General features: G+C 57.7%; 3 protein-coding genes and 1 long non-coding RNA gene across 15 annotated transcripts in view; 3 read left to right on the plus strand and 1 right to left on the minus strand.

The window, feature by feature from the left end:
* Positions 1–14,435: 14,435 nt before the first annotated feature.
* On the plus strand, positions 14,436–24,321 carry FLYWCH2 (FLYWCH family member 2). Of its 3 annotated transcripts, none has more exons than XM_030300521.2 (3): positions 14,436–15,003; positions 20,985–21,422; positions 23,081–24,321. In XM_030300521.2, the coding sequence occupies exons 2-3, from the start codon at positions 21,092–21,094 to the stop codon at positions 23,182–23,184; spliced, it is 435 nt and encodes a 144-aa protein (XP_030156381.1). In that variant the 5' UTR covers positions 14,436–15,003; positions 20,985–21,091; the 3' UTR covers positions 23,185–24,321. The 3 variants fall into 3 exon arrangements, with proteins under 3 accessions (XP_030156381.1, XP_030156382.1, XP_030156383.1); XM_030300522.1 differs by lacking the exon at positions 14,436–15,003 and adding an exon at positions 19,520–20,231; XM_030300523.1 differs by lacking the exon at positions 14,436–15,003 and adding an exon at positions 20,238–20,766.
* A 6,159-nt stretch (positions 24,322–30,480) lies between these two features.
* FLYWCH1 (FLYWCH-type zinc finger 1) lies at positions 30,481–53,720 on the plus strand. 6 transcript variants are annotated; one of them, XM_032591567.1, is made up of 10 exons: positions 30,481–30,570; positions 32,453–32,569; positions 42,409–42,515; positions 43,269–43,709; positions 43,982–44,443; positions 45,513–45,938; positions 46,058–46,321; positions 50,096–50,359; positions 51,340–51,637; positions 53,043–53,720. In XM_032591567.1, exons 4-10 carry the CDS (start codon positions 43,376–43,378, stop codon positions 53,134–53,136), a joined length of 2,142 nt encoding a protein of 713 aa, XP_032447458.1. In that variant the 5' UTR covers positions 30,481–30,570; positions 32,453–32,569; positions 42,409–42,515; positions 43,269–43,375; the 3' UTR covers positions 53,137–53,720. The 6 variants fall into 6 exon arrangements, with proteins under 6 accessions (XP_032447458.1, XP_030156379.1, XP_032447461.1 ...); XM_030300519.1 differs by lacking the exon at positions 30,481–30,570 and adding an exon at positions 30,598–30,728; XM_032591570.1 differs by lacking the exon at positions 30,481–30,570 and adding an exon at positions 30,598–30,728 and having other exon boundaries at positions 51,340–51,612.
* LOC115503947 lies at positions 51,842–54,863 on the minus strand. Of its 2 annotated transcripts, XR_003965535.2 has the most exons (3): positions 54,659–54,863; positions 54,529–54,568; positions 51,842–53,873 (listed from the first exon to the last, which is right to left on the minus strand). It is a non-coding gene; the product is annotated as an uncharacterized LOC115503947 (long non-coding RNA). The 2 variants fall into 2 exon arrangements; XR_003965534.2 differs by having other exon boundaries at positions 54,529–54,861.
* A 9,261-nt stretch (positions 54,864–64,124) lies between these two features.
* KREMEN2 (kringle containing transmembrane protein 2) overlaps positions 64,125–67,367 on the plus strand; it is a 4,214-nt gene continuing 971 nt past the window's right edge. Inside the window, exons 1-8 of one of the 4 annotated variants that reach the window (XM_030300671.1) lie at positions 64,125–64,221; positions 64,465–64,639; positions 65,656–65,747; positions 65,848–65,972; positions 66,170–66,323; positions 66,684–67,016; positions 67,083–67,205; positions 67,287–67,365. In XM_030300671.1, the coding sequence (XP_030156531.1) occupies positions 64,125–64,221; positions 64,465–64,639; positions 65,656–65,747; positions 65,848–65,972; positions 66,170–66,323; positions 66,684–67,016; positions 67,083–67,205; positions 67,287–67,365 (1,178 nt within the window). The remainder of the gene's footprint in view (positions 64,222–64,464; positions 64,640–65,655; positions 65,748–65,847; positions 65,973–66,169; positions 66,324–66,683; positions 67,017–67,082; positions 67,206–67,286; positions 67,366–67,367) is intronic. The other 3 variants (XM_030300672.1, XM_030300673.1, XM_030300675.1) reach the window with 3 other exon arrangements.

A 67,367-nucleotide genomic window follows, 5' to 3' on the forward strand; every position in this document is an offset into this window, starting at 1 on the left:
TAGTCTTACTTGATACGTTATATTACATGGGAAGCATTTTCAAATAAGAGATAATGCTGTAACTTCTTTCTTAATATCCTTGTGTGGATATACGTTATTAACATAAGTGTTCCAGAAATTATCTGAAGCTGCAAAAAATCTGATACGTAATCTTATCAGTCGTTATTCCAGTTATCACCTTGAAATGTTGTGTGTCCCCCAAATAACCAGATTTCCGTGTCAGCTGCGTTGTAATAAACTTCCATCAGCTCTCTAACCATGTCCATCTTCAAGTCTTTTGTCACTTACAGACGGTTACTGCTGTACTCTGATGCTTTTGGAAAACTGTTCCGTCTGCATAGAAATTCATAGCAAGGACGGGCAGGTGCTTCAGAATACAGGTTTCTGAGAACTCTCAGATCGCATCGCTGTACTGCGAAAGAATTTACAGAACCCGAAAGCAAAACCAGATTTGTAAAACCTGCTGACGAAAGAGCAGCATCAACAAGGATTAATTTCAGGGGACGGACGGACCCGATGAGGATCCTTACACGTTTTTATGACTTCTGTTTGAAACGTTGCTGGTTCTTTACTCTCTTGTTCTCCAGATTCAAGGAAACTTTGTCTTAAACCAGCTATGACTCACGGCAGTCTGTGAAGTCTACCTTTGTAAACAAAGATAAAGCAGCTACGTTTTCTCCCTACCTCATCCCTCCAGGCTTTGGAAACTCCCAGTAAGTATGCTTATATTTTCATAGCAACGCATTTGTGTAAGTCCAATAAGAATCTGTTCTCCTTGCGACAGGACACTATTGGAAACACTGGTCATATTACCAAGGCTTTGGCTAGAATATCATATCTGAGAACGACGCGCATAGACTGAGATATGACCAGACAGTGCTAAGGAACAAAGAGTGACTGTATGGAACCAACCCTTGGAAAAATCAGCCTGATAACCTTGCTGGGGTTCCCAACAGCCTTATCGTGTGAGTCAGGAAGATTGCCTCCTGACAGGCCCAGGAACCTCACGAAGAGGGACTGCCCCCCAAATTTATAGGTATTCTAGGTAAGATCGGACAGGGAGGTGTTGGCTTGGCTTCTTAACCTGGAGAGGCTTTTCAGAGTTCCATCTGAGATTCCTTATGAAAAGTTCCAGGAAAGCAGACTTGAAAGAGCCTGGATGGTCAGTCACTATTCCTGCTGCACTCACATAAACAAGAGAGCCGAGTTTATTGCAACTAGACTGAATTTGCAAACAAAATAGTCTTGCTACGGTTGTCCTTGCCACAGATCGGAGCGATTACAGAGAGAACAGGTCTGCTTCAGTAGCACACCTTCACAGGTATATTCTAGCACCGCGGATTATCTTTGATGTTTGTCTTCACCTAGGCTAGATCCTGAATTCTAGTTTCTTCCAGTAGCCGGCTACAACTCCAAACTTCCAGCATTTCTCCCGCCCTCTGACCTGGGATCCTTGAGACCTAAAACCGCCCATCCCACAACCGGGCAGGCCCAAGTGGGGCGACTCGATCCAAACTTCGGAGGGACCACCACTGCAGCTCGCGGGGGGACAGTCTTCGTGCCTGTTGCCGGTGGGCCCCTCAGGACGGTCACCAGAGACGTTCACGCCACAGACCAGGCACGTCTGCCAGGTTGCCGCTGCCCGCCCTCCCCTCACCCGAGGACATTTTGAGCCCTAGATGTGCCCTAGTTATCCCGTCCACGTGGCGGCACTCAGAGCTCAGGAACGGCGTTGTCGTCGGCCCCAGTCTTTAACCTCCGTTGCGTCATGTGACGCGTCACAAGACGTAGGGTGAGTATAGGCCAATGAGGTATTCTGAGAGAGAGGGGCCAGTTTCATACAGGCCTTGTTATGCTTTGAACTACTATTGTTTTATCATGCGTAATGCAGATATTATAATGTTTTTTTATTTTAAGACCCTTGCTTATTTTTTAATATGAAATTTATTGTCAAATTATGTTATTACTGTCATTATAATTGTTTTATTCTATTACAGTTGTTTTATTATTAGTTATTGTTAATTTCTTACCGTGCCCGACTTACGAATTTTATCGGAAGCATCTATGCATAGGAAAAGCATGGTATATGTAGGGTTTGCTATTGTCTCCAGTTTCAGGCATCTATGGGGGGGTCTTGGAATGTACCCCCATAGCTGGGGGGCGGGGGCTGGAGGCCTGACCTTGGGAGTCCGCCTGCATCAGCACCTCTTGAAATGAGACACGACTCTGACCTGACCTGACCTGTCCTCAGGACGAAGACCGGTTGGATGAGATACGGAGCAACCTGCCGGCTCCGGACAGGTTCAAACCCACTGACGCCAGGTACAGGCCACTTGCAGGCCACCAGCTTGAGCGAGGGAAGCCTGAGTGAGGAAGGAGGGCCCACAGTGACCTCCTGACTGAAGACAGACCGGCGCATTAGGCGATCCACCTCGAAATATCCGTAAGCCCTAGCTGACCAGTGGATTACTTACACCCAGATCCAGGTGCCAAAAAAGGAAAATTCCGCATGTTCCTGTCCCTCCTCACCTTCCCCCTTTCCTGCAGCCCCCCTCCCCCCTCCTGGCTGACGGCAGCTTCTCTGCAGCCTTTCCCACTGCTCTCCTGCAGTGCATGCAGGAAACTTCTATGTCCTTTTTTCCACCTCAGGTGAATTCTTTGACGGCCTCTTCTGCAGGCCCCCACCGGATCGGGTTGCCCGCGACACTAGATGGCCCAAGACGTTAAAATATTTCGTGGCGTTACCCAAATCCTTGAACAGATTTCCTGAGCTGGCCCCTGAGATGACCGACCTATTTTCCTAGCTGGACCCTTCAAGTCTGGGACGATGGCTACAAACTGGAGTCCAGACTCTCCTCCCACCTCAATATTTATAGGATTTGTTACCGTAATCCTGTTGAGAAGTGTACTTTCTGGATGACAGTGTGCCCTGTCCCTGCTTTTGGCATATTAGCTCCCCAGGTAGTTCACATCCTCTGACGGAGGCATCACAGGGTGGGTGCAGTGTAAGCCCCCTGTCCCCTCCCCCCCCCACCGCGGTTTCCTTTCTCTTTTTTCTGACGCAGGTGCCCATCTTGAACTTTGATCGCCAAGGCGTCCATTTCAAAGAAGGCTATCTCACAAGAACACATTGCCAGCCACCCTAGGAAAAGGGCCAGGCCACCTCCCCACTCTGCTGTTTTAGAGAGTTCGGTGGACTTCTATAGCTGACCATTTGGACCACTTTTTTTTTCTCTCTCTCTTCCAAAGCTTTAGATTCCTGTTCTTATGTTTTAAATTCAGCAATAAAGAGTGAGCCTGCAAAACCCTGGGCCCGCATCCCTGATCCCAATAAAAGTAGAACCCCAGGCCTGTCCGCGAGTGGGCTCTTGTGCACTCTCTTTCTCCCTCTCTCTCCTCTCTCTCCTCTCTCTTCCTCTCTCCCCGCCCCCAACCCCAGCTACCTCACTGTGTGGCTCCAGGGTTGCTGTAGAACCTCCAGGTCTTGTAAATAACAAATGATGGTCGTTGCAAAAGGGCATTTCAGTCCCTGCCCTCCCAGGCACAGTGTCACCTCCTCCAGGAAGTCTCCCAGGACCAAAGGCTCCAGCTGCAAGCTCCCAAGGAAAGGGTCTTTGGCCAAAAACATTGGCTGCAGAGATTATAATGAGTATGGGGTGGGGGCTGCAGACTGGGGGGCGGGACTGGACGCTGGCCGGACCTGAGGCTGTATTTACACAGTGAGCTCAGAACTGCCTTCAGTGCCACCCCTGCTCTCCCAGCTGCCCCGGGGCTGGCTCTCTGGCTCTCTCCCTCACCCTCGGATGGAATCCTTACTCGTCTCACAAACTAGGAGCCTTTAAACTGCTTTTATTTCAGAGCAGGTGGAGAAATGAAACGAAATCAGGACCGCGATGACCTCAGAAAAGTGTCCCATGGGTTCAGCAAAACCATAGCTTCTCCAATAAGCCGCAGGAGGGAGGAGGGAGGAACGCCCGCTCGCGAGTGGGTCTGCTTCCAGGTCTGGTGCAGCCAGAGCCTGCGGGAGCCTGTGCGGGGAGGGCTGGATTTCCCTTCCAGGATGAGGGCACAGGGACTGGCAGGGAACCGGCTCCATCGAGATGTGGGGTCCCACAGCGCGTCTGCGGTCGGGACAGGACAGCCGGCTCGGCCAAGGGAGGCCGGGGTGGGACAGGGAAACGTTCCGCACGCAGACATCAGACCTTCCTTCTGAAGGGGCGACAGGGAACAAAAGGCGAGGACCAGGGGCATCTGGGATGTCCAGGAGTGCGTGCCTTTGAATTGGCTGGGGGTGGGGGGAGTTGGGCAGGGAATGGCAGCGGGTTGAGCTGCTCCTTTCTGCACCCAGCAGTCCTGGAGTGGCCCGCCCCCCCCCACCCGCCTTCAGCCTGCCCTCTGTGGGTCCTGCTGGGCACCCCAAGGTGGGGGAGGGGTATCAGGGTGATGAGAAACCAGACGAAACTGGTGAACAGGGAAGAGGGGTCAGGGGGCCACTGGTGGGTGTCCCCAGATGACCCAGGGACAGAGAAGAGGGGGCCATGGGCCAGGCCTCGGGCTGCACGGTGTGGGGTACAGAAGGCGGGGGGGGGGGCCAGGCTGGCAGCCACTGGAGGTTTTCGGAGGACAGTTTCCCCAGATTGGTCAGGGGGACAGGAAGCTGACCCCAGGAGAATGGTCTCCATCCCTGGGCAGGACGGCCACAGGGGGAGGCCAGGCCGGAAGATGGCCCTCCACTCAGCTCCTGCCTGCCGCCGAGGCCCCGGCCCCGGCGGAGCAAAGATGTGGGCTGGATGGAGAGGAGCCTGTGGCGGTTCCTGGTGTATTTGGGCCCCGGGGGGCGGTGAGGGGCCGCGGCTGGGGAGCCTAGGAGGCGGTGGGTCCCCCGCAAAGAGTCCTGTGGGGGGTGTGAACATCCCCGGGCCTGCAGAGGCAGCTTGTAAGCCAGAGGCCAGGTGGGTCGTGGGACCTCCACAGACACCCCCCCACACACAGGGACCGGTCCGCGGCAGCCCGGTGGGCTCTTGGACAGTCAGCACCCCGGTCTCGTGTCCCGGTTACCCCTTCAGGATGTAAGGTTGACACGTGGCCCTGGCGGGTCCCGGGAGTCCGGGAGAGTCGAGTGTGTCGGAAGAAAGACGACGTGGGGTGTCCTCCCCACAGGGCTGAGCCCTGGTACCTTTGGGATAGGGTGACAGGAGAAGTGCCCCAAATGGTCGCCAGCGTGAGACCCAAGAGTTGCCCCTCACGCTCAGCCAGGCCTGGCCACATCCAGCCACCCGCTAGGGGACAGGAACCAGGACCCCGGTCACTTCCCCTGTTCACTCGGTGCACCCACGATGGCCAAAGGCTCCAGGAGCCTGTGGGGAGGGCACTGCTTCCCCCTGGTCTGGGACCGAGGACACCTGGGAGGGGCATTGACGGTCACAGGCCAGGCGTTCTCAGGTGACCCGCGGGTCCCCTTGGCTTCTAACGCCTGCCGGGGGTCGCCTGGCCGGAGCCGTGCTGGGGGAGTCAGAGGGACCCTGTCCCTGGGGCCCCGAACCCCTCTGCAGCATGGCCAGCTTGCCCTCTGAGGACCTCCACTGTCCACCTGTTTCCTGCCACCCGCCTTAGGGATGGACTGTGCCGTCCCCACGGCCCGTGGGAGTCAGGGCTGAGAGGGCCCAAGTCACCACCGTGGGGCCACCAGCTGGTCCCTGCAGAGGGTGGAGCAGGGCCAGCCTCTGCCTTGGAGCCCACTCTTCCCGAAGAGCTCCGTGCGACAGGCTACCTCAAGCGTCCCTGACTTTTCTCTGGTTCCCGTCTGCGTCACCCTAGGACTCTGAGCCCCGCGGTCCCTCCCCGTCTCCATCCTGTAGGCTCGGCCTGGGCTCGCTGTGCCCCAGCCGCAGGGCCTGCGGTGTGTTTCCTGCCGTGGGTGCCGTCGTTTCTTTCAGAGCTCACCACCGTCCCCTGGCACAGGGCAGGGCAGGCCTGGGATCAGTGCCCGGGGGGCCCCACGGGCCGGCTGGCGTAGGCTGGGGAGTACGTGACCTGGCGGACTGGGGTAGCTTGGGGGAGGCACAGGTCAGGTCAGGAGAAGATGGGGCCCGTCGTTGGCCTGAGGCCCGGAGGCCCCTCCCAACCGGCCACCCCACCCTCTCCCCGTGGGGGTCTGGGCCCTGCCTGACCCCCTTGCCTTGAAGACGAAACAAACAAGAGCCGCAAAAGGTGTTGACAGGAATGCTCTCTAAGCCACCCCCACCCCCAGCAGAAGGGGAGGGTCCCCTTCCTCAGGGCAGGAATGCTGTGAGGCAGCATGCTAGACATGCTTTTACGTCTTGGGTCTGAACAAAGTCAACTTTGGGGCAACACAAAAGCCACCGAACACACGTGTATTGAGTGTTTACTAAGCGCCTAACCCCTTCCCACCCCAGGAGACCCGCTGCTTCAGGGGACAATTTCTGACAGCGGGGCCTCAGGTCACCCACACACTTCTGTTCCACTTGGCCGCAGATCAGGGGATCCCATGGCCCCCCGCTTGGGTTCGTTAATTCGCCAGAAGGGCTCACAGAACCCAGGCAAACGGTTTACTTGCTAGATCTCCGGTTTATGGTCAAGGCTGTACCACAGGAAGACCGGCCGGGGAGACGCACCGGGAGGGTGGGGGCGGGGGGGTGGGGAGGAGAGAGACACCCCCCCCCCACTTCTGGGTGTGCCACCCTCTGCACAGCTCCCTGTGCGCACCTGCCCGAATCCTGTGGTCCAGGGACCGTCCCGTGCACAGGACGCATCCTTAACTCAGTCCCCAGCCCTTCCCACCTCCCCAGAGGAGGGCTGCGAGTTCCAAGTTGCTAATGAAGCCTTGGCCTTTATATCTGGTGACCGGCCCTCATCCTGAAGCTCTCCAGGAGCCCAACCAGAGTCACCACGTTAGAACAAAAGACACGGGGCGCCCGGGTGGCTCAGTCGGTTAAGCGTCAGGCTCCGGCTCAGGTCACGATCTCGGGGTTCGTGAGTCTGAGCACCTCGGCGGGCTCTGTGCTGACAGGTCAGAGCCTGGAGCCGGCTTTGGATTCTGTGTCTCCCTCTCTCTCTGCCCCTCCCCTGCTCACGCTCTGTCTCCGTCTCAAAAATAAATACACATTAAAAAAAAAAAAAAGAACAAAAGACACTTCTGCCACCCAGGAAATTCCAGGGGATTTGAGTCCTGTGTCAGGATCCAAGGTCAAAGACCAAATATTAGAGCGAGCACCCCTATCACTCAGGAAATCACAGAGGTTTGGGGAGCTCTGCCTTAGGAACCATGGGCAGAGACCAGATATGTATTTTTTACTGTGTCACAGGGTCTCACAGCCCCGGAACCCCTCAGCCTGGTGACTAAGTGAGGTCCTTGAGCGTCCCCCTTCCTGCTGCCCTTGACCTGAAAGGGACCCTCAGCATGGACAAGGCACCAAACCCGGTACCCTCGTTTCTAGCCTTCACCGCCTCCATCATTTTCAGTTTCTAAGCCCCCACCCCCACTTCACACACACACACACACACACACACACACACACACACAGCACTACTAGCTTCGGGATGAAACCCAGCCCTCCAGACGCAGACCTGGCTGACCCAAGGACACCCTTGCTGAGCCCCCTGCACCTGCCAGGCAGGGTGACGTCCAGCCCTCGGTCTGTGGAGCTTGCCACTGCCCTGTCTCCTCTGCCGCGTCCGTGTATCTGATGGAGACTGGCAGGTGGACAGAGGCAGCGGAAAGCTTCACGGGGAAAGAGGCCGCCGGCCGGAGGCTGTGGACCCGGAGAAGCTGGGAGTGACTGACCGGAAGCGGTGCCCTGTGCGTCTGGACCGGGCAGAGCGGGGTTTCCCTGTGGTCCTGAGTTAGATGCAGGGGCAGGAGGTAGAGACGCTTCGGTCGCCGGCTGGGTCCTGACCATCCGGGCAGACAGCTGCACATGGGTGCTTGGGCTTCCCGAGGGGACAGTGGCTGCAGGACAGTGGCCAGAGCCGTCATGTGGGCCGGCCACTCTCCTTTCTGACTTTCCTCCTCTCCAAAGCGACATGCCCACCCCCGCCACCCGGTGCCCAGGACATGCTCAAGCACGTGGCAGGGACCCGCAGGGATGGGGGAGGTACACAAGGAATGAAAATGCCGTACAGAGGGCCGCTAAGTCACCTCTGGGCTCTGGCCCCAGCAGCCGGCTGCATGGTTTTCTAGAACACTTGATTACGCCCCGCCCCAGAACAATCGCCTATAAGCCTGAGAAAGAGAAGAACGGCACTCAAAGTCCAGGGCAAAAATATGCAAACCGCCTCAGGTCAGGCCAGGAGCAGCCGAGGAAAGGGATACGAGGTGGAGTGGACACGGGTCCCTGCGGGCAGGGTGGGAGGGGGAGGAGGGACAGAAGGTGGAGGCAGGGGCCAGGCTGGGGGCAAGAGCAGACCTGGGTGTGTCCGGGGAGACAGATGTGGGCATCCAGCTGTGCCTGGGGGGGGGGGGCAGATTTCCTCTTTCCGTTGCTGTTTTGTGAAGATGCTCCTCTGGGGACCCGAGGAAGCAGAGGGGCGTGTGCTGACTTTGGCCTGGGTCACCTCCCTCTGGCCTGCGCAGGCCCACTCTCTCTCATCGCCCCCTGCCCACCCTCCTGCCCCCCAGGGACCCTGCTACCTGCTTCCCCAGTGCCCCTCTGCACCACTCCCCAGAGATGAATCCGTAATAAATTATCAGCCATGACTGCTATGGGGGTGCTGGGCACCCCAAGGGCCACACAGGAGTCTCCACCTGCAGCCATGGGACCAAAGGGCATGCGCCTGGCTCCCCTGGAGCACTAGTTCAAATCCCAGTTCCGCGACTTACCATGTGACCTCGGGCAAGTTACTTAACCTCTCTGGGCCTGTCTGTACAATAGGAATCAGAACACAGCTCCCTCAAGGGCTGGCAGAAAGGTGAAATGAGTTACCAGAGGGGCTCCTGGGTGGCCCCGTCCATTAAGCGTCTGACTCTTGATTTCAACTCAGGTCATGATCTCACTGTTGGTGAGATTGATCCCAGCTTGGGGGACTGTGCTCTCAGTGCAGAGACTGCCTGGGATTCTCTATCTGTCTGCCCCTCCCCTACTCGCTCTCTGTCTCTTTCTCTCTCTCTCAAAAAAAACTAAACATTAACAACAACAACAACAAAAAAGATGAAATAAGGGGCACCTGGGTGGCTCAGTCCATTAAGTAACCCACTGTTTTTTTTTTCTGCTCAGGTCTGATCTCACAGTTTGTGGGTTCAAGCCCCACATCAGCCTCGGTGCTGATGCGGAGCCTGTGTGGGACATGAGATCTCTCTCTCCCTCTTTCTGTGACCCTCTGCTGCTCTCTCTCTATCTTTGTCTCTCAAAATAAATAAACATTAAATAGAAAACGAAAAGAGGTACTAGATCTGCCTTAACATAAAATAAGAAATCAGCAGAAACCAAGCAGTGCCTGGCGCCTTCCCTGTCTCCCCTCATGACTTGGTCCACCCACCCCATCACCTGATCCGCCCACCCCATCCCCACCGAGCTACAATGCCATCGTCTCCTTCCGTCCCAGAACACAGGCTCCAGAAGGGCAGAGATCTGTGTCTGTTTGGTTCCCTCTTCTTTCCTCGGTGCCCGGCCCAAGCAGGCGCTCCATAAATACAGTGAATGAGTAAATCAATGAATGAAGGAGGTTGGAGTAGTTACCTATTGCTACATAACAAATTACCACAAAATTAGAGGCGTAGCACAAGATAAATTTATTATCTTGCAATTCCGTGGCCCAGGTGGGCAGGAGGCATGGGGAACGGTTTTCTGTTCGGGTGGGAGGTTTGGGAAATAGACCGTAGTGAGGGCTGAACAGTATCGTGAACGTGAGCAGTGCCCCCGAAACATACACTGAAATACTGCTGAAATGCTCCAAAGAATTCTCCTTAATTTTGTGTGTGTAGGTCTTAGCAGTTTAACAGACAGATGAAATCATCATCTGGTAAACGTTTCACACAGAAGAGAAATTTACAAAGCAAACCGTAAAGTTAAAGCCGTCTTTCTCTCCTGTTGGCCCCAATTATATTCCTCACTTCCGGTGGCTTGGACCTTGTTCCTCCAACGTTTACAGACTATGGACAATCCATTGTGGGCATATTAGTCCCCTGGAGTCGCTGTCACACGCTGGAGGCTCCCGGCACTCGTTGGCTGGCGGGTGCATCGGGCCAGTCTCTGCCTGCATTGTCGCACAGCCCCACCGTGTGTCTGTGTCCCCATCTCCCTTTCTGGCACCCCCAAGGCCCTGCGCTGTCGGTGCAGAGCCCACCTCGGGGCTCGAACTCACAAACCAGGAGATCACGACCTGAGCCGAAATCAAGAGTCAGACGCTTAAGCGACCGAATCACCCAGGCGTGCCCTCAGCCCAGTTTTCCCTAATGTTACAGACTAACATAGTCAATATAATTAGCCATTGGAATGAACATTGATATAATCCCTTTAACTAAACTTCCAAACTCCCAGCTCTCAAACTTACTAAAACGTCACCAGATTTCCCACTAATGTCCTTCTCTGGTCCAGGATCTAGTGCACGTTACCAAGGTATTTATTTGTGCTGTCTCCTTGGCCTCCGCTAACCAGTGACAACCAACTAGACAATGTTTACAAGCATTGTCATTTCTTTTTTTTTTTCTATTGTCGGTGAGAGAGAAAAACAGAGTGTGCGTAGCAAGGGACAGAGAGGGGCAGAGAGAGGGGGGCAGAGAGAGAGGGCAGAAAGAGAGAGAGAGACACAGAATCAGAAGCAGGCTTCAGGATCTGAGTGGTCACCAAAGAGCCCAAGGCTGGGTTCGAACCTGTGAACCGTGAAATCATGACCTAACCCAAAGTCGGATGCTTAGCTCACTGAGCCACCCAGGTGCTCCTCAAGCGTTGTAATTTAAGTCATCTGTGTATTAAATCTTATGACCCAGGGGAGCCTGGGGGGCTCAGTCGCTTAAGCATCCGACTTCAGCTCAGGTCATGATCTCATGGTTTGTGAGTTTGAGCCCTGCGTCGGGCTCTGTGCTGACAGCTCAGAGCCTGGAGCCTGCTTCGGATTCTGTGTCTTCCTCTCTCTCTGTCCTCTCCCGCTCACTCTATGTCTCTCTCTCTCTCTCTCTCTCAAAATAAATGAAGGACAACATTAAAAAAATATATATGAACCAGGAAATTGAATGATGTGTGGCCTCGTCTGCCAGCTTGCACATCAACAATAGCTTGGCTTCAATTCCAAGCTACTGCTAAAAAAAAAAAAAAAAAAAAAAAAAAAAAAAAAAAAAAAAAAAGGATCCAAGCTATATTTAAGCCAAGATTGAAACTGAATACTTTGGGAATGAGAACCATCTCGTGGGAATACGTGTGCCTGAGCTCAAGGCACATTTGTAATTTGATTTTCTACAGCCGCTGGGGTGCACATACCTTCCTGCCTATGTAAAGACAGTGACTTTTTCAGCACTTGTAACATCCGATCGAAAATTGTACATACAGTGGAGCCAGTACCCCTCAGTTCAATGAGTTCAATGAGGATCATACAAAATATACCAGTGACCTGTTTAAACTGATTTTATTGTGAAATAAATATTGTGAAAATATGCACAAAATGCATGTCTAAAGTCAAGGAACAAAAAATATTTAGGGACACCTGAGTGGCTCAGTCGGTTAAGCATCTGACTTTGGTTCAGGTCATGATCTCACAGTTGGTGGGTTCGAGCCCTGCATCAGGCTCTGTGCTGACAGCTCAGAGCCTGGAGCCTGCTTCCGATTCTGTGTCTCTTCACTCTCTGCTTCCCCGCCCCCTCACACTCTGTCTCTCTCAAAAATAAACATTAAAAAAATGTTTTTAAAATATTCCCTATGTTATACTTTTCATCTTCACGGCTTGTAACTGGGAGTTTGTACCTCTTAATCTCCTTTATTTCATCCATTTCCCCATCCACCTCCCCAGTACAAACCATGTTTGAGGGAGCAATTTTATTTTACTTTATTTTTTTTTTACTGTTTATTTTTGAGAGAGAGAGAGAGAGAGAGACAGTGTGAGCGGGGGAGGGGAGAGAGAGAGGAAGAGGGAGACGCATAAAACCTGTTGCAGGCTCTGAGCTGTCAGCACACAACCAGATGCCGGGCTCGAACTCACTAAATGTGAGATCATGACCTGAGCGGAAGTTGGAGGCTTAACCGACTGAGCCCCCCAGGCGCCTGTAGAGGGAGTAATTTTAATAAAGCTGCCACTTTCTTGATTGTTCATTTCTTCTTTTAGTTTACTTTTTATTTGAGAGAGGGAGGGCGAGGGGTAAAGCGTGGGAGAGAGAGAGACAGACAGACAGACAGAGACAGAGAGAGAATCTTAAGCAGGCTCCACACTCAGCAGGAGCCAGACTCAGGCTCCATCCCACCAGGACCCTGGGCTCATGACCTCAGCAGAAATCAACAGTTGGATGCTTAACCGACTGAACCACGCACAGGCTTTCATTTCATGTTAAATTGACATTTAAATCACATGCCATAAAATGCACCATTTTTTAATTTGGGGATGTTTATTCTTGAGAGAGAGAGAGAGAGAGAGAGTAGAGAGGGAGTGCGTGCAAGCAGGGACGGGCGGAGCCAGAGGGGGGGACAGAGGATTCAAAATGGGCGCCATGCTGCCAGCAGAGGGCCCCACGCCTGGCTGGAACTCACCAACCCAGAGATCATGACCTGAGCTGAAGTCCGAAGCTTAACCAACTGAACCACCAGGGGCCCCCAAATGCACCATTTTAGAGTGGACAATTCTGGGCGCTTTAGTATATTTACAAGGTCGTGCAACCATCACCACTCCTTAATTCCAAAACATTTGCATCACACCAGAAAGACACTCCACACCCATTAAAAGTCCACATCTCCTTTCAAGCCTCCCCTAACCCCTCCTGGCACCCACTAATCTCCTTTCTGTCTGGATGGGTTTGCCTATTGTGGACATTTCCTGCGAATGGAACCATACAATGTTTGTCCTTTTGTGTCTGGCAGCTTCTGGGGCCGAATGATGCTGCATCGTGGGCAAAGAGGACACTGGCCTATCCGCTCATCCCCTGATGAACACTTGCGTCACTTCACATTCGTTTCACTGTTATAAATAATTCAAAAAAGCCTTGTGGCTAAACCCGTGTCACCTCGGGGTAGGCCAAGGAGTGACAGTGCGATGAAACAACGACAACTAACTCAGACGCCTAAAGAGAAACCGGGGTAGGATGAAGACCAAACGAAACAGGCCCGCGCCCTCGTGCACGCGACTCTGTGACCCGGGGCTGAGGCGGCCGGCGGCCGGGAGGGGGCGCGCGCGGCTCGGCCGCTCGGGTCCCGGCGCCTCCCCCGCGTGGGGACACAGCACCCGCTCTCACCCGCCTTCTGCAGGGGTGGGCGCCGGCGATCCCGCGGGGAGGGTTCCCCTGGAGGCACCCTCAGCGCCCCCCATCCCGTTGCATTTCCCCATTACAAGCACCGCCCGGAACCGCCCACGCAACTCCTTGTTCGTACCCCCCGCTTCTCGCCGGGTCCCCCAGACACCCGAGCACGGGTCTCTGTGGATTCGGGTCCCGGAGACGTCCGGGGTGGAGAACAGGGAGGGGAGCGCGCGGACAGGGGCGGGGAGGCGGAGGACCGGCGGGTCCCAAGCGACCTGCACCTGCACCTGCCGGGAGCCGGGAGTGGGGGAGGGGACCACTTCCAGCAGCAGCTTTAGAGCGACGGGAGGGAGGCGCAGGGGAGCGGGTGTCAGCGCCGCGTGGGGTTTTCTAGAGAGGACCAGCGTCTTCCCTCTGCCAAGGCTGAGGCCGCGCGGCCGGAAGACGGGGGCTGCGACCCGGCGAAGGAGAGCGGGCGGACGGAGGGGTCCCCGCGGGGCTGGGGAGGGTCGCGGGGAGCCGAGGGCCCGGGACGCCGTGCGGGAGTGGAGGCGGGGGCGTCCCCGCGCCTGGGCCAGGTGAGGGGCCTGGGGCCGCTCCGGGCGTCACTCGCCAAGTGTCTCGGAAAGCAGCGCCCCGGCCCGCAGCTCCCCGCTGTGATCCGGGACCCCACCGCACAGGGTGGTCGGAGAAGGACAAGCGTCCAGGGGCTGTGGGCTGGGTCGGGCGGCTGGACCGAAAGGTAAGGGGGGGACCAGTGGGCGAAGCAGTGACGGAGGGGCGAGGGAGGAGGGGCGGGAGAGGCGGGGAGGAGGGGCTGGTGGGCGAGGGAGGAGGAGTCGGTGAGCGAGGGAGGGGCGGGTGCGGGGGGGAGGGATTGAGGGGCGAGGGAGGAGGGGCCGGCGGGCGAGGGAAGGGCGGGTGCGGGAGGGGGCGACGGAGGGACGGAGGGGCGAGGGAGGAGGGGTCCGTGGGTCAGGGAGAGCGGCCCGTGCAGGAGGGAGGGGTCAAGGGGAGAGGGAGGAGGGGCCGGTGGGCGGGGGAGGAGGGGCCGGCGGTAAGGATGCTGCCTCGTCGAGGAAGCAGGGTTGAGCTGAGCCAGTGGTTTCAGTGAGCATAGAGAACAGCCTCGGGTCGCTCAGGCAAGTGTCAGGCGCGAACGAAGCCTTTAAACGAAAGCTCTGGTTTCTTCCGCCGCTAGCGGGCTTCAATCCCCGGGGGATGTCCTGGGGTCTCAGTTAAACCCACACTCCGGTGCTGGGAGAGCCCCGCCCAGAGCTTGATTCTAGGCCTTAGGACTGCCGGCGCTCCGCCCCCGGGCGCTGTCGCCCAATCCCGGGCTGGTCCCGTCCCCTTCGCGAGTCGTAGCCCCGCCCCCCCCGCGCCGATTGGTCAGGCCTCCAGTTCGGCTCCGCGAGGCAAAGACCCGGAGCAGTGAATCGCCCAAGGATTGCCCCCGCCCGGCCCTGCTGCGCATGCTCGCTCCGTGACCCCAGCTTGAGGTGACGGTCCGAACCGAGGCGGGGGCCCCAAGCAGGAGGCTGCAGGACCTGCTGCGGCTCCTTCGTCGGAGAGGGAGGTCTCCGCTGCCGCTGCCGCCCGACCGGTGCCCGGTGAGGACGGGCCCCAGTGGGCTGGGGAGGGTCCCGGGTCCCACGCGTGGCCGGGCCCCTCCCGGGGGTCCCCAGGGCTGCTGCTGCTGGGAGCGGGGGTCCCCTGGTTCTGCGTCCCGGTGCTCAGGCCGCCTCCTGTCCTTCACCCCAGACTCGCCTCTTTTTTCCTGGTCCTCCTTCCCCCGCAACCCACCCGACCCCGGAATGAGCCCTGACACCCCAAGTCAAGGATCCTCACGTTGGTCTGCTTTTCCTTGACCACACCCAGTACTGCCCCCCCTCCCCGCAGCCATCCTCAGCCTTGTCCCACTCTGTTGGAGTTGTGACATAATGAGGAGGGGTAGACACCCCGCGGGCTCAGAGATGGGGTGGTTGTAATAATGGGAGGGGAGGGGAGGAGGGGCTATTTGGGTGCAGCAGAGACAGGTCTGACGACAAATTACAGTGTGTAAGGAGAAGTAAAAGTAAGACTCCGAGCCATGGCGATTAGGGGGAGGAGGCGTCATTGCCTGAAATTGCCACCATGGGGAAGCCCTTCCCTGTGTATCCACAGTAACAGCCCTCGGTCTTTTTGGATCGCTGCTGCCTTGGAAATCTCCCTGTCAGGATGTGTACTTGCACACCCATGTGGGCCCTTCATGCTACCAGCACCTAATCGCAGTCCCCCATGAGCCCCAGGGTGCAAGCGGTCAGTATCACCTGGACTTTTGAAAACAGCTTAGCCTTGCCTACCTGCTCTTTAGAACCTCTGCTAAATTTGCCACTATTCCCAGCGCACAGGTGAAAGCAGCCCGGAGCGGGAAGGGATTTGTCCGAGGTTGATGGTATTTTTTTCCCACACTCGTGGAGGTAATTCTATTGAGCCCTGGCTGAGCCCCCATCAGTCGCTGGGCAGTGTTCGTATCGTGCCTTTCAGAACCTCAGGAACAAGGGATTGGACCTTGTATTAGTTACCTATTGCTGTCGTAACAAATTACAACAGATCTAGTGGCTTTTTTTAAATTTTTTTTAATGTTTATTTATTTTTGAGACAGAGAGAGACAGAGCATGAACGGGGGAGGGGCAGAGAGAGAGGGAGACACAGAATCTGAAGCAGGCTCCAGGCTCTGAGCTGTCAGCACAGAGCCCGATGCGGGGCTCGAACTCACGGACCGTGAGATCATGACCTGAGCCGAAGTCGGACGCCCAACCGACTGAGCCACCCAGGCGCCCCCAGATCTAGTGGCTTTAAACAACACAGCTTTGTAACAGTCTTACTGTTCGGAGGTCAGAAGTCTGACATGGGTTCTGGGTCTCTTCCGTGCAGACCAATGTCATGACAGCGGGTTAGGATGAGCGAGTGACTGGAGGTCAATGACAATATCAAACCACCAGATTTCAGAGTTAGAGGGAGGGTGTAAAGTGAGTGAACTATTAAGTCCTTTGCTCTTTTTTTAACTCATTTCTGCTTCACTTTTAACAATTCTGTTGCTTCAATGAACTTTCATGGAGTGAAATTTAACTTTCAAAAAATATATGTTAGGCTTAAAATAGCTGCCTCTCTAGTCTTCCCTCCACATCGAGGAAAGAAATTGCTAGAAGGTTAAGGATGACTCCAGAAAAGAGGCTGATCCAGCCGGCAGGACACGACCACCCCTGTTCATGGAGACACTGAACACCAGTTCAACCTATGAACTAGAAATTACAGACTTCTGAAGTGAAAGGCCCATGGCACCGTCCATATCTCTCCAAGTGTCAAAGACAAATGGGGTACTGGTAAAAAGTGTAGATTCTCGGGCCCCCCTCCAGCCCCTTTGAGTGGGGGTTGGGATCCAGGACTGTGGGTTTGTCACAAGAACCCCAGGCGCTTCTTAGGTATAGTGAAACTGGGGCACTACAGGTTGTAGACTTAATTTCCCTTTTTCCTAATATATAACATTTTTAGGAGATCGTTCATATACGATGCAGTTCACTCGCTCACAGTGTACAATTCAGTGGCTTTTAGTGTATTCAGAAAGTTGTTTAACCATGGCCACAGTCCATTTTAGAACATTTCCATCACCCCAGAGACCATCCCCACCAGCAAACAATGCCTCCTCATTCTCTCACTGTCCTCCTTCCCACCCCTAGCCCACCACACATCTGTGTCCGTGGATGGATTTTTCTACTCTATAGATTTTCCAGTCGCTAGGTCATTTTATTTTATTTTATTTTTTAATTTAAATTCATTTAAAATTGTTTATTTAGGCTCCTCACATGGAGCCCAATGCAGGGCTTGAACTCATGACCTTGAGATCAAGACCTGAGCTGGGGGGCACCTGGGTGGCTCAGTTGAGCGACCCATGAACTGTGAGATCATGACCTGAGAAATCAAGAAATCAAGAAGTCAGATTTGCTCAATGTACTGAGCCACCCAGGTGCCCCTCGGTTGAGCGACCGACTTTGACTCAGGTCATGATCTCACAGTTTGTGACATTGAGCCCCGCACTGGGCTCTCTGCTGGCAGTGTGGAACCTGCTTCAGATTCTCTGTTTCCCTCTCTCTCTGCCCCTACCCTGCTCACAGCCTGTCTCTCTAAAAAATAAATAAACATTGGGGCGCCTGGGTGGCTCAGTCGGTTAAGCGTCCGACTTTGGCTCAGGTCATGATCTCGCGGTCCGTGGGTTCGTGCCCCGCGTCCGGCTCTGTGCTGACAGCTCAGAGCCTGGAGCCTGTTTCAGATTCTGTGTCTCCCTCTTTCTCTGACCCTCCCCTGTTCATGCTCTCTGTCTCAGAAATAAATAAATGTTAAAAAAAAAAATTAAAAATAAATAAATAAATAAATAAATAAACAAAAAAAACCCAAAAACAAAAAAACAGAAGACCTGCGCTGAGATCAAGAGTCAGATGCTTGGGGCTCCTGGATGGCTCAGTCTGTTAAGCATCCCACTCTTTTTGTTTTGTTTTGTTTTATTTTTACATTTTTAAAAATTCATTTTTGATAGAGACAGAGCACAAGTGGGGTAGGGGCAGGTAGCTGTCAGCACAGAGCCTGACACGGGGCTCAAACCCATGGACCGTGAGATCATGACCTGAGCTGAAGTCAGAGGCTTAACCGACTGAGCCACCCAGGTGCCCCTGTAACACGTTGTCGTTTTTTTTTAATTTTTTTAAATGTTTATTTATTTTTGGGACAGAGAGAGACAGAGCATGAACGGGGGAGGGGCAGAGAGAGAGGGAGACACAGAATTGGAAGCAGGCTCCAGGCTCTGAGCCATCAGCCCAGAGCCCGACGCGGGGCTCGAACTCCCGGACCGCGAGATCGTGACCTGGCTGAAGTCGGACGCTCAACCGACTGAGCCACCCAGGCGCCCCTGTAACACGTTTTTTTAAATTGACAAATAATATCCATTGTACGCAGATGCTATGTTTTATTTCTCCATTCATCTGTTGATGGGTGTTTGAGTTGTTTCCACTTCTTGATGACTATGAATAACACTGCTGTGAACGTTCAGTACGAGTTTTTATGTGGACATTTGTCTCCACTTCCCTCGGGCACGTACTTCGGTGGATTTGCCGGGTCATGTGGGAACTCTGTGCTTAATCTTTGGAGGAGGTGACAGAATGCCCACCTGGCTCTGCTGGTGGCGTCCCCGCCAGCGGTGGAGGGGGCTCCCAGTTTCTCCCCCTGCTCACCCACACGTGTCATGGTGTGCTTTGTGTGTGTGCCTTCTATTTTTTCCATCCTAGTGGTAGAAAGGAGTATCCCGTGGTGGATTCGTTCCGTGTTTCCCTCCTGACCAGTGACGCCGAGCATCTCATAGGCTGACTCGCCATTTGCCTCTCTCCTTTGGAGAAAGGCCTATTCAGAGCCTTTGCCCATCTTTAAATTGGGTTATTTGCGTTTTTGCTACTGAGTTGTAAGAGTTCTTTGTAAATTCTGGATACAGTTCCTTCAGCAGAGATGTGATTTGCAACAATTCTTTCCCCCTCTCTGGGTGGTCGTGCAACTTCCTTGATGGCGTCCTGTAAGGCACGAAAGTTTTACATTTTGATGAAGTCCATTTTATCTGTTTGTTCTATTTTTTTAAGTTTATTTGTTTATTTTGAGAGAGAGAGAGCAAGGGAGGGACAGAGAGAGGGAGAGAGAGAATCCCATGCAGACAGCACAGAGCCTGACGCGGGGCTCAATCCCATGAACTGTGAGATCATGACCTGAGAAATCAAGAAATCAAGAAGTCAGATGCTCAACGTACTGAGCCACCCAGGTGCCCCTTCTATCCTTTTTTTTTTTTTAAGAGTATTTTAGGGTTAATTTTTGTACATGCTGCGAGGAAGGGGTCCACCCCTGTGGGGTTTCATCCGCACACCAGGGGGCGCCGGCGAACCACAGAGGTGGGCTGGCTCCAGAGGGACGCGCCCTGAAACCAATCAGTGTGTGGGGACAGGAGCGCCTGTGGCGGGGCTTCCCCCGCGACCTTTCTCTGCCAGAGCTGCCCCCCCAGGGGAGGCGTTGGTGGTGTCCTTTCTGAATCCGGTCCCCACGTTCCTCCAGGACTGCCGTGTCACCCTGTGGGACAGCACGGGCAGGGCAGGGGCAGGACTGCACTGGAGGAGCGGAGGCCGGCGCGTCCCAGGGCTGAACCGGGGGCAGGAGGGAGAAGCAGACACTGATCCCAGGGGTGCGTGTGGTCAGGTGACCCGTTACCGGGCAGATTGCCCTGAGGGACCGGGATGGAACTTGTAGGGAGCAAGGCACCCCAACCCCTCTTTGGCATCACACCTCTGACTCCTCTCATGGATGGGGTCTTGGGACACTTTGGAATACTGGCCCTGGCGCCGTCGGGTCATATGTATTGGGAGGGGTCCCAGGAAACAGAACCGCAACCCTGGTGGGATAAACAGGGCGGGGCAGGGGCGTGGGCAGGGAGGTGTCTGTGATCCTTGCCATCGCCTGGGTCCTGAGACGGGGAGGTGAGATGTCTGCTAAGGATGCGGTCTTCCTTCTGTGCTAACACTGTAAACGGAGAAAGACCCCGCCATCTGCCCACGCGGTCGCCCCAGCAGACAAAACGGCCACTGCACCTGAGCCGATGCACCGGGGCCCTGTTTCCAGGCCAGCCCTGCCCTGCCGTCGGCCCCTGTGATACGTCTTTTCTGCTTCTCCAGCCGGAGTCTGGGGAGCCCTCAGTGACTGTGGATTCCGCAGACGCCTCTGCAGCCCTGTCCCCCCCCAGCTGAGGCAGCACTGCCACCGGCTCAGGCCCAAGGTCGCTGCCCTCCTGGGGCCCTGGCATCTCCTGAGTGCCGGGTGGTCCAGGGCCTCCCGCCCGGGATGGGGGACGGATCCAGTTGGGAGTCCACAGAGCCCTGGCCCCCGTCTCCCTGGGACACGGTGTCGGGATGAGGGCCCCCGGGCATTCTGAGAGGGTCTGTGACCCGAGCCCATGTCCCAAGTGCTGGCCTCCGATGCTTGGTGCTCAGGAAGGCCGGGCTGTTACCCTGGCTGAGGCACAGCAGGTCCTGTGTGGGGACGGGCTCCGGATCCGCCTCGCCCAGACTCCCGGCTCTGCACGTCATGGCCGTGTTGGCCGTCCTGGAATGCCTCAGTGTCCTCATCTGTAAATCGGGTCAATAAGAATGATCGACTTTCATAACACGGGGCCAAGTGAAATGGGGACACCCGTGAAACCACATCACAGCCTGCCCAGCACCCACGGGCCTCTGTTCGTACGAGCTCACGGTACTCTGTGCCTCAGGGGTCCCGACAGGCCCCGAGAGCCCTGCATTTGGCACATTTTTCAGGTGGGCAAGTGGAGTTTGGGTAGGCGAGGTGACAGACCCAAGGCTGCCCAAGAGAGGGAGAGGCCCAGGTTCTCCAGCTCCGTGCGGGCCCCTCCCCAGCTTTTCAGCCCCGGGGGTCCCGAGGCAGCCCCGCCTGCCTCGACCTCCACCCCAGATCCATTTTCCTGAGCCCCCGGCCCAGGGGTGCCTCCACTGATGGATTTTGCCTCCTTCCTTAGGACGGAGCCCCTGGACTGCCAGGTTCCCTATCCGGGAGGAGGAGAAAGAGGAGAAATCCGTCTGCTGGGGCCTGAGCGTGGCCTGGGGGACCGACCATCGTCCCAGGATGCCCCTGCCCGAGCCCAGCGAGCAGGAGGGTGAGAGTGTGAAAGCTGGCCAGGAGCCGTCCCCCGAGTCCTCTGAGCCAGGGACCGATGTCGTACCCGCGGCCCCCAGGAAGCCCAGGAAGTTCTCCAAACTGGTCCTGCTGACAGCCTCTAAGGACAGTGCCAAGGTGGCAGGGGCCAAGCGCAAAGGAGTCCACTGCATCATGTCCCTGGGGGTGCCAGGCCCCGCCACCCTCGCTAAAGCCCTCCTCAAGATCCATCCTGAGGCTCAGAGGGCCATTGAGGCGCCCCCCCAGGAGCCTGAGCAGAAACGCAGCAAGCTGGACACAGGTGAGGCCCTGGTCCCGAGCTCAGAGTGAGCAAGACCTCCCTGGGGCCGGAAGTCCCCTGACCACCTGGGAGCCTGGGGGACAGCTGGGCGTGGCCGGCTCTGGAGAGCGTGCACGTTTCTGTGCATGTGTGTGTGTCCTGTCCACGTCTCTGTGTGAATCTTGCATGTATGTGGACGTCCATGCACGTTGTGCTTGTCTAAGTTTCTGCGTATGTGTGGATTTGCCTGGGAGGGTAAATTTGTGTGTCCCTCCGTGTATATTTGTGTGCGTCCTTGTGTGTCTGTGTCCTGGGCCTATTTCTGACCATATCTGCTCTTAGGTGTTTGTGTCTGGGGGGCTAGGGGCACACGTTTCTGTGCCAGAGTCTATTTGAGGCCCCGGGCAGAACCCCCACCGCCCACCCAGCTTAGTACAGGTGACCCTGGAACGTGGGTGCCTTCTCTGAGCGTGGAATCCTGAGAGACGCTCAAGGGAAGGGTTGCCCAGTGGCTGGGGAAGAGATGAGCCGGGGCCAACTGGAGGGTGGTCTGCTGTGTCCGGAGAAGACGGGAACGAGCCACGGTGGCTGGCCTCCACTTGCTGCCTATGAACAGGTGCCACCCCTGCCCCGGAGTGCGCCCAGGTCTTTGGCCTGTCAGCCAGTCCTGGGAAGGGGAGGAGGCTCCTGGTTAGCCGGGCAGTGCAGGGAACCCCACTCACTGATGGAAATTTAGGAATGAGTGGCCCGAATGCAGAGGGGAGGGACCCCACTGCTTCCCCTGGAGCTGAGAGATGCCAGTGCACCTGTGACAGGGGCATCCCCTGCAACAGGCCTGGAGTTTCAGGGGACCCGAGGGACACCTCAGCTCACATCGCCTGCTGGACGGGAGCTGAACTCAGGAGTTAGGGGACCCCACCCCCCGGAGCTTGGAGGCCCCTCTGTGGTGTGTCCAGCTCACCCTTGCGTGTTTCCACCAGCCAGTCCTGCCCCAAGGACTCCCCCCATGTCTATCTGCTCTCCAGGGGGTAGAGAGTGCCATCCCCATGACCTGTGAAGAGGCAGGGCTTAGGGAGCTAAATCTTGAGGCCACCAGCTGGTCACTGCAGAGGATGGGCAGGGAGAATCTGGCTCAGAGCCTGTCACTGAGCTGGGTGGTCCCTTACACCCATATGAGACCCCTGCCCACTCCTCAGATCTGCCTGGGCTCTGGGACCATGTGGCCCCCACCCCACACGGCCCCTTGGTGACAGTTAGAACAAAGCCACCCTTCCTCAGATGGAGGGCTGGAGAGCAGAGCAAGGGCTATGTCTCAGGCTCCCCTAGTCAGGCACTCTTGGGCAGTGAACAACCCCCTCAACCTGCCACCCTGTGTTTTCTACACCTGGGCCACAGACTTCTCCATCTCTTAGCCCATCCCAGGCTGGGCGATGGGGACAGTAGTGGGTTCCTGGAGCTCAGCCCTGATTTGGCCTGAAGTTCCCCGGAAATGACTCTAACAGCCTTTGTGGCCCTGGGCTGGTGGCCTTGGGGAGCATGTCTCTGGAATCAGCAATGATTTCTGTAAGTCAGCCAGTGGCACCTCCAGAACATCCCCTGGCTGGGCTGAGAGGTTCAGGCTCCGGGTTGTCCCCTCTGTTTTCCTGTGACACCAGCCTGACTCACTCTATCTCTTCTAGATGGAAAAGAAGCTGGAAGGTTGGCAGGGCAACCTGCCCCCAGCACGGAGGTGGTCGGGGAGGAGTCCACCGCAGACGCCATCGTGCCCGGCATGGTCCTGTAACGCTGACAAGCGCGGGTGCGCCCTTACTGGGTCAGTGAACTTGGCTGTGACCTCTGCCTGGGACCCAGTTGCCAACTGATTTTCATTCTCAAACACCATGTAATTTTTTTCAAATCAAGCATACATTACTTTTGTAAGCAGAAAGAAACCCAAAAAGAATAAAAGAAGCTATAAGCCAGGTCCCATTATGGACAGGTTTTAAAACCTTCCATGATTTCGGGTCCTTTGAAACCCAACTGGGACCCCACCAGCCCTCACCTGGTCCTTCCCCAGGGGCTGCCTGGCCTGGGCAGTCTCCCAGACCCCCTGGCCCCTCAGCCTGGGGAACCACCAATGACTAGGTGGGGTCTTTGAGCGTTCTCCTTCCTGCTGCTCTTGGCCTGAAAGGGAGCAGTGGGACTCCCTGCTCTGAGCCCCGGGGAAGCCCATCCAGCCCCTTCCTGACCGTCCCTCTAGGACTTGTTCCCAGAAGGCCTCAGCCCGCTCCTCCTGGACCATCAGGAGGCTAGCCTCTTCCAGGGAGCCACACGGACTGACAGCTTTCCTCCACCCCGCATGGGAGACCTGTGTTCATGGCTACCCAGGGTTCTGCTGAGGAAGGGGTGGGCCTGCGGGATGGTGGTGGTGGGGGGACCCCGACAGAAGTGTATGACGGCCCCATTGTATTCCTTCTGGGTGTTTCGGAGCTCAGATTCCTGGGGACCTCAGCCCCTCCCCCGGCACCTTGGGTGCCGCAACCCCCCCGGAGGAGGAAGTGAAGGAACGCACGGGTACCCCCCTGCAAGCGGAAGTCAGGGTTCCCCAGAGGCCCCCCCCGACAGGAAAGGCTTCGGCCTCGCGTTGCTTCCCCACACGTGGTCCTCATTTTTTTGAAAACTGCCATTGGGCAAAGGACACAGATCATTTCTAAAGAGTTGAGTCTAGAGGCCTTATGTTTTTAAACCTCATTTTCCCAAACGTAACCTGGGTCTGCAGACCCCTCCAAGGAAAAGTGAGTTACTCTGCGAGTCCCCTTGCACAGCTCCATTTCGCTCCCTTCCTTTTACAGCTGGTTGTTTGTAACATTCATGTTCTGGAAGCGTCGTTTTTAAAGTTCCTTTGTCTTGGCTCTGTGTCTAAATAGATCTCCGTTCCTCACCACGGTTTTTCTTTTCTGAGGTTACGCGTCATCCCCTGGGTGTGTGAGGTCACAAGGACACCAGAGGCGTTGGGGGGGGGGGGAGTAGCACCTGGGAAGCAGGGCGGGCAGGGGGCGTGAGGAGAGGGGGCAGGCAAGGTGTGGCTTGGTCTGCTCCGCCGCTGTACCTGCCCGGACGACGGAGAGGACGGACCCGGCCGTGCACCGGGCAGGGTTGCCGGTAGGCGTCCACTCCCCCGGCGCTGGTGTGTCCCCGTCAGCCCTCCTGCCGCTGCCTTGGACGCCGCGGGTGGGGCCAGGTGCTAAGGGGTCCCCAGTGAGTGGGGCCTGGTGGACTCCTGAGTGCGCCTCCCCCTTGTGGCCCGTCGTGCTGGGTGCCGGTCATCTGTGTGCAGGGTAGTTGGTCCCACGGGCAGGAAGCCACCGCCCAGCCCAGCCCAGCCGGGAGCCCACACACCCGGTCCGGCCCTGTCAAGGTCTTCTTCGAGTATTTACTTTGAAACCTTTCAAATTTGCACAGGAGCAGCATGGGCAACACCAGCTTCACCCTCTCCCCGTCCTGTTCCCACCCCCTGACCTTCTCCCCTTGCTTCTCCCTCCTGCCACTTTCTTGACCCTTCACTTCTTGTGGACCGTAATGTCCGGCCCTGGGATCTAGTGGTGAACGGGTCACAGTCTGGGCCTCCCTGAGTTTGACGGGAAACTCAGAACTCCCTGACAATGAGTCCGTGAAAACTGGGGCTGAGGCCGGACCAGGAGTAGGCCCGGTGCCCCTCGGATATGACGGGGGGGGGGGGGATATGACAGGGGCGCGAGCCCACACTGCTCAGGGAGGGAAGCCTGAGGAAGCCCCATGGAGGGAGCCAGCGGGCCAGGACGGAGCAGGGCAAGAAGGCCAGCAAGATGGGAATGGTGGGCAGTGGCTCAGGATCTGGGGACCCGAAGGCCACAGGGAGGATTCCAGGCTCCTCATCGGGAGCCGGGGGCAGGGGAAGGATTTATGCAGAGGAGGGACACGGCCAGCAGGCCAGCATTGTCGTACAAAGCCCACAGGCATCATGAGGGGAACGGGCTGGAAGTGTCCAAACTGTGCACTGTCCCAGCGCTCTCCACCACCGCCTGGGGGAGAGGAGACACAGGGGAAATGGAGAGTGCCGGCAGGAGGCTGAGACTGGCTCGGTGACAGGCTGTCCCACCTGGGAAGGACAGCGCCACCTACCAGGAGGAGAATCCTTGCTTTGCTGTGAAAAGAGTCGTTCCCTCGAGTGTTAGACCGGGAAATCCCCAGAGGTCACACACCGATACCAACTCTCCGTCTCTGCGCTCTGGACCGGTGGGCATTAATTATAATGAGGATCAAGAATAAGAATATGACTATACACTTCCTTAAAAAAATAAGTGGGGGGGGGGGCGCCAAGCGGGGAAAAAAAAGATAATTCATGGTGATTAAATACATACTGATTATGAGGAAATATTACAAATATCTTCAGTAATTCCACCATCTAGAGAGATGTCTAATATTTTTTGTATTCAGAAAATTGGGATGATGCAGTTCACATTTTTTCTTGATATATTGCAAACTCTCCCACACCGGCTTACCGGCTGCCGCATACCACCGCAGCGACGGGACGTCCTTTATCCCACCGGGCCGGTGCCGCCCAGTCGCGTCCAGCCTGTCGACAATCCTTAAGTAGCCCCGGGTTTTCCCGGGACGAAGCTCTAAAAGGGAGATTGCTGCTCCCGGGGAGGACCGGCAACTATCGTCCTCCCCACGGCCTGTTTGGGCCCCCGCTCAGAGGCGTCCGTGCCGACCGACACCGGGGCTGTCACCGAGAAAATGGTAATAATAATAGCGACAGCAGCAGCGACACCGTCCGCTTCTCTCCTGTGAGCGCAGCCTCTGCGCGCTCGCGCGGGCGGAGGGCAGGTTCCAGCCCGCCCACACCCGGGGCTGAGGCGGCCGGCGGCCGGGAGGGGGCGCTCGCGGCTCGGCCGCTCGGGTCCCGGCGCCCCCCCCCCCCGCGTGGGGACACAGCACCCGCTCTCACCCGCCTTCTGCAGGGGTGGGCGCCGGCGATCCCGCGGGGAGGGTTCCCCTGGAGGCACCCGCAGCGCCCCCCATCCCGTTGCATTTCCCCATTACAAGCACCGCCCGGAACCGCCCACGCAACTCCTTGTTCGTACCCCCCGCTTCTCGCCGGGTCCCCCGGACACCCGAGCACGGGTCTCTGTGGATTCGGGTCCCGGAGACGTCCGGGGTGGAGAACAGGGAGGGGAGCGCGCGGACAGGGGCGGGGAGGCGGAGGACCGGCGGGTCCCACGCGACCTGCACCTGCACCTGCCGGGAGCCGGGAGTGGGGGAGGGGACCACTTCCAGCAGCAGCTTTAGAGCGACGGGAGGGAGGCGCAGGGGAGCGGGTGTCAGCGCCGCGTGGGGTTTTCTAGAGAGGAGCAGCGTCTTCCCTCTGCCAAGGCTGAGGCCGCGCGGCCGGAAGACGGGGGCTGCGACCCGGCGAAGGAGAGCGGGCGGACGGAGGGGTCCCCGCGGGGCTGGGGAGGGTCGCGGGGAGCCGAGGGCCCGGGACGCCGTGCGGGAGTGGAGGCGGGGGCGTCCCCGCGCCTGGGCCAGGTGAGGGGCCTGGGGCCGCTCCGGGCGTCACTCGCCAAGTGTCTCGGAAAGCAGCGCCCCGGCCCGCAGCTCCCCGCTGTGATCCGGGACCCCACCGCACAGGGTGGTCGGAGAAGGACAAGCGTCCAGGGGCTGTGGGCTGGGTCGGGCGGCTGGACCGAAAGGTAAGGGGGGGACCAGTGGGCGAAGCAGTGACGGAGGGGCGAGGGAGGAGGGGCGGGAGAGGCGGGGAGGAGGGGCTGGTGGGCGAGGGAGGAGGAGTCGGTGAGCGAGGGAGGGGCGGGTGCGGGGGGGAGGGATTGAGGGGCGAGGGAGGAGGGGCCGGCGGGCGAGGGAAGGGCGGGTGCGGGAGGGAGGGATCGAGGGGCGAGGGGGGCCAGAATGAATGGCAAAGGGTGAATGAATTTTTCTGTCATTTTATGTTGGCATAATTTCACACCTACAGGAAAGCGGCAAGAGTGCAAAAGCATCCCTATGTGCTCCTCACCCAGATTTCCCAAAAGTTAGGAATGAAACCAGCCACACACAGCGGCAGTATTGATAATAGCGAAATTTAGAAATTCAGTGTCCACCAAGAAAATTGTGTAGCTAATCGTATGTAAAATAAGCCTACAATATAGGCGGTGTTTGCACTACAGAGTTAAGTGGAAAGGCAGCGACATGAAAATAATTGCTATGGAGTGTTTTCTCACGGATGCAAAATTTAAAACATTCATTTTCAAAAGAGTGGAAGGAAAGATAACAACTGAAAACTCAAGGGACCCAGAACCGCCAAACTCATCCTGAAAAAGAGCAAAGCTGGAGAACTCACAGTCTCGGGTTTCAAGACTTACTACGAAAGAACAATAAGACAATATGGTACTGGTGTAAACAGAGCCATAAACCAGTGAAGTAAAATTGAGAGTCCAGAAATAAACCCTCAAATTTACGGTCAACTAATTTTCACCAAGGGTGCCAAAATAATTAAGTGGGGGGAACAATAGTCTTTTTTTCCACAAATGGTACCGGGGCAGGGGAAGGGGGGGGGCTGGGTGGCTCAGTCTGTTGGGCATCTGATTCTTGGTTTCAGCTCAGGTCATGATTTCTGGGGCACGGGTTTGAGCCCTGCATTGCGGGCTCTGCGCTGACAGTGTGGAGCCTGCTTGGGATTCTCTCCCTCTCCCTCTGCCCCACTCCCACTTTCTCTCTCTCTAAAATTAAAAGAAAAAAGAGCCTTTAATGCTTCAAAGCACATCATCTCTCAACTGTGGGCAGTCAAGTGAGGACAACCTACAAAACAGGACAAAGTTTTTGCAAATCATGTATCTGAATGGGACCTGTATACCTAGACTATATAAAGAACTCTTAGGCTCAATAATGAAATGACAACCCAACTTTAAATTGGCGAAGATCTGATAGACATTTCTCCAAAGAAGATATGCAAATGACAAGCATGTGAGAAAAGGCTCCATCCACATCGTCCATCATCAGGAACATGCAAATCAAAACCACGAGATCCATTTCATTTCTACTAGCATGGCTCTGCTCAGAAAGACAGATCGATAACAAGCATTGCCGGGGATGGACAGAAATTGAAATCCTCATCCGCTGCGGGTGGGATTGTGAAATGGGGCAGCCACTGTGGAAAACGGTCTGGCAGTTCCTCAAATGGTTAAACAAAGAGTTACCACGTGACCCAGCCATTCCATTCCTAGGTGGACACCCCAAAGAACTGAAGGCGTATGTCCACACAGAAACTTGTACATAAATGCTCATGGCGGCGGTAGGCATAGGAGCCCAGAAGTGGAAACTACCCAAAAGGCCATCAACGGATTAATGGATAAAAACAGAAACAACCCCCCCAACACGGATGAATGGATATACAAATTGTAATCTGCGTCCGCGGCACAATATTATCTGCCCATGAAAAAAAGCAAAACGCTTCCACAAGCTGCAACGAGGATGAACTTTGAAAACACTATACTGGGGCGCCTGGGTGGCGCAGTCGGTTAAGCGTCCGACTTCAGCCAGGTCACGATCTCGCGGTCCGGGAGTTCGAGCCCCGCGTCAGGCTCTGGGCTGATGGCTCAGAGCCTGGAGCCTGTTTCCGATTCTGTGTCTCCCTCTCTCTCTGCCCCTCCCCCGTTCATGCTCTGTCTCTCTCTGTCCCAAAAAAAATAAATAAACGTTGAAAAAAAAATTAAAAAAAAAAAAAAAAAAGAAAACACTATACTAACTGAAAGAAGCCAGACAAAAAACACCACATATCGGATGATTCCATTTATATGAATGTCCAAAATAGGCAAACTACAGACAGAAAGCAGATGAATAGTTACCGAGGTGCAGGGGCGGGGAGCGGGGCCGAGAATGGGGGATTTCACAGCGATTGCTACAGGTTTCTTTCTGGAGTAAATGTTCTAAAATTGATCGTGGTGATGTGTGCACATCTTTGTGAATATACTAAAAACCACTGGAATTGTACACTTTAAATGGGTGAACTGCATTGTATGAGAATCATATCTCAATAAAGCCATTATCAAAAATGAAACAATAGTAAACCATTTATGTGTTAACTTTTTTTATGAGAAATGACTGTATTTACCAAAACAAAGAAATACAGTGAGAGGAGTGGAATTGTTTTTGCAGTTTTGCAAATCTCTTTAAAATAAGCCTAAGGTAAGACTAGAGATTCTCACATGTGCTTTGGCAATCAACCTGTTACATCAGTCACGTCGCCTTCTTTGCAATATTCCACAGGGACCTCCAGGAACGCCCAGACTACACTTTGAGAACCATTTCTCTACTGTAAAATTTGTATTTCCCCGTTTGTAATTAATAACTACCTTTGGGGTTATGTAAATACTCTTTCCTGGTTAAACTTTCACTCTCCAGTTTTAGCGGCCATTGAGGATTTTTGCTCAAATCGGATACTAATTAGGATGGTTGCCAAATGCTGATTTTCTGCATCATCCCTTCTGCATTTTATACTTGGCCTTCTACTCTAAGAACGAGCTTTTCCTTCTCCCCATTTACTTATCTACATCAGTATCGACTCGTGGATTCTTATTTTATGCAAAGTCATAATCCGTTATTATCATTATTTACTACTGTGGTTTGAATCTCAAACTGCCCCAGCTTTGGCGTGGGGTCTTGGAAGGTTTCAATGAGGTGCGTAAGAATGTCCTTCCGCTGGCTAGAGAAAGTGACAGGTCTAATACAATATTTAAACAAATGCTCCCGCTTAGCGAGCCCGGAGTCAAACCGTGGTGGAGGCCCCGGGGGTCTCAATAAAGCCCTCCGACTCACTCACGTGTCCGAGAGCCCCCGCGCAGAATCTCTAGTCCAAGCAGCGGGTCCGACCGACGCTCCGCCCCCGGGCGCCGCCGCCCAATCCTAGGATTGCCCCGCCCCTTTCGCCAAACCTCGCCCTGTATCTCGGCGCGGCTCACGGAAGAGCCGGAGAAGCGGAGTTTGTCCACGGAATGGGCCCCCCCCCCCCCCGCCAGCGGCCCTGCGGCGCATGCGCGCTGGGAGCCCGTTTGGGCGTTCCAAGAGGTCGGCTCTCCTGCGGGGAGGCGCGCGCTCCTGGCCAGCGGCGCGGCGCGGCGCGCCGGCACGAGGCTCGCTCCCGAGAGGGCAGGTGGGGGCGGGGAGCGGGCGCTCGGGTTGTGGTGGCCGGAGGGGCCTGGGCCGCGAGGTCGACGCCTGTGGTTCCGGCGGTCGAGGCCAAAGGACCCACCGCGGCTTGGTCGCCGGAGAGGGAGGGGTGCGCTGCCGCCGCCGCCCGGCCGGTGCCCGGTGAGCACGGGCCCCAGCGGGCCGGGAGGGTCGCGGGTCCCACGGCGTGGCCGCGCCCCCAGCCAGGCCTCCCCGGGTGTCCCTCGGCTTCTGATACTGGGAGGGGGTGGTCACCCGGCTCTGAATCCCGGCGCTCAGGCCGCCTCCTTGTCCTTCAACCGAGACTCGCCTCCTTTCTCCAGGCTCCTCCTTTCCCCCAACCCATCCGGCCCGGGGACTGTGCCCTGAAACCCCCAGTCACCCCACGTTCGCCCGCCCCCCACCCCCGGCGGTGTCCGCCCCACCGGTGCTGACCCGTGCTGGCACCCCAGCCCTGTCTCTTCTGTGGTGTTCTGTAGATCCCCGTGACCTTGCACTTTTTGCTATTAACACCCCAGCTTCCCCTCTGCTTATGTAGATTACCTGTGGTGACTTTGAAACTTTTTTTTGACTCACCCTACACTAAGAAATCTGTTTTACATGCGAAACTTGTGCTGTAGATGTAGATTACTGAAAGATAAGTTTAAAGGGAGAAATTACCCTAACCTCTCCAGATTCATCCTGATCTACTCTACCTTTGTTCTAATTCTATTCTGTTCTTCCCGTTCCAAAAGGCTATTGTTAACCCATTAAATTGATTTTAGGACCTACTGGTTCTGACCAGTTTTAAACCCATGCTGTAAGCCATCAGTCTTTGGTTTCCTTTACTTCTTCCCTTTGGGGGATGCTGACTGAGTTCCAATAATCAGATAATCACGAGTAACCTTCAATCCTAAAGAAAGGGTATATTTTTAATATTTTGACATTTCTGCTTCTCAGGGCCAAAATCACTTCAAGGACTTGACTTGAATTATCTAGTTGGATGCCATCAGGCTTATCTTGTTCTTCCAAAAGCTCTGTGGGACTTGGGGAAGAGATAGTGTTCATCTGGATTGTGGGGTGTTTATACGGAGAGGGAGACGATTTTTTACTGGACAGAGAAATAATTAAAGTTCAGCTTTAGGAAGATTAACTGGTTGGTACCTCGTAGGGAGAATGGGACTGGCTGGATGCCGGATGAGAGGACTGTTAAGGAGTGGGTGGGGATCAAAGCCGTGCAGTGATGTTCAGTGGGAGGGCGATGGAAGGTGTCATGACCAGGTATACATGACATGTGAGGATACATCAGTTCTGATAGGGAAGGAGTAAAAATAGCTAAGATTCTGGGGTGCCTGGCTCAGTCGGTGGAGCGTGTGACTCTTGATCTCCAGGTTGTGAGTTCCAGCCCCACGTTGGGCATAGAGATTACTTAAATAAACAAACGAACAAACAAAAAGCTAAGATTCTGATCTGGTGACTGAAGGACTTGGGCTGAGAGGACCAGGAGCTAGAATCTTTCTTTCCATGCCCTCTGCCTCTCTAAGGTGGTCTGAAGCAGTGGCTCCCCTAGGCCATTCAGCAATCTTAATCGCTGGGGGCGGGGCCGCTGGCACCCTCATCGGCTTCTGGAAAGGACACCTGTATGCACACGCAGAGACCATGCATATTTCATAGGAAGGTCGCGAGTCAGTCAATGAACACCTCTAACCCTCATGGTTCCCTAGCGTATGTGGGAGGGGAGCGGCAGTTGGAGTCACCCAGGAGCTTTTTCAAACATCAGGGCCCCGGAGCCTGACAAAGAACTCTTTGTTCTCGTGAGATGACTTTACGGTTTATAGAAGAATTTCACATGCAGTATCTGATTTGCCACTTTTCCTGTTTCACAGGGAAAATCAGCCCAGAGAATTGATGGGATTTGCCCCAGGTCTCCCACCCGGCAGGCCAGCCCTAAGGACCCGGGTACTGGCGCATGGGGACGGTGGCTCTCCCTCTCGTGTGTAAAGGTAATTCTGTTGATCCACTGTCAGCTGCCGGGTGAGGGTCAGCCTTTCGGGACCTTACCGCTTAGGCCTTGCCTCCGAGGCACGTCGCAGCCTGTAATACCGTGTGTCTCTCGGGTGCTAGGTTTACACTGACCCCCAGTGCACAGCAATATCAAAGCAGGCAGCTTGAGTATTGCATTCGAATTGCCCCGTACCTTGCTTCTGGCGGGTGGCGGGGAGAGGAAATAAGAGAGCGACGAATCGTAAACCACGAAGCTTTCCAACTTTCCATTTACATCTGCCCGACTTAAAAGCACTCCAGTCATTCAATAAACCTTCAGCGAGTAAAAATTGAATATGACAACACGAACACGTTAGGGGCTCAAGTATTTACCTCAAATCAATAGCCATCCCGAGTTAAAAAAATATATTTAAATCCACCCGGAATAAATATACACGTGTATAATAAAAGTTTCCTAAGATAATACCCAGTTATACTGCATGCAGTGCAGATTGATATTTCACATGTAATTTTAAAAACTGACCGGAACAAACAAAAATAATAATAAAACAAATAAATAATAATAAATTAATTAAAAACTGACTGGAACCAGAGGTTAAAGGACCAACGACCTGAGCAATTAGAAAGCAGAGTCTTGGGGATGCCTGGGTGGCTCAGTCGGTTGAGCGTCCGTCTTCAGCTCAGGTCATGATCTCACAGCTTGTGGGTTCGAGTCCTGCATCGGGCTGTCTGCTAACAGCTCAAAGCCTGGAGCCTGCTTTGGATTCTGTGTCTCCCTCTGTTTCTGCCCCTCCCCTGCTCACACTCTCTCTCTTTCTCAAAAATAAATAAACATTAAAAAAAAAAATTTAGCAGTCTTAAACCAAAACAAAGGAAGTAAAGCTGTTTGACACAGATGTGAAGTGAACACATATGGAAACTTATACTTAACTCATTAACCAACAAACCAGAAAGACCTAACAACCAGTGTGCAAGAGATTCCAAAGAAGATTCTAGAAGACTATAGATACTGAAATAAATGTGCACAGGGAGGCAAAACTGGCATCTTCTGCAGTGGGAAGAATAATTTGCATGTCTATACGTATTTGCATGGGGAGAGTTTGTTGCCTATAGACTAGAATAATTTTGCATTGCTCTCAGTTATCTACACTGTGCAGAGTTGTAAAACTAGTTCAAAGGCTAGAATCCTATAACCTGGAAGGCGTGTTCTAGACAGCTGCATCGTCTTCCACCGAAGCACAGAGCTTCTTTGCAGTCTCATAACCTCGATGAAAGATACTTCTAATCTTAAAATAAGGCCGGTCTCCTTAGATTTGGCCTGATTGTTCGCGCAGGTACAGTGTGTTAATTCACCATAAAGGCCTCCTTGAGTTTGCTTTGTTGGCAGCCTTCATAAGGAATCTCAGATGGGATTTGTAAAAATCTGGTATTTGCTATCTCATGGTATAAAAGCTATGCTCAAGAAGCTGTCTCCACCAGATTTCATCCATACTGCTTGTAAGTTTGAGCAAAGTCCTGTCTGTATTCTTGAGGTCCCCCAAATCCCCTAAGGCATCTGACACTTGTTAAATTGTTGAAGGATCATTTCAGGAAAGATAAGATCGTGACTCTCCCACTGCTATAAAATAAACGAATGTTAGTGATTTTATTTAATGCATTAATGAAGGAACATGCACAACGTGACGGATTAAATGAGATAATGTATATAAAATGCTTAATAAGGAGCCCGGCACAAAAACGAAATAAAACAACAAAACAAAAAAACCTTCAAATCCTTCTTAGGTTGGCCACCTGTTTCTCAAGGGCATGTGTTCAAGTGTTTCTCAAAAGCAGGAGTCCGTGGTCCACCAGTGCTGGAGCCTCATGGGGTACTAGTTAAAAATCCAGATTCTAGAATCGCTTTCCAGACCCTCCGTCAGCATTTTGGATGGAAATCCAAGCATTCGCATTTTAATCAGGTGCCCTGGGGAATTCTTATGAAGACCAGAGTTACACATACAAATAATTGTAATAAAACTTGCGTGAAGGGGCACCTGACTGGCTCAGTCGGAAAAGCATGCAACTCTTGATCTCAAGGTTGTGAGTTCAAGCCCCACGTTGGGTGTAGAGATTACTTAAGAATAAATACTAAAAAAAAAAAAAAAAAAAGCATGAAAACTATACTTAGCTTTATTGTATCGATGGACTCTTTCTTTTGTATTTCATTTTTTATGCGTTGATCTTAAGGAGGGTTTCTCATCCTTGGCTCTGTTGGCATTTTAGACCAGATGCCTTTTATTTTTAATTTTTTTTTTGCTTTATTTATTTTTGAGAGAGAGACAGAGTGTGAGCAGGTGAGGGGCAGAGAGGAAGGGAGACACGGAATCTGAAGCAGGCTCCAGGCTCCGAGCTGTCAGCACAGAGCCAGATGCAGGACTCGAACCCATGAACCACGAGATCATGACCTGAGCCGAAGTTGGACACTTAACCCACTGAGTCACCCTGGTGCCCCGTAGACCAGATGCTTCTTTAAGCGGGTGTTGGAGAGGCTACTCTGAGCACTGGTGGATGTTGACCAGCATCCTTGGCCCCTACCCGCTAGATGCTAGTAGCGCGCCCTGCCTCCCAGTCATGACAACCAAAAGTGTCCCTGGACATTGCCAAGTGTTGCCTGGGAATCACATCACCCCGATGGACGGCCACCAATCCTAACCCACTATATTGATCCTTATGGTCAGAATCCTCCACTTGCAAAAGGCTGTTTTCACTTATTTTAAGAGGTTCAGCCCTGAGGGCAGACACAGCAGTCTCGAGCGGTGACTCTGTCTTTGTTGGCCTTGCTCTTGGCCACAGGGACCGAAGACGAACGAACCCTTAATTCCTCCTCCGAGATAGGGAAGAATAGCGCACTCTGACAAGGTTATCTGGAAGAGGAAACCGCGCGTGCAGAGCCCTTCAGGGAGTGCCAGGCACACAGCTGTGTTTGGTAAATATTAAATGGTGAAATCACAGTCCTTCAGACTCTCGGAGGATGTGTCAGTCAGAATGCAGACGGGAGAACAGAAGCCACCGTGAGATTTCAGCTGGGAATTTCCGCGCGGTGCCTGGTGGTGGAGGAGGTGAGGGGCCGAACCAGAAACTAAGCAGCCCAGACGCTAGCAGTGGCTGGATGCTGCCGACACGGCAGGCTGAGCGCCCGGGGCCCCCGGGGAGACCCTGCGAGACCGAAGCCGGAGCAGACAGCACCGGTGGAGCCCCGCCGGGCAGGTGGTTTCGGGAACCCGCAGTGCCTCCCACTGGCCAGATCGGCGGGAGGGCACTGTGACAAACCGTGAAAGAGCTGGTTTGTAGGGACACATCAGTGCCTCGGACGACTTACTCTGAAGGCCTGATCGCAGCTCTGAGCCTCAGCTTCCTCTGGAACAAGCGCTTCTTACCTCAAGCCTCAGCCGCTCGGGGCAGGAAGAGGCACCCCATTAGCGCGGCACCAGCTGGGCCTGGGTTTGAGTCTCGGCCGAGCCGTGTCGTCCTGGGCCGCTCGCTGAAGGCCCCAGAAGCAGAGCGGGGAAGAGCGATGGTGACCCTCAGCAGGGAGATTGCTGGGTTACTGTACTGAACATGTGGGCCGATGCCAGAGGAGTTCTGTTCCCGGCTCAGGTCCCAGGTCCCAAGTCCCAGGACCAACAACAAGGCTCTGGGCGGAAGGGTGTCTCCCCTGTCTCTTCTACCCTCTGACCCTCATCCTCTCTCACCCTTCCACCGGAAGGTTTCCGCCACTTGTTTTCTCTGTCATCTCCCATGTTGTCTATAAGTTGAAACTTGGGTTTTCAAGAATGTCTTAAATTTAGGCTTTTAAAAGATTGCATAGGGGCGCCTGGGTGGCTCAGTCGGCTGAGCGTCCGACTTCGGCTCGGGTCATGATCTCACGGTCCGTGAGTTCGAGCCCCGCGTCGGGCTCTGTGCTGACGGCTCAGAGCCTGGAGCCTGTTTCAGATTCTGTGTCTCCCTCTCTCTCTGACCCTCCCCCTTTCATGCTCTGTCTCTCTCTGTCTCAAAAGTAAATAAACGTTAAAAAAAAAAATTAAAAAAAAAAAAAAGATTGCAAAGATAGTACGATGAATTCCTATGTACCCGTCACCCAGTCTCTCTGTCAGCATCTCACCTGATGCCGCTCTGTTAACCTGACTCTGATTTCTCCAGCTTGTTCCCAGCATCCTTTTCCTGTTCCGGCATCCCATGATGCATTTAGCCATGATCTCCTCAGTCCCCTCCAGTCTGTGACAGGTCCTCAGCCTGCCCCCGTCCTTGATGACCTCAGCCGTTTTCAAGTGTCCTGGTCAGTTGTTTTGTAGACCGTCCCTCCATGTGGCTTGTCCGATTAAAGCGGGGGTGTGTGTTTGGGGCAGAAATATCACAGAGACGATGTTGTGTCAAGGAGGTCATGGTGTCGATGTGTCTTTTGGCCGGTGAAGTTGACCTCGATCGCTTAGGGGGGTGTGTTACCATCATCAAGTTACCATCTTACCCTTTGTAGTTAATAAACATCTTGGATGGGGCGCCTGGGTGGTGCAGTCGGTTAAGCGTCCGACTTCAACCAGGTCACGATCTCACGGTCCGTGAGTTCGAGCCCCGCGTCGGGCTCTGGGCTGATGGCTCAGAGCCTGGAGCCTGTTTCTGATTCTGTGTCTCCCTCTCTCTCTGACCCTCCCCCGTTCATGCTCTCTCTCTGTCCCAAAAATAAATAAACGTTGAAAAAAAAAATTTTTTAAATAAACATCTTGGAGGGAATGTCTGAGCCTATGTAGGTCCCACAGGGATTTTACTCTCCTTGATTTTTATTCATTTCTCCGTTCTGTCGTTTTTGTTAACTCTTTAATTTCTTGTGTGACATGTCACGGGAGAGTTACGGAGTTGAAGAAAAAATCACCAAGCGAGATGTCTCCCGTTTCCCCACGGTACAAAGTATTCATGCACATTGTACACAATTTTAGGAAAACGACAGAAATGTAAGGAGAAAATAAATCACTATACTTACTACTTTTAACATTTTGAGATATCTCTTCCCAGTTATTTAAGGTTTTTTTTTTTTAAGTCATGAATACATAAAGTTAGTCCGTCATTGCTGGCTGGGAGCAGAGCTGGGAAGAGGCAAGAGAGGGGCTGTGGGGGCCGAGGGACAGAGAGAGGCCACAGCAGTGTTCCAGTCGTTCTTTGGCTTGTTTTTTGGAAAAAGCTCGGAAGAGATAGTATTTTCAGAGTTTGTTAACCACATCTGCTTTCTAACTAAAGTTTTGTAAATACAAACATTTTTGGAAAGCTTTACTTATTTTTGCTACAGGGAAAAACTCCCAGATGCTGCTTTGGAAACATTTGGATCAGACATTTAATTTTTACCAGTAACTTCGTTTTAAGGAGCAACATCGCCATCTTGTGGCCTTCCGGAGCATTGCCGCTGAGGGTTTAGATTTGTGTTCACGCCTGCTCTGGGCCTACATTACATGGCGATTTCAGCCTTTACAAGGGCTCTATCAGATCTGCAGGTAGGGCCCCCCCCCCCCACTGTAAAGTGGGGTGAAATAGCAAACAACATGTTGAACGCAATGTGTATGCCACTGAAAACAAAATGTCTGTTAAGAGCACTAACCCAAGAATGAAGATAGCTGTGCGTGTGAGTGGCAGGATTATGGGTGATTTACTAGTATTATGTTCTTAAGATTTAAAAAGTATTTGTATATAGTTTTACAATAGAATATTAGCAACTTCCAAAATATCGCAAATATAATCCATGCTGGGGCATCTGCATGGCTCAGTTGATTGAGCGTCTGACTTTGGCTCAGGTCATGGTCTCATGGTTCGAGCCCCACATCGGGTTCACTGCTGTCCGTGTGGAGTCTGCTTCAGATCCTCTGTCCCTCTCTGTCTCTCCCCCTCCCCTGCTTGTGCTTTCTCTCTCAAAAATACATTAAAACGTTCAAATACAATATACGTGTGTGTGTGTGTGTGTGTGTGTGTGTGTGTATGTGTATGTGTGTGTAATCCATGCCACCCCTCTTCTCTGATGAGGAAGCCAAGCCCTGGAGTGAAAAGCCTGCTAATGGGGTAGAAAACTGTTTTGGGGGCACCTGACTGGCTCAGTCAGAAGAACGTGAGACTCGACCTCTGGGTAGTGAGTTTCAGCCCCGCTACTAAAAAGTAGAGATTACTTTTTTTAAAAAAATAAACTATTTTTCATCCAAGTGGTCCTGGAGACCTGAGTCCCTATAAGGATTTTTAAAAATAGTTTTACTGAGCTGTGAATTACAGACCATACAATTCCCCTATCCGAACTGTATAATTCACTGTTTCCACGGCATTCACAGAGTTGTATAACCGTCACCACAATCAATTTGACGTTTTCAGTACCCCGATAAGAAGCTCCACACCCCTTAGCATCACTTCCTAATCTCCCCTTCCCTTCCCCCAGTCCTATGCAACCACTTGTCTACCTTCTGTCTCCGTGGCTTTGCCCGTTCTGAACATTTCACGTAAATGGAATCCTACACTGTGCTTTCTTTTGTGTCTGGCTTCTCTCCCTGAGCGTGATGTTCTCAAGGTTCACCCACACGGCAACAGGTGTCAGTGCTTCCTTCCTTTTTATTGCTGAATGAATTCTATTGTGTGGACGGACCACCTGTAGGCCAGGGCAGGTGGTTTGTTGGGAGAACGCGGTTAATGGGCTGACCAAGCCGGCACCGATCCTGCACGATGGCCAAAGAGGAGGAGAGCGGTGTCTGGACGTGTCAGCCTCCCGACAGCCAGGCTGAGAAGGGTCGAGTGTGGGCCGTTCTTACAAAGTTGAACTGTTGACGGAAGGAGGGCCTTAGGACACAGGAGACCACAGAATCTTGGTGGTCCCCCATGGGAAGAAGAACCACGGTGGGGGCGGGGTGGCAGGAGGCTTGGCAACTGGACACAGCAGGATGTGAGAAGCGGGGAAAGGGCCCCCAGGAGCGTGGGCGGTATGCCAAGGGAACTGGGTGGGGAATCCGGATAACGTATGTACGCCCTCTTTATCCAGTTAGTGAGGAGTGACAAGAGCTTACGAAGATACCCATCCTCCGTGGGTAAACTGAAACAGATATAATCGTAAAATTCTGGATGGTGGAGAAATAACTTTAGTTAGTCTGAAATCTGCCTGTTTTGGAGAACCGCATTCACCAGGGACGTTAGGTAAATGCAGCATCACTACCTGTACTTTGTTACGCGCGCGCCTGTGTGTATGCGTGTGTTTGGTAAAATATATATAACAAAAATTTACAATTTGAGTCATTCTAAGTGCACAGCTGGGTGCCATTAGACACCTTCACATTGTCTGCCACCAGCACCACCCACCCCCAGAACTTTGCCCCCAGTCTCCCTCTCCCTCCCCCCAGCCCCTGGCAACCACCACCTGACTCTGTCTTTGGATTTGGCAACAGCAGCTACATCCTAGAAGTGGGATCATACGGCATTTGTGTTTTTTTGTGATGGTCTTATTTTATGTTAGGTACTTTTAATTTTTTTAATCATTTTAAGGTTTATTTATTTTTGAGAGAGAGAGACAGACACACACACACAGAATCCAAAACAGGCTCCGGGCTCTGAGCTGTCAACACAGAGCCTGATGCAGGGTTCAAACGCACCAACTGGGAGATCATGACCTGAGCTGAAGTCGGCTGCTTAACTGACTGAGCCACCCAGGCGCCCCTACGTGCTTTTTAAATACGTAACTCTCATTGCCGTCCTTTGTACTTAGTATTTCTGTTCTTTTCACTGAATTACCAGCCCTGAGGGATTTAAAATCTGTGTAGCATGGCACCTGAACTTCAAAAGCACTTTGTTGTGTATTGCACAACCTTTAATATTCCAACCATCAAAAAGCCAAACCCGCTATGTTCAGTCACTTGCCAAGAATATCAGTTACTGCTGAGTAACAAATGACCCCGATCTCACTGGCTTAAAATAGCGGTTTATTACCGATCGATGTTCCCTCAGCTGGCTGGGCCGTTCCTCTCTTGGTTTCTTCTGGCTCCCTCACATGGCTAAACACAGCTGCGGGGTTTGCTGGACTGGACCGTGCAAGATGGTTTCCTCTGTGCCTGGCAGTGCTTCCAACCCCCGGCGTCTGGCCTCTCACACCACTTCCTAGCCTGGCAGTCTCAGGGCCGTGTCTTATGAGGGTGAGGACTTCCATACCCCTACCGCAGGCTTCTGCCACACTCAGCAAGTGGCCATTCTGGGCTGGAGCCCGTCCAGATGAGCGACCACCTTGCAGGGGGACCTGCATACTTTATAGGAGGATTTGTGGTCTCTATAAACGATGGGTGTTCCAAGGCCCTCTAGTGGTTGAGATTGGTAAGTGTCAGTCCAATCTAAATTCTAGATCATTGCCAAATTCATGCTTTTCTGCTGGGGATAGTCAACCATAGTGCATGGAACTTTTTCCATATCCTTTGAGGGATCTTGGAAGTCTTTTTTAAAATTTTTTAAAAATGTTTATTTATTTTTGAGAAAGAGAGAGTACGAGCAGGGGGAGGGGCAGAGAGAGAAGGAGACAGCAGGATCCTGCTGTCAGCATAAAGCCTGATGAGCTCGAACGCAGGAACCCTGAGATCATGACCTCAGCCAAAGTCGGAGGCTTAATTGACTGAGCCACCCAGGCGTCCTTGGAAGCCTTTTAAGCAGAACTTTTAGTTAAGGGGATCGCACTGTCTTCTGACTCGGCGTACCCGTGACTCTAGTACGCTCCGGGGAGTGTAGCGCCCTCTGGTCCGGAGGAGGCGGGCTTTGGCGCCTGGTGGTCTGACACTGAGGCCGCTGGAGTCCCCTCCTGCCCCGCGCGTGTTGGGGGATCGATGGCTGGTCCTGTAGGAGTGTGCGTGCTGTGTGGACAGTGGCCACGCCGCTTGGGGGAGGGGGCCCGAGTTGTCTGAGGCCTCCCGTGGAGGGGAAGGCCGCCCCCCCCGCCCCCGCCCGGCGCCGTGGCTCCGCCAGGTGAAGGCCACGGGCACTGCCAGAGTGTGCCCGCAGGCAGGCGGGGTGCAGGGACCCCGAGCTCGAGCCAGGGGTGGGCTGTCCGCGGAGGGACCGGCGCCGGGGCCAATCCGCGAGGGGGGCGGGGCCTCCCGCCATCCCTCTTTCCTGCTCAGAGCACAACTGCATGGAGGCGCTGACGGCGTCTCACTGCAGCTCGTCCCCAGGCCCCTCCGGATCCCCGGCCCACCACGTCGCCGTGTGGGGCGGGATGGGCAGGGCAGGACCACACGGGAGGAGCGGGGGTTGACTCGTCCGGGAGAAAGACTTGGGAGGGAGGGCAGCCGGGACTCCCAATCAGGTGTCCCGTTACCTGGAAGATTTCCTTGAGTCTCGAGCCACACCCCCCACCCCCACCCCACCCCCGCCAACCTGGGATGGGCTTCCCTTCTTCCTTGGGATGGACAGCCGTGTGTGCGGAGAGTTTATGGGGGGCGGTGGGTTCGGCACGCTGCTCCCCTCTGCACCTTAAGCCTTGGCTGTGTCTCAGCGGGGACACTGGGGCCCTGCCCTTGGGAAGCTGAATGTGGGCCTCAAACCAGGGAAATTCAGAGCAGGAATGGGGGACCAGAGGGAATTCGAACTGGCAGAACTTGGACATGAGGGTGACAGCTCACAGATGGGGAGCTGAAATGTGCAGGAATGCTGCAGTCTTGAATGTGGGTGACTGAGGGGTGGGAGAGACCCGCCACTCACCCACCACCAGTCCCCCCAGAAAGCAAAAAATTCCACCCTACGCAGGTACCCCAGGGCCCCAGCTCCAGGCTAGCTCTACCCCCATAATACATTTTTTTTTCTGCTTTTCCAGAATCTCCAGTATCCGGGGAGCCCTCAGTGACTGTGGATTCCGCAGACGCCTCTGCAGCCCTGTCCCCCCCCCAGCTGAGGCAGCACCGCCACCGGCTCAGGCCCAAGGTCGCTGCCCTCCTGGGGCCCTGGCATCTCCTGAGTGCCGGGTGGTCCAGGGCCTCCCGCCCGGGATGGGGGACGGATCCAGTTGGGAGTCCACAGAGCCCTGGCCCCCGTCTCCCTGGGACACGGTGTCGGGATGAGGGCCCCCGGGCATTCTGAGAGGGTCTGTGACCCGAGCCCATGTCCCAAGTGCTGGCCTCCGATGCTTGGTGCTCAGGAAGGCCGGGCTGTTACCCTGGCTGAGGCACAGCAGGTCCTGTGTGGGGACGGGCTCCGGATCCGCCTCGCCCAGACTCCCGGCTCTGCACGTCATGGCCGTGTTGGCCGTCCTGGAATGCCTCAGTGTCCTCATCTGTAAATCGGGTCAATAAGAATGATCGACTTTCATAACACGGGGCCAAGTGAAATGGGGACACCCGTGAAACCACATCACAGCCTGCCCAGCACCCACGGGCCTCTGTTCGTACGAGCTCACGGTACTCTGTGCCTCAGGGGTCCCGACAGGCCCCGAGAGCCCTGCATTTGGCACATTTTTCAGGTGGGCAAGTGGAGTTTGGGTAGGCGAGGTGACAGACCCAAGGCTGCCCAAGAGAGGGAGAGGCCCAGGTTCTCCAGCTCCGTGCGGGCCCCTCCCCAGCTTTTCAGCCCCGGGGGTCCCGAGGCAGCCCCGCCTGCCTCGACCTCCACCCCAGATCCATTTTCCTGAGCCCCCGGCCCAGGGGTGCCTCCACTGATGGATTTTGCCTCCTTCCTTAGGACGGAGCCCCTGGACTGCCAGGTTCCCTATCCGGGAGGAGGAGAAAGAGGAGAAATCCGTCTGCTGGGGCCTGAGCGTGGCCTGGGGGACCGACCATCGTCCCAGGATGCCCCTGCCCGAGCCCAGCGAGCAGGAGGGTGAGAGTGTGAAGGCTGGCCAGGAGCCGTCCCCGGAGTCCCCTGAGCCAGGGACCGATGTCGTCCCCGCCGCCCCCACGAAGCCCAAAGAGTTCTCCAAACTGGTCCTGCTGGCAGCCTCCACAGAGAATGTGGACGAGGTGGACTCCCAGCCCAAAGGAGGGCACTGTGTCATGTCCCTGGAGTTGTCTGGCCCTGACACACTAGCCAGGACCCCCCAGATCCTGCCAGTGGAGGAGCAAGCGGGCACAGTCCAGCCAACCCCCCAGGTCCCTGAGCATAAACGCAGCAAGCCAGACACAGGTGAGTCCCAGGCCTGCTGCCCCCAGCCCAGCCACCTTTGTGGCCCTGCATGCTCAGACACAGGCCCTGTGTACCCCCTTTCGGGGGGGCGGCCTTGGGGTCCCATCCCTCCTCTGAGCTAAGCATCCTCGTGTCTCATCACAACTCTGTCTCAAGCTGGTGTGACGATCTCAGGGGGCCATCCCTGTGCATCCCCCATCGCTCCCATCTGTGCCCTTGGCCTCGAGCCTTGCTCTGCACCAGCTAACCCAGCCCTCCTCCCCTGCCCTCAGCAGCCCTCACGCCCCTGGAGTTCCTGAGGACCCCTTTCGGGGGCCGCCTCCTGGTGCTCGAGTGCTTCCTGTACAAGCAGGAGAAGGCCGTGGGGGACAAGGTGTACTGGAAGTGCCGCGAGCACTCTGAGCTGGGCTGCCGGGGCCGGGCCATCACCCGGGGCCCACGGGCCACAGTGATGCGCGGCCACTGCCACCCACCTGATGAGGAGGGCCTGGAGGCCCGGCGCCAGAGACAGAAGCTGCCCAGCCCAGCCCTGCCTGAAGGCCCGGGGGGTCCGGAGGGCCCCGGGGGCCAAGTGGAGGAGCCACTGGAAGGGGTGGGCCCGTGGCTGTGCCCTGAGGAGCCGGAGCCCGCCCCTGGCTTGGTGCTGAGCAGGCCGGCCGCAGAGGAGGATGAGGGCCTACGAGCCCTGTCGCTGCTGAGCTTGCCCCCCAAGAAACGGCCGACGCTGGGGACCGGTGAGTGCCTCACAGCTGGGCTCCCCTCTGGGGCGGGCGGGAACCCCCAGGCCCTTCCCTGTGCCCAGATGGAAGTGTGGGGTCCCTCTTGGTTTTCTAGTGTGCTCAAAGTCAAGATGAGTAAAAAATATAAACATGTCCCCCAAATCATTGAGCCCGTGGGATAGAACTAGTGCTCCAGAACCAGGGGTCCCAGGGCCTTCTGGAACTTTCTGATGCAGCAGGGTCTGGTGTGAGGCCAGAAGCCTGAGTTTTAACAGGCCCGGGTGGTGCTGGTAACCCATGAGTTTAGGGAAGGTCGGCCTAGGGGAGAATGTTGAACTTTGGGCCGGGTTCAAGTCCCAGCCCCCACCTCGTGTAGCCTGGTGACTTCAGAACACGTTCTGAACTTCTGGAGTTTCAGGAGCTTCATCGGGGCTGGGTGACGGCTCAGGTTAGGGGCGATTAGGTGTGTGATGTGTGGGAAGTGCTCAGCACCGGTCCGTGTGTGCTGGTCGGCCCCGGAGGCCTTCTGCGTGGTTTTTACCACCAGTAAGTGGGAGGTGGGCTCCATCCCAAACGCTGGCTCCCTCCTGACCCAGATTCAAGGATGCAAGGGGTTAGGGCAGCTGCTGTGCTGGTACCGAGGGCCGGCAGGGGCCAGGCGGGGCAGGGAAGACGCGTTTTTCACTGTGTGTCTTTTGTATTTTATGGCACGTGCACGTGTTATTCGAAAATTAGATAAAAATTTCAAACAAACCCTAAAAAAAGGTATGGCCGTGAGTGACTGAGTGCCTAGGCTAGGAAGTCAAAGCCGGCTCACTCCTTCCCGGGTGCGTGACCTTGGACGTGACGTCCCCCCCCCCACCAAGAGCCGTGGCCACCGCGCCGACCTCCGGGAGAGGGACTCAGTCTCTTCCCCGGGTCACTGGGTGGGGGGTCAGTGGGAGTACACCCGCGGCCCACGCATGCCCGGCTCAGGGGAAGCTGCGATAAAGGTCAGCATCGAGGAGAAGGCGCTTGCACCCCCCGCCCCGCACCTCCTGGGCCTGCGCTCCTGGCGCCCTGACTGCCCAGACTCCTCCTCCAGGAGAACCCCGGCCCCTGGAGTTCCTGAGGACTTGCTACGGGGGCCAGTTCCTGGTGCACCAGTGCTTCCTGTACAAGCGAGAGAAGGCCGTGGGCGACAAGGTGTACTGGACGTGCCGGGACCACGCTCTGCACGGCTGCCGCAGCCGGGCCATCACCCAGGGCCAGCGGGTGACTGTGATGCGCGGCCACTGCCACCCGCCGGACGTGGAGGGCCTGGAGGCCCGGCGGCAGCAGGAGAAGGCCATGGAGACGCTGCAGGCCCGGCCGGGCGGGCCCGGGGGCCAAGTGGACGAGCTGCTGTCCCGCGGCGGGCCCGGGCCCCTGACTCTCGGCAGAGCCCGGCCTAGAAAGCGCGCAAAGGCCCTTCCGGCCCAGCCCCCGGCCCTGCAGGGCGCCTCCGCCGGAGACCAGGAGGATGACCTGGGTGAGTCTGTCACAGCTGGGCCCCCTCCAGCCGTGCTTCCTCGGGTCTGGGGAAGTAGGAGGGACCCCAGACCCTGAACTCCCACCTCCCTCCCCCACCCTCCTCCCGTGTCTCCCCAGGAGGCCCCGAGTTCCTGAGGACCCCTCTGGGGGGCAGCTTCCTGGTGTACGAGTCCTTCCTGTACAGGCGGGAGAAGGCGGCCGGGGAGAAGGTGTACTGGACGTGCCGGGACCAGGCCCGCATGGGCTGCCGCAGCCGCGCCATCACCCAGGGCCGGCGGGTGACTGTGATGCGCGGCCACTGCCACCCTCCTGACCTGGGGGGCCTGGAGGCCCTGAGGCAGCGGGAGAAGCGCCCCTGTGCGGCCCAGCGGGGGAGCCCAGGTAGGACAGACTGCGGCCAGTGGCCCTTGGGGACAGGCAAGGGACCCAGCCAGCCAGTCTTTCCCTCTGACCCCCCCTCCCCCCGCCCCCCGCCGCCGTGTCCCCCCGCGAGCACCCTCCTGTTCTCACTGGAACACTCTGGAAGTAGTTACAGCCAGTTCCTGCCCCTCTGCGGCCTGCTGGGTCCAGCGCCAAAATCTCCGCAGCGCCTGATAGACCCCGGCTCCCCTCCTCTTCCTCCGCATCCTCCTCCTCCTTTTTTAAAACAATTTGCAGGATTTACAGAGAAGCTAACCACGAACTGGCTGCTCGTTTTCACAGTGCGAGTGGCTGACACCGTGCCCGCACTGAGCACGTCCTGCAGACCGGGTGGTTTACGGGTGGGAGGTGACACTTCTTCCCTCCTCCTGTGGTTCTCCAGAAACATGGTCCCTGAGGGACCCGTGACGAGGGTCAGAGCCCTGCTCTTTTCATCTTTGTCCACCTGGTGTTCTGTCCCTCTGGTCGGAGTTCCTCTCGTCCTCTTGCTAAGAAGAGCACTGTGGCCCAGTCTGGTCTACCCACTGGCTCCCGGTCTGTGTCCCGGGGTCGCCTGCCTGTCCTTCAAGGGCCCCCGGTCCTATGGTTTTCTGAGTCATCAGAGTTGCCTTTAGAGTCTTCCTGGCACCAGGGCACCTGGGTGGCTCAGTCGCTTAAGTGTCCGACTTCGGCTTGAATCATGATCTCAGGGTCTGTAGGTTCGAGCCCCACGTCGGGCTCTGTGCTGACGGCTCGGAGCCTGGGCCTCCTTCGGATTCTGTGTCTCCCTCTCTCTCTGCTCCTCTCCCGCTCATGCTCTGTCTGTCTCCCTCTCTCAAAAATAAATAATAAGCATTAAAAAAAATAGAGTCTTCTTGGCCCCAAAGTTCTCTCAAACTAGAAATCTCTGATTTTGTTTTTAGAAAGTTTTTAAAAAAAATTTTTTTAACATTTATTTATTATTGAGAGATGGAGAGACACAGAGCATGAGCAGGGGAGGGGCTGAGAGGTGGAGAGACACAGAATCTGAAGCAGGCTCCAGATTCTGAGCTGTCAGCACAGAGCCCGACGCGGGGCTTGAACTCACAGACCACAAGATCGTGACCTGAGCCGAAGTCGGACGCTGAACCGACTAAGCCACCCAGGTGTCCCTGATTTTGTTTCCTTCGGATTCTCCCTTTGTATTCTATTTCCGTGTGACTGGGTACAGGGGGAAGACGTTCCAAGTCGCAAGGCAGCCCCCGCCCCGTCCTCACCCCCTACTCCCGCCCCAAATAACCAGCCCCTCATAGAGTGTCTGCTGCCCAACATCTAGTCTGTGCCTCTGCTGCTATCAGCTGGGTTTTTCTGTTTTGTTTGTATTTATTTTTTTTTTCATTTTTTTAGTGCTTATTTATTTCTGAGAGAGAGACAGAGAGAGCAGGGGAGGGGCAGAGAGAGGGAGACACGGATTCGGGAGCAGGCTCCGGGCTCCCGGCTGTCAGCACAGAGGCCACCGCGGGGCTCGAACCCACAGACTGTGAGATCATGATCTGAGCCGAAGTCAGATGCTTAACTGAGCCACTCAGGCGCCCCACCCGGTTTTTAAGTCTCTCGGCCTGCTGACCAGGGAGGAAAGGAGGGACCCCGCGCGCTGCCCCACCCTCCCAGTGCCTCTGCGGTGGCTTGTCTGCAGTTCAGTAGGAGGTCGGTCACCGGCCGCAGGGTGCCCGGTCCTTCTTCCGAGGCCGTTTTCTCCGCCGTCGGGCAGCCGCTCTACTTGTTGGCCTCGTCTTCTGTGTCCTCACACACGCGGTGGCCAGGCAGCGGGCGGCTCCAGGCTGGGCTCCGGTCCTCCCAGGGGCCCCTCCTGCTCTTGCTTGCCCGACCCCCTCGTCTCGCTGCGGAGTCCCTCCTAGTCGCTCCCCGAGCCACAGCGGGAGGGGCCGGGGGCCACGCTCACAGACCGCGCGCTCCTGGTGACGCCTGATGGGGGCTGGTGGAGCTCCTGGTTCAAAGTCACTTTCTGTGGCTGTCTGGCCCCCGTTCTCGAACCCGTCCTATGCATGTGCTGCGTCTTTGCTGACGTTTTGGGGTCGCGTCTCCATCCCTGGGCTATCTGGCTGCACTGAGGGCCTTGGGGGCCGGAAACTCAGTTCCCTCTCTCAGAGTGACTCTGTCTTGGTCTTTCGTGACTTTCTGCTCCCTGCCCGTTTCCCTCCATTGTGCCTGTTGGTCAGCTGTCCATCGTCCCGGCCTGACTGCCTGGGACATTCCCTCCATTTTGTCTCCCAGCCTTTCCATCTCATGTCTGCGTTTCTGCTGTCGTGCCTGGACATCTCTGCACCCCATCCTCTCGGGACGACAGGCCTGTCTCCTGCCTGTGGCGACGGCTTTGTTTTCCCCGAGCGCCTTTTCTCTGTGTGTCTGCTTCGGTCTCTTCCTTCTGGGTAAAGCTTCTCTCCAGTGTCTGGTGATCCTTGCCCCGCTGCTCATGTTCAAGGCGAGGCTGCGAGCTCTGTACGTGGTGCTGACGGGGGGCCTGCGGTCAGGCAGCTGCGGCCGTGAGTGGCCACTCTGGCCCGAGAGCCCAGGCCTCGCCTCTGTGGGGCTGCAGGTTAGGTTTGCCGGTGCCCATGGCAGGGGCCGCCCCCTGGGCGGGGTTCTGGGAGCCGGCAGGGACAGCTGGGCGGGAAGTGCCAGCCTGCAGGACAGACTTCCCCCACCTCCTCCCCGGGCCTGGCTCCCTGGGCTCTTTGCTCCCCACACAACTAACCCCCCTTCGGAGGGACTCCGCATCCCCCGCACCTTGAGCTTGGCCCCTGTGCTCTCGGGTCCTCAGTGGCTGGCTTCCCCTCCGGGCTCTGTGACCACTCGCCCACTCTCCCCACCTCTGACGTTCTGGGTGCATCTCTGCCCTGCCACCCCCGCTGCTCCAGACCTGGAGCAAAAGACTGTCTTTGTCACTTCGGTGCACGTTGTCACGGGCCGTGTCATATGCCCATTCCACCGCCCGCCGCGGCCTCCGGAACGCATTCACCCCCCATGGCTTCCGCAGCCACGACAGACTCCCCAGTGTGTCTCCAGCTCCACTGTGGTCCCCACGTGCCCAGAGGAAGTTCTCAGGGTGGAAGGCACAGCCACCCTCGGTCCTCACCCTCAACACTCCAAGACGGTGCCTCTGAATACGTGGCCTCGGTCAGCTAGTCCTCGCTTTCTCCTACCGCCCCCAGGTCACATCCCCGCCCAGCTCAGGGAGTTGCTGCTGCTTCAGCCCCCGAGCCTCCCCGCTGCACACAGATTCACCCTGACTGCCATTTCACTCCCGAGCCGCTTGTCCCCACAGGGCCCGTGCCTGTTCCTCCCACTCCATGAGGACCGCACTGCCGTGCACCCCACCCCCCCTCGCCTGCCCACGGGAACCGAGTTTAAGTAGTGGTTGCAGAGAGCGGCCTCCTTCCTGCGCCCCCCCCCCAGGTGGGGAGACAGTTTCTGCCTTCAGGGCCTTTGCCTCACCCATCTCCTGCCTCCCTTCACGCCCCCCGCCCCCAGACCGGGACTAGGCTGGGTCTGGGGGAGGGGGCTGCCTCCTGGGCTCCAGGGCTGGCTCCTCTCCCTGGGGGATGTGGGTGCTGAGCGGAGGGGCGCTGGCGGGTCTCACTCCAGGAGCCCTGCCGCTCCGGCTTTGAGCACAGGGGCCCCGTCACCTCGCTGCTGGACCCCAGGACCTGGCTCCAGGCTCTCCCTCCCCCCACCACCTCTCTGGTCTCTCCCCAGGAGGCCCCGAGTTCCTGAGGACCCCTCTGGGGGGCAGCTTCCTGGTGTACGAGTCCTTCCTGTACAGGCGGGAGAAGGCGGCCGGGGAGAAGGTGTACTGGACGTGCCGGGACCAGGCCCGCATGGGCTGCCGCAGCCGCGCCATCACCCAGGGCCAGCGGGTGATGGTGATGCGCAGACACTGTCACCCGCCCGACCTGGGGGGCCTGGAGGCCCTGAGGCAGCGGGAGCAGATCCCCAGCCCAGCCCAGAGGGAAGGCTCAGGTGCGGGTGCGAGGGTGTGGGGGGTGAACGGGCTCTGCGCCCCGGTCTCCCTGCTGCCTGCGCCCCCCGCCCACCCCCCTCCCCCCGCCGCAGCGCCAGTGCCAGGCTAGAGATTGTCTGGGATGTTCTGTCCACCGCCCGTGCCTGGCGGGGCCTAGCTGCCCACGGTGTTTCCCTCAGGGCCGGCGGGCTGCATCTGGGCTCCTCGCTCATGGCCGGGCTGGTCTGGGGTTGGCTGCTGGCGAGAGAACCCACTCAGGCTGCCGAGGGAGGGGTGAGGCCGGCGCTAGCAGCTCCAGGAAGCGCTTAGCTCCATTTGGGGGGAGGTGCGCCTGGACGTGGGACCCTCCGACTCCCCTCCCGGGGTCTCCCGTGTCTGTTTCCTACCTCCTCTTTCACTCCTCACCCTGCCCACCCACCCCCCAGTTCTCTCTGGCTACCCAAACCCTAACATTGCATGGCTTTTCAATGAGGGCTTCAGAAGCCTCTAGAGAGAGTGGACTGGTTGCCAGCTGGCCGAGGGAGGGCGCACAGGGAGCCAGGAGGCTCCCGGTGAGTGGCCCAAACCGGCCGTGGGCCTCGCTCCATGTTCCAGCCTAGCCTCCGCCCTGGGGTGTGTGCCAGCAAGTGTGGAGTCCGGGCCGGGTCAGGAGAGGCCTCGGAAAGCTCTGGGTTTGGGCGGCTGCAGGGCCAGCACCAACACTCCCCTCCCCGCCCCCGGGAAGCAGCAAGGCCCTGGGAAGGAGACTGCCGGTCCGAGCTCGAGGGTGTCAAGCCGGGGGCCCTAGACTAGCAGCCCGAACTTCCGTCCTTGGGCCCCATGGCGCAGGCAGGTGTGGAGGCGGAGAGCAGAGTGGGTCGTGCGGCAGGATTGCGGTGGGGCGGGCCGGTGGGACACAGGAAGGAGCCTCTGTCCCTGGCACGCAGGCTCTCTACCCTGCTTCCGAAGTGCCCCGCTCACGCTGTCCCCTTCCTTCCAGGAACGCCGCAGCCTCTGGAGTTCCTGCGGACTTCGCTCGGGGGCCGGTTCCTGGTGTACGAGTCCTTCCTCTACCGGAAGGAGAAGGCGGCCGGGGACAAGGTGTACTGGATGTGCCGGGACCAGGCCCGGCTGGGCTGCCGCAGCCGCGCCATCACCCAGGGCCAGCTGGTGACGGTGATGCGTAGCCACTGCCACCTGCCTGACCTGGCGGGCCTGGAGGCCCTGAGGCAGCGGGAGCGGCGCCCCGGCGCGGCCCAGCGGGAGGACCCAGGTGGAGACAGGGCTGGGGGTCAGAGGTGGGAGTACCAACGAGCCGTGGGCATCTCGTGGCTGCCAGCCCAAGGTTCAGACACCTCAGGGCGTTGGCGCCATCTGGACCTTCGCGCCCTGGCCTTTCTACCTTTCCAGAATCTTCTACCTCTCCTGTCCGCTGGCTCCTTCTCCTGAACCTGAAAACACCCCCAGATCTGTCCCATCCTCAAGAACAACTCCCCTTCTCATTCATTCCGTCTCCTTTCTTTTATTCTAAGAGGTCTTCACTTGTTACAGGGCAGTATTTTGTGAAAATCTGATGAAAAAATAGAGAGCGCTCCAGAAGAATGTACTAATGTCTGTGTGCACGCGCACACACATGCACGTGTGCACACGTTCGTAAGGCTTGCCGATAATTAATTTTATTGAACTGAAAATGGGTCCCCTTCACATAAACAGAATATGAAACCAGTCGTTAAGAGGCATTTTTGTGTTTTATGTTAATTCACGTAACTGATAAGGGCCACAGGAAGCCTCGGGGGCCCAGTCAGTTAAGCGTCCGGCTCTTGATTTTGGCTCAGGTCATGATCTCAAGTTGGTGGGACTGGGCCCCAAGTCGGGTTTGGGCTCTGCGATGACTGCACGGAGCCTGCTTGGGACCCTCTGTCTGTCTGTCTGTCTGTCTCTCTCTCTCTCTCTCTCTCTCTCTGTGCCCCTCCCCGACTCGCACTCGCTTGCTCTCTCCCTCTCGAAATAAATAAACTCAAAAAAATAAGGGCCACATTTTATCAAATACAAAACTGATTCCAGGTTGTATAAAACAGCCCAAAGAAATTTGATTTCTGTTCAAAGACAAAACAAAAACAGAAGGAGACTTCTGAGAGAAAGCCGCCAGTTGGCGGCAACAGGAAGTAGAATTCGTGGCGCCCCTGTGGTGCCGCAGAGGGCACCTCGCTTTGTTTTGCACGTTTTTATTTGTTGCTTTATTTTGAGAGAGAGCGCGAGCCCGCGTGGGCAGGGGAGGGGCGGAGAGAGAGAGGGACGGAGGGGAGCCCGCGCAGGCTCCACGCGGTCGGCGCGGGGCTCAGAGGCACGAACCCTGAGATCCTGACCGGGGCCGAAACCAAGAGTCGGCCGCTCGACCGACTGAGCACCCCCCCCCCCGGGCGGAGGGCCCCTCGCTTTTGACGCCCGGTTCAGTCCCGATCTGCTCGGTGGAGGGGCTGACCGCTGACCCTCAGGATCCCGACCAGCTCCCTTCACCAGGCGCGGGAGTTTGGGGCGTCAGGAAACCAGAATTCCCCGCGACGGCCCACATCAGGGTCTCTCCTCCCGGATTCCTTTATCCTCGAGGCCTCGAGGTCATCATCGCAAAGTGCGCGCCTCGGGCTCTCGCCGCCTCAAGGAGAGAAGAATTACTAACCCGCGTTTTCCGTTCTCTTCCCTCAGAAAACACGAAACTTCCGCCAGAAGTGCAGCTGCGTGTCCAGAGCGTCCCTCCGGAAACCCAGCAGGTGTGCGGGTAGCGGTGTCCGTTGTCTGACGTCGCACCACAGATCGCCCGAAACGCGGTGGCTTCTGGTGACGGAGAGTCACCGTCTCCCACAGCTTCTGTGGGCAGGATTTCCGGAGTGGTTGGGCCGGTGGTTCTGGCCCGGGGTCTCTTGTGAGGTTGGAGAAGGTGTCGGCCAGGGCCGCCGCGGTGACGCGAAGGCCGACGGGGGCTGGAGAGCCGCTTCCGAAGCGACTCATTCAGTCAGCATGTGGGCTGCTGGCCTCAGCTCCTCCCCGCACGGACCGCTCCTCAGAGCTGCTCCGGTGTCCTCACACCCGACGGCTGTCTCCCCACGAGCGCGCCGAGGGAGGGAGCCGAGCGAGAAGGCCCGCAGCCCTCCCACGCGCACTCGGGGCCCGGCCGGGCGGCCGCGTCTCGGCCCTGACCCAAGGCCCCAGAATTCTACGAGGACTGGGTTCACACCAGCTGTGTTATCGGTCACAGTGCGACGAAGCCAGAAGTCGGGACACGGAGAAAGTTGGGGACCTCATAAATGTGACAGACAACACGCTCCTGAACAACCGATGACTCGGGGGGAGAAATCCCGAGGACAGTGGAAAATAGCCCGAAATGAACAAAATGGGGCACCGCCAGACGCGCGGCCGCAGCAGAGCCCTGCTGACGGGGAGCCTGGGGCTGGGAGTTCCTGGATTAAGAAACGAGATGTCAACTCGTTAACTTAAACTTCCACGCGAAGACCCTGGCGAAACACGAACGAGGCAGTCCTGCAGTGAGAGGGGAGACGATAGGGAATGGAAATTCACGACATAGAGAAAAGTCGGTTCTTTGGAAGGATCATCAAAATGGATAAACCTGTAGCTCCATCACCCCCAAAATTGGTTTTTAAGGAGAGGGAAGACTCGGGGGCACCCGGCTGGCTCAGAGGAGTGTGGGACTCTTGTTCTCAGGGTCATGAGTTCGAGCCCCACATTGTACGTAGATCTTACTTTAAAAAAAAAAAGAAGCAACTTTAGGGGCCCCTGGGTGGCTCAGTTAAATGTCTGGCCTCGGCTCAGGTCATAATCTCGAGCTTCATGGGTTCGAGCCCTCCGTCGTGCTCGACAGCTGTCCTGCTGACAGCTCGGAGCCTGGAGCCTGCCTCGGATTCTGTGTCTCCCTCTCTCTCTGCCCCTCCCCCTCCTCATGCTTTGTCTCTCTGTCTCTCTCAAAAATAAACATTAGAAAATAAAATCTTTAAAAATCAAATCAGGATAGGGAAGATTCCAATTACTAAAATCAAGAATGAGAGGAGAGACACTACTACCTACATCACAGGGAAACACACACACACACACAGAAGGATCGTAAGGGAAGCTATGAGGCCAGCCAATCCAGTAACTCAGATGAAGTGAATCCATTTCTAGAGAGGCAAGTACGTACCAAGTGTGGCTCGTGAAGAACTACGAAAACCCGAACAGGCCTGTAACAGGCAAAGAGGCTGAATTAGAAGTTCTAAAACTTCCCGTCAAGGAAAGCGCAGGCCCCGAGGTCACTGGTGGCCTCTACCTACCAAACACTAAACGAAGAATTAGCACCCGTCCTTCACAGACTCTTCCTCAAGGTAGAAAAGGAGGGACAGGACTTTTAGGGAGAGTGGGGGTGCCCTCGAAGTGGCCGTGGTCCTGGGCGCACGGCTGTGGGGACACTGCGCCTGTCGGGCTCCACGCTCAGGGCGGACACGGTGGAGTGAGGACAGCAGCTCAAAACTCGCTGAAAAAAAACAGGAAGGAAGCCGCGGTGACTTTCTGACCAACACCACACCCTGTCCCTCTTGCTTCGCTCTGTTCCTCCACCGCACGGAGCCCACGCTCGAGGGGAGGGCGTCGGGCTCCCGCACCTGAAAGGAGGGAGAGCAGAGAACTCGTGATTTCCAAACCCGTCACGGTGATACAAGAGAACTTCTCGTTTCTTGACAGAGGATCTTGCAAAGGCCACACGCAGAGCCCCGGGGACTCTGGAGGGGGGGGGGTGGGCCTTCTCAGGAGAGTCGGTGGTTCCTCCCGGGGCACGCTGGCGTAGAAAGCCGAGAATTCCCAAATTGTAGGTTAAAGGAAACGGTACAGGGCACCTGGGTGGCTCAGCCGGTTAAGTGTCTGGGTTCGGCCCAGGTCGTGATCTCACAGTCCGTGGGTTCGAGCCCCACGTCGGGCTCTGCGCTGACGGCTCAGCGCCTGGAGCTGCTTCGGCTTCTGTGTCTCCCTCTCTGCCCCTCCCCCACTCACGCTCTCACTGTGTCTCTCTCAAAAATAAACGTTAAGAAATTAAAGGAAACGGCACAACGCGTGTACGTGTACGTGTGTAACAAGGTCTAGTCCATGGCGATCTCTAGGGAAAAGGAATCTAGGGTCTGCTTCTGCCGTGTTTGGATGTTTGTAACGAACGTGTGTTTCTTTGTAATCAGGAAGGTGAACTGTACGAAACCGCCCAGTGAGGAGCAGTGCGGCCCATCCCCTCGCGACGGGAGCACGGGGACCTCGTGCTGCCAGCGTCACGGATGCTCCGAGCCCACCCAGGACCCTGGCGTTTCCCACCCGGTTAGATTTTGCTTCACAAAGACTCTTCCACTCCACAGCACGGTGGCCTTCTCACTTCTTCACGGGGCCTCCCGAGAGGAAAACTCTGACGCTGTCTTCGAGCGGGCACACGGGAGCTGGCGGCCCGCACACACGGGTGACTCGGGGAGAGCCCCCCTCCCCCCACGGAAGACCTGGAGAAGCATCTTTTCACGGAGACACCTCTCCCCCGCTCCGCCGCCCCGAGCCGCGAACACCCGTCCGCTTTCAGAGCACGTGACTTTGCCAAGGCCTTTCCAGTCCGGTGCGGCCCTGCTTGGCCAGGGCGCGTTTGGAGAAGTTCCTGCCGCTTCGGACTGAGCTGTCCCGCGTAGCTCCGGCCTCCCCGGGTGTTCTCTGGGCAGGGGCCACGTGGGCCTTTGCGCCCCTCGGCCACCTGCCACTGGGCCGCGGCCCCCCCCACCCCCCGCCTGGTAACAGCAGCCCCACCGCACTCCCCCCGCACGCGCCGTCGACTTTCTCTCCCTCGCTGTCTTCCCAGGGTCCGTGATCCCCGTGGCGGGCGTCCCTGCCGGCGGTGGGCGCCAGCCCGGATGTCCACGGGAAGGCGGCCCCGGACGGCCACGACCGGGCCCGCGGTGTGTGGGTTGCCCACGTCCGTCTGGTGCAGGAGACGCAGACTCGAATGGCAGCGGAGGCCCACCCCTCCTGTCCGCCGGTGCAGGGGAGCTGGCCTGGCAGGTCCGAGAAGCAGGCGGCGGCGGCCGGGAGCCCCGGAGACACGTGCCGGGCCGTCCGGACAGCGAGGTGCCTTGTCTCCACGCTGTGACTGCAGAGCGAGCACGGGGCCACAGACTCCCTCTCTCCCGCCAAGCCGGCCGTGCAGCCTGCTGTCCGGCTACAGGACGGCGACAGCTTGGGACCCCACTGTCCCTCTGCTTACACGTTTCCCGCCAATAAACCCTATTTTATGTCTCACCTTGTGGAACCGGTATGTGCGTCCCCATCCCCTCGGCGACAACGGCTGGCCACCAGGAAGCCGCACGCTCTGTGTCTCAGCGCCACCCGGTCGGGAGTGATGGAGTCAGGTTGGCACCCCAGAAGAGACCCCCACGAAGGTCACCTGGCCCACGTGTCAGCTGGACCCAGAGCGGGGGGGTGGGGTCCTCTGGAGCAGCGGCTGAGGGGTCTGCTCCAAGCCTGCGGGGAAGAGGGGCCTTGATTCTCTGCCGCAGCCTCTCGCCCCGGCCCTGCCTCGTTCCCGTAAACTGAGACAAGCTTAAAATGGAAACGGCTTCCCCAAGGACAGAGCGACTTAGACCCCCAGTTTAGACCCTGGCTACCTTCCCGGGCGAGTAAGTGGCCTATCAACTGACCCAGCTACCAGCTCCGTGGGGCCCTGGCCTGCCAGACTGCCAGCGGTCAAGCGGTCCAGGGACATAACAGTCCACCTCCCAGGCCGGGGGCAGGTGTCCCCCGCGCTTGACGGCCCTCAGCACTGCCCAGGGGCTGTGTTCTGGCTTGGCCGTGAAACATGGGGCCCTGAGACAATGAACTGCCCACGGCCAAGGCCAAAGACAGCCCCGCGGGAACAGACACGACACCCCAAACCCAGATCCACCTTGGGGTCACAAATATGCACGCCCACGGGAGGTGGCCACACCTAGCGGGAGGCACCGGGTCGAGTTTGTGCCGCCGCCAGCCTCCGCCCAGCCCCGCCGTGGACGGGGAACCTCACACAGGCGCCAGGGGCTCCCCAAGAAGTGCTGAGTCGCGGCAGCCACTGCCACCCGCGAAGCCCGCAGGATCTCCTGGCTCCGCAGCGTCTCTGCAGGACGGTGGCTTCCTCAGTCCCCATCCCATGGCCCTCGGCGTGGCTGGGCTCCAGGGTGCAGCGCACGGGGGCGCCGGGAGGGACTTCGCTCCTCTCCGGACACTCACGCCGACGGGGGCCCGTGAGCACCTCCTGTCTGCACCTGCTTGGACTGCACGGGTCGGACGGGAGTTCCGTGTCGCTCGAACTGGGGTCCCCCAGATGGACAGGGATTCTGACACTGCCGTCTCTTTGGGCAGCCCCATAGCTGCTCAGAGCTCCAGAGGCCTCCCCCCCGTGAGTCCACCCCCTCCGCAGTTCCAGAGCCACAGGGCGTCACCTGCCCTGTCCCGTCAACATGGTCCCAGAGCAGAGGGCACAGGGCCAGGCCGGTCCGTGGATGGAGACGGGTCCACAGGGCGGGGGCCCCTCCTGCCCCTCTCCTGCTCATCTCCCCCAGGAGACCCTATTTTATGACGTGCGCACCACACGGAGCGGGGCGACAGTGTGCCTCTGTGCCCCTTTGTGTGACAGAGAGCAGCAATCGTGAAATTACGTTTCAATGATGACCTTTTTTTTTAAGTTCACTAGGAAGAACAAAACTATCAACAAGGAACACAAATTTTTAAAAAGGGGAGCAGTGGGCGGCCATAGGTGCTCCGGCCCCCCGTTCCTGTCCCCCAGGGCTGTAAGGTGAGCGTCACCGAAATGCTTCTCATGGGTCCACTCCCCTTGGCCCCAGCCCAGCCTCTGGTCCCCATGTCCTTCCTGCGGGACGGTGGCTCCAAGGACTTCCTCGTGCCTAAAAGGCAGGAGATGCTTCTCAGAGCTCACCCTCGGGCACTGACCGCCCCCTCCCGCCCCTCCCCGGGACACCTCCCCTCAGTCCCCTGCCTACCTCCCTGCAGCCGGTCCCAGCCTCCCTGGAGGGTCCCTCTGCCCCCACCCGACCTATAAGCTGGGTGGTTGGTGTTTCTGGGGACCGGACCTCGGCCCTTTTCTGCCCAGCCGCTCTGAGGGTCCACAATTGGTCCCCCTGCGGCACCAGCTGGCCCTTTTTCTGGGACCTGTGTGCCCCGCTGCCTCCGTGGCCATGGCCCTGGGTAACCCGTGAGCACCAGGCACAGGCAGCAGAGGGGAGCTGTTGTCCCCCTCGTCGGATGGTTCCACCCCACAAGGAGAAACCCAGAGCTGTCCTCGATGTCCCCGTCCCTATGTCCTGCCCACCAGTGGCACCCTGCCCACGCACCCTGCAATTCACCCCCTCAACGTGTGTGACTCAGTGGCTCCTAGTATATTCACCAGTCTAATTCCAGAGTATTCGTCCCCCTGAACGGAAACCCCAGATCCCTTAGCATCATTCACTCTTCTTGTTTCTGTCGCTACGCGCTAAGCCCCATGCGGTTCCTCTCTCTGGCGCTGGGAGGTTCTGAGGCATCCAGGCGACGGGGCCACGCAGGCCGCCGTAACAAATACCGAGCAATCAACATTTATTCCTCGAGGTCCTGGAGGCGAGAGGCCGGAGATCAGAGTGTGACCTTGCTGTGTCCTCACACGGGCTGGGGTGGGGGCTGACTAGCTAACCCGCCGGCCTCAGAGGGCACCGGTCCGTCGTGAGGCTACGCTCCCCCTCCTCGTACCATCGCCTGTCATCGGGTTTCAGCATGTGACTGTTGGAGGGACGCGTTCACCCCTCAGCCCCAGGTAAGGCACTCGTAGACTCCAGACGGCTCTCTAGCCGGTCCTCGCGTTGACGGACAGCCTCGTTCCAAGCCCGCTGAGTCACCGAGAGCCCCGGCCGCTTGCCTGCAGGACCACGGCAGCCTCCAGCGTCGCCTGTTTGCAACCCATCCCCGTGACAGCCAGGGGCTTTTCTAGAATGCAATCCCACCGTGCAACACCTGCCTCAGGTGTTTGCTCCCTGGTGTCCACATCGAGTAGGACCGCCTGGTTCAAGGACCAAAAGCCAGAGGTACCAGTGGTGGCGATGGGGGGGGTGGGGGGCGGGGGGTCCTCTGGAGGCCAACCAACGACAGGGCAGCCCGTGGCCTTAGGCTGCACCCTCAGCACAGCTCTGCAGAGCCCAGAGCCTCCTGGCTGCCGACCCCACTGTCCCCCTGAGGGCTCTGAGGGCACTAGAAGGGCCCCTCCGCTTTGGAAATAAGGCCCTGGCTTGAGCCTTGGGCTCTAGTGTCTCACCCCCGACGCTTTGGAGAAAGGAGTATTTGCCTAGCACATAGCAAGTGCACAGAAGATACTTATTAAAGATGTGACTGAGGGCACCTGGGTGGCTCAGTCGGTTAGGCGGCCGACTTCGGCTCAGGTCATGATCTCACGGTCCGTGAGTTCGAGCCCCGCGTCGGGCTCTGGGCTGACGGCTCCGCCCCTGGAGCTGCTTCGGATTCTGTGTCTCCCTCTCTCTCTGCCCCTCCCCTGCTCACGCTGCCTCTCGCTGAGTCAAAAATAAATAAAAACATTTTTAAAAATTGAAAAAAAAAAAAGATAAAGACGTGACTGAGTAAGAGAGGAGGGTTGGGCCCGTGGGGACCCCGTCAGGGTGCTGCTCAGGTCCATCCACACCGTGGAATATTACGCGGCCTTTAAAAGGAGGGAAATCATGTGCCGTGACACGGATGAACCCGGGGGACGTTATGTGAAGTGGGACAAGCCAGTCACAAAAGGTCAAGTACTGTGTGATCCCACTTATATGGAATATTTACAGTCAGAAATCATAGAAGCCGAAACTAGAAAGGTAGCTTCCAGGAGGGTGGGGGCTGGGAAGGGGGAGCTTCAGTGCTACAAGACGAAGAGGTCCCAGGGCCATCGCACAGCGATGTGAATATACTTAACACTATTGAACTGTTCGCTTTTTAAAACTTTTTTTTGTAACATGTATTCATTTTTGAGAGACAGAGAGAGACAGTGTGACTGGGGGAGGGGCGGGGAGAGAGGGAGACACAGAACCGGAAGCAGCTCCAGTCTCCGAGCCGTCAGCCCAGAGCCCGACGCGGGGCTCGAACCCACGAACCGCGAGATCATGACCTGAGCTGAAGTTGACACTCAACCGAGCGAGCCACCCAGGCGCCCTGAACTGTTCACTTGGAAAGAGCGAAGAATGTAAACTCAATGTTAGGTGTTATTTCCCACTGAAAAAAGGAGAACGAGGGGCGCCTGGGTGGGTCAGTCGGTTGAGCGTCCGACTTCGGCTCAGGTGACGATCTCACGGCTCGGTTTGCGAGTTTGAGCCCCGCATCGGGCTCTCTGCTGTCAGCGTGGAGCCATCTTCAGATCCTATGTCCCCCCCCCCGTCCCTCCCCCGCTTGCGCTCTCTCTCTCAAAAACAAAAATAAACATTAACAAAAGAAGAAGAAGGAGCACATGCCAAGAGCCAGAAAGTGCTCGCCGTAAATGCTCCCCACCAAAGACTCCGGCTGCCAGAGGGGTGTGGAGGGTAAGCGCGGGGGGCCGGACGTCAGGCTGGAGCGTGATTTGACGGCAGTGGCCCAGACTCTGGCAGAGGCCGCACGGATGGGAAAGGGACGAGAGATAATCAAGAGACGCCACGAGTGCACTTGCGCTCTCCCCGCCCCCCGGTTCACGGCTCGGATCCAACCCCCAGCACCACAGAACGTGATCCCGTGAGCAAACAGGTCACTGCGGAGGTGATCAGTCAAGGTGCGGTCACACTGGCATGGGCCGGGCACAGACATCTGGACCCAGACCCCCACACGCGGGGAGAGCGCCGGGCAAAGATGGAGGCCGAGGTGGACGTGATGATTCTAGAAGCCGAGGAACACCGAGGATGACAACTGACATCCAGCATCCAGTCGAGAGGCGTCGGACAAACGCCCACTCACGGCTCCCAGAAGGAACGGGCTCTGCTGATGGCTGAGTCCCAGGGTCCCAGCCTGCAGACCTCGAGGCAACACATCTCTGCTGTTAAAGCGCCCAGTCTGTGGGCCTTTGTCCGGACGCCCCAGGCACCGGCTGGGGGCAGGAGGGTGTATCGGTGGAGGGGAGGTTGTGCGGGTCCGTATAACCAGCAAACCTCCGATCTCAGCGGCTACACGGCTGATGTTTGTTTACCTCTCCCGCCTCCTGACGCTTCCGGTTAGTGGGCACCTTCCACAGGGTCGCTCAGGAATCCAGCTCCTTCCACCCTGCCCCAGGCCCCTGGCATCTCCCGCGTCTGGTTGCTGAAGGGAGGAGAGACAGCCCGGGCAGGGGCCTGCGCGTGTGCTCTCCAAACCTGGAGATCTTGTTAAATACAGGTTCTGATGAAGGAGGCTGGGGGTGGAGCCTGGGAATCTGCATTTCTAACGAGCTGCTCCGTGGTGCTAATGCTGCTGGCCCCGGGCCCCCCGCTTTCCCTTATGAGAGGCACCACTCCTGCCCACGCCCCATCGGCCTGAACTCCCCCCCATAGTCGAATGCAGGGGACACAGGGAAATGAAGTTCAGCTGTTTGCACAGGAGCTGGAGGAACCAGGATCAGTAAACACAGGTGGAGGGCCTGAGTAGGCAGGAGGTGGCCCAGCCCTCCCACAGCAGAAGCGCTGTTGGTTTTGGACGGACTAAGTCCTGACCGAGACTCTGGGGGCCTTCAACCTCTCTGAGCTCCTTGCAAGTGACAGGGTGAAGGTCAAGGTCTTCTTCAGTCTGGGGTTCTGTGAGCCACCCGGGACTGGAGCTGGCAACGAGGACACTGCCCCTCATCTCAGGGCCGGGGGGCCTGGAACCGAGCCCCCCTCCTCGTCATCCAGGATCCCCTGTGCGGGAGACAGGGGCCCCCTCGGGAGGCGAGAGTCCCTAGGACAGTAGACTGGACGGACAGCTTGGCGGGCCCTGCCAGGGAAGGGCCCACCTCCTACTCTACTCCCCCTACTGTCCCCTCCCTGACCCCACCTAGGCCTTTCCTGGGCGGCCTGTGGCCCTGAAGGTGAGGCTCCCCACGCACCTCCATGGCCCAGGCCGTGGCCCAGGCCTGCAGAGTTGGGAGGACCCCAACAGGCCCCAGCAGCACTGCCCCTCTCCCTACCCCGCTTGGAGGAGAAGGGGGCCAGGCCAAAGGGTGGCGACCCGCCGCTCCCTGGTTGGGGGGTGGGGGGGCTTAGATTCTCTGTGCGCAGCTAGCACACGCGGGTGAGACTCCCATCCCGGTGCTCCACGGGGCCTGGAAAGTGGGAGGCGAGCCTTGGCCAGCCTGGCTGCCGAGAGGGCTTCCCTCAGGAGGCGAACCCCGCGACGACGGCTTCGAGTCTCAGCAAGCCCACCTCCTTCCAACGTTCACTCCGTGGGCTGCCCGCCCTAGGATCCCAGAGCCTCATCGTGGGGCGCTAACCGCTAGGTCTCCGCCGGTCGCGTCACCGCCTCCCGCACCTTGGCCTTGCTAGAATCCGCCCCGAGCCACCCTGTCTGCGGGGCGGGGACTGGTCCGTCCCGGCTGAACGGCCTGGTGAGGGCCCGGGGAGAGGTGGGGAGGCTGGATTGAGGGGCGAGGGAGGTGGGCGGGGCGGGGCCGCTCGGGCCCGGCCACCCCCCCCCCCTCCGCCCCGGCCCCCGCCCCCGCCCTCCCACGCACCTGCGCTGGCCTCCCCCCAAGCCCTGGGGGCAGCCGGCGGGCGGCGCTGGGAGATCAGAGGATTCGAGGGAGTTGGGCCCGGGGAGGGGGCGGGGAATTTCCCCCCACGCCTGCCCGGGCCTGCTCCCCTCCCCCTCCCCCGCCAGGTTGGGGTTGCGGGGGGGCTCCGCTGGGGGAATTCCGCCGCGCTGCGAGGGCTCCGGCGAGCCTGGGCCGGGGGTCCTACGGAAAGAAGGGGGAAGAGAGGAGGGGACAGGCTGGGACCGGGGGCGCAGCTGCCTTCCTCCCCAGACACCAGCTGCCCCTGCCTGTCCGGGACTGAGCGTCCACCATCCCCGCGGGTGCGGGCGCCGGGAGTGGCACTTCCTCCGTCCGGCCGGAGCCATTCGGTACTTGGGAGAGGGGCGTGTTTCACGGCCACCGGGGTCCCTCTGTCCACCAGCCTGGCCCTTCGTCCTCCACACACCCCTAGAACCTGCACGGACTTTGAGAGGGGGAGGGGAGAGGAGAAGCGTGCTGGGACACCGAGGGTCCCGGGGCAGTGTGTTGGGGGGGGGGGGTTGGAGTGGGAGGCGTCTGGACCTGCTGCCTCCGCTCCAGTCTCGGGCGGGGCTTCCCGGCCTCGGGGGGATGGGGTGGGGAGGGAGGGACCCAAGGGGGAGGGACCCACAGAGGGACGCGAGGGGGCAGGAGCCAGTGCGTTAGAGACCTGAGCGAGGGAGAGCAGGGCGCCGCGGGAGAGGGCGGGTGTGGACGCGAGGGCAAGCCCCCCCCCCCACCCGCCGCCCCAGCACTGAGAGGCAGTGACGGAGACCGCCCCTGGCCAGAGAACCCCGGGGACAGCCAGAGGGGACACGGGGGCAAAGAGACGCCTCCTGGGGCAGAAACCCTGGAGGCAAATACTCGCGGGAGAGAGTTCACCGCTCCAGACGGAGAGCGCCGCCCAGAGCGGGGCGCGAACAGGCTGTCAGAGGACAACGCCCCCCAGGTCGCCTGGAAGACCCCGGAGCGACCCCGGGGGTGGCGTGGGCCGTGTGCGGGCCAGGGCAACCTCTCTTGGGCTGGGGGCGATGGAGACACGGGCCCCGCAGGGCCTCCTGCTTCTCCTGCTCTTCCTCCCGCCGCTGCCGCCCCGCGGGGCCTCTGCGGGGAGCCTGCACAGCCCAGGTGAGTCCCGCCCCCGCGACTGGACCGTGGTCACCGCTCTCTCCTCTGCCTCCGTGCCTAGGAGCCGGTCCCGAAGCGGAGGAGGGGGCAGAGCAGGTGGCGGGAGGAGCTGAGCCCCGGGGCCCCGCAGGCGCCGGGGGCGCGGACGGGGGAGCCGGGCGGGAGTTAGAGTTGGGTGGGGGGGGGGCGGTGAAAATGCGGGAGAAGGTCGGGACCTCCCCAGCCCCCGCGGTCGCCGCGCAGGCCTGTCCGAGTGCTTCCAGGTGAATGGCGCCGACTACCGCGGCCACCAGAACCGCACGGGTCCGCGCGGGGCCGGCCGCCCGTGCCTCTTCTGGGACCAGACGCAGCAGCACAGCTACAGCAGCGCCAGCGACCCCCAGGGCCGGTGGGGGCTGGGCCCGCACAACTTCTGCCGGTGAGGGGCGGGGCCTGCGCTGGGCCCGGGACTGGGCGCACTATTGCAGGCGTCCGCCCCGGGCAGGGCCTCGGTGTGGGTGGGAGGGAGGTCTTGGCTGGGCGACTGCGAGGGCCACCCCGAGGGCCTGGGAGCAGAGCCTAGGCGAGGGACCAGGCCTAGCCCGTTCTGGGGGCGGGGCTGGCCGCTCAGGACATTTTCGGGACATTTAGGTGCCCAAACGCTGCAGAGCCTAGGGTCAGGCCTGGGCATTCAAGGAGCCTGTGTAGGCGGGACCCAGTCAGAGGGCGAGCCCTGGGGTGGAGGGTCCAGCCCCTGCGGTACAACTTCTACTCTTGGTGACAGAGGGATGGGGGGGGGGCGGCCTTCAGAGCCACAACTGCTGTCTGGAGCCGCAGGGACCCAGCGGAGCGAGAGGACACCACAAAGCTCAGGGCTCACCACTTTTGCTTTAAAGCAGGGTTGCAAGCCAAGGGAGGTGGCCGAGGCCCAAGGCAGGGTTGGGGACGAACACTGCAGGTGGCTTCAAAGTCCTCACGTATAAGGTCACGTCCTAGCAACATCTGAAGCCCAAAATATGCCCTCAGCGCCCCTCCTTTAAAAAAATAGTTTATTAGTTAATTTATTTGTTTGAGAGCGAGCGAGCGAGTAGGGGAAGGGAAGAGAGAGAGGGAGCCAGAATCCTGAGCAGGCTGCACGCTATGAGCACAGAGCCCCACTTGGGGTTCGGACTCAAAAACTGTAAGATCATGACCTGAGCTGAAACCAAAGATCGGTCCCTTAACCCACTGAGCCACCCCACCCAGGTGCCCCTTGAGGACTTCCCACCATCCCCTCCGGAGTCGACAGCCACAAACAGGTGGGACAAACCAGAATCTGTGTGACAGGGACAACGGAGAGGGACACACAAACCAGATCTAACACACACGGTGGCCATTCTGCGGAAAGGCTGTGGGGTGGGGCCTGGGGCTTGCAGCCCTCGGGGTGGGTCCAGACGACTTCTCCCCCGCCGGCAGGAACCCCGACGGTGACGTGCAGCCGTGGTGCTACGTAGCCGAGACAGAGGAGGGCATCTATTGGCGCTACTGCGACATCCCCACGTGTCACAGTGAGTGGGCCGGGCTGGACAAGGGTGGGAAGGCTGGGCTGCCTGGGTAGAGTTCTCTTTTGGAGGCACCGGACAAAGCCGGACTCTGCTGCCCCCTCAGTGCCCGGGTACCTGGGCTGCTTCGTGGATTCGGGGGCACCCCCGGCCCTCAGCGGCCCCAGCGGGACCTCAACGAAGCTCACGGTCCAGGTGTGCCTTCGCTTCTGCCGCATGAAGGGCTACCAGGTACTGCCCCCTCCCCCCTCCGGCTCAGAACAGTGACCCCTGACCTAGACCTCAGGACCCAAATCAACTCCCACTCTGACGTCAAACCCTGACGCTGATTTTGGAGTCTCCTGCCCGATTCCCACTTATGACCCTGACCCTAGAACCCACCCCTACCCCAACCCCTGCCTCTTGGGTCACCCAGTCTGTGCCCCCAGCTGGCGGGCGTGGAGGCTGGCTACGCCTGCTTCTGTGGCTCTGAGAGCGACCTGGACCGGGGACGCCCGGCCCCAGCTACCGACTGCGACCAGATTTGCTTCGGCCACCCGGGCCAGCTGTGCGGCGGCGATGGGCGTCTGGGCATCTACGAAGGTGAGGAGTGGGCGGGGAAGGGGGACCTGGGCGGTGAGGGAGAGGGTCTGGGTGGGTCTCGGGGTGCCACGCCCCGGTAGGGGGCGGGATCTGGGAGGGGGAAGCCGTACGCTGGGGGCGGGGCCCGAGAAGGGGAGTGGGGTGGAGGGCAGACTCCGCACCTGGGGGGTCAGGGGCGGGGCGTGAAGTTGGGGCGGGACGTGAGGAGGGGATTCGCGGGTCGCGGAAGGAGTAGGACCCGGCTCGAGGGGGCGGTGGGGCGGGTCTGGGGTCGCGGCCCAGCGGGGAGGGGCAGGCGGCCCGCCCCGCGAAGGAAGAGCCCGCGGGCCTCGGGGTCCTGACCACCGGCCCCGCCCACAGTGTCCGTGGGCTCCTGCCAGGGGAACTGGACGGCTCCGCAGGGCGTCATCTACTCCCCGGACTTCCCGGACGAGTACGGGCCGGACCGGAACTGCAGCTGGGCGCTGAGCCCGCCGGGCGCCGCGCTGGAGCTCACCTTCCGCCTCTTCGAGCTGGCCGACCCGCGCGACCGGCTGGAGCTGCGGGACGCCGCCTCGGGCAGCCTGCTCCGCGCCTTCGACGGCGCCCGCCCGCCGCCGCCCGGGCCCCTGCGCCTGCGCGCCGCCGCGCTGCTGCTCTCCTTCCGCAGCGACGCGCGCGGCCACGCGCAGGGCTTCGCGCTCACCTACCGCGGTGAGAGCCCGCCTCGTCGCCCTGCGCCCGCTGCCCCGCCACCCTGCCTCACACTTCTCTCCGCAGGGCTGCAGGACGCTGCCGACGACCGCGCGCCCCAGGGCTCGGCCCAGACCCCCGCAGCGTCCCCTGACTGGGCCAACGTGAGCTGCAGCCCCCGGCCTGGGGCTCCGGAGGCCGCGACGGGGGGTGAGGCGGGCACGCGTGGCGGGAGGCAGTTTGGGGAGCAGCTCCTCCCAAACCCTGCCTCACGGCACCGTGTGCCCGCAGCCCGGGTCTTCTCGACGGTGACGGCCGTCTCAGTGCTGCTGCTGCTGCTGCTGTCGCTGCTGCGCCTGCTGCGCCGACGGT

Source organism: Lynx canadensis, chromosome E3 (genome assembly GCF_007474595.2).
Source record: "Lynx canadensis isolate LIC74 chromosome E3, mLynCan4.pri.v2, whole genome shotgun sequence".
Lineage (NCBI taxonomy): Eukaryota > Metazoa > Chordata > Mammalia > Carnivora > Felidae > Lynx > Lynx canadensis.

Coding starts and splice junctions, on each gene's coding strand:
- FLYWCH2 (XM_030300521.2), top strand. CDS start 21,092: ATGCCCCTGCCCGAGCCCAGCGAGCAGGAGGGTGAGAGTGTGAAAGCT. Junction 21,423..23,080: donor ACGCAGCAAGCTGGACACAG/GTGAGGCCCTGG, acceptor TATCTCTTCTAG/ATGGAAAAGAAGCTGGAAGG.
- FLYWCH1 (XM_032591567.1), top strand. CDS start 43,376: ATGCCCCTGCCCGAGCCCAGCGAGCAGGAGGGTGAGAGTGTGAAGGCT. Junction 46,322..50,095: donor GGCCCAGCGGGGGAGCCCAG/GTAGGACAGACT, acceptor GTCTCTCCCCAG/GAGGCCCCGAGTTCCTGAGG. Junction 50,360..51,339: donor AGCCCAGAGGGAAGGCTCAG/GTGCGGGTGCGA, acceptor CCTTCCTTCCAG/GAACGCCGCAGCCTCTGGAG.